Source organism: Hyperolius riggenbachi, chromosome 8, assembly GCF_040937935.1.
Source record: "Hyperolius riggenbachi isolate aHypRig1 chromosome 8, aHypRig1.pri, whole genome shotgun sequence".
Lineage (NCBI taxonomy): Eukaryota > Metazoa > Chordata > Amphibia > Anura > Hyperoliidae > Hyperolius > Hyperolius riggenbachi.
In genome coordinates this window covers 54,646,700-54,718,788 of record NC_090653.1, presented here as the reverse complement: position 1 = coordinate 54,718,788, position 72,089 = coordinate 54,646,700, and the positions used below count along the sequence as shown (strand labels likewise).

At 43.6% G+C, this 72,089-nt stretch overlaps 1 protein-coding gene across 4 annotated transcripts; it reads left to right on the top strand.

Annotated features, from left to right (window-relative positions):
* Positions 1–39,818: 39,818 nt before the first annotated feature.
* LOC137528162 (mucin-21-like) lies at positions 39,819–65,770 on the top strand. 4 transcript variants are annotated; one of them, XM_068249429.1, is made up of 12 exons: positions 39,819–39,956; positions 45,608–45,667; positions 47,206–47,238; positions 50,634–50,726; positions 51,913–51,984; positions 54,868–54,969; positions 56,739–56,837; positions 58,975–59,022; positions 59,892–59,975; positions 61,670–61,717; positions 62,841–62,894; positions 65,634–65,770. In XM_068249429.1, exons 1-11 carry the CDS (start codon positions 39,893–39,895, stop codon positions 62,852–62,854), a joined length of 717 nt encoding a protein of 238 aa, XP_068105530.1. In that variant the 5' UTR covers positions 39,819–39,892; the 3' UTR covers positions 62,855–62,894; positions 65,634–65,770. The 4 variants fall into 4 exon arrangements, with proteins under 4 accessions (XP_068105530.1, XP_068105531.1, XP_068105529.1 ...); XM_068249430.1 differs by having other exon boundaries at positions 47,203–47,238; positions 54,910–54,969; XM_068249428.1 differs by having other exon boundaries at positions 47,203–47,238.
* The last annotated feature ends 6,319 nt before the right edge of the window (positions 65,771–72,089 follow it).

Below are 72,089 nucleotides of genomic sequence, written 5' to 3'. Positions count from 1 at the left end.
GGTCCTTTCAATAAATTTTAATTGTGTTACAGTGTGCAGTAACTTCAAAACGCTAGCAAAATCGCTCCGTGCAGGTTTTGATGAGCGATTACGCCAGCGTTTATATACTTTACATTGAAGCACAAACGCTAACAAAATGCTGCATGTCCTGCGTTTGCGATTTTGCTAATCACAATCGCTTCTGTGGAATTTGCACCATCCATTTACATTGGCAGAGTGTTTAGGGAAAACGCTAGCGATTTATCACGCTCCCTAAACGCTCAAAAAATCGCTCTAGTGGGTTCCAGCCCTTACTGGATAAGTTCCTTGTTAAAGTCAAAAAACAAAAGGTTGGGGCGAGCCAACAGATGGCAATGATTCTATAAGTTATAGTGAAAACCTTGTTTACATTTTTATTTTATACTATTTTACTATAACTGTTTTTTTGGTTGGGGAACAAATCAACTGCGTTTCCATTAATCCTTTTGGGGAAATTCACTTTTATATAAGAGTGCTTTGAATTACAAGCATGTTTCCGCAACTAATTATGCTCGCAAACCAAGGTTCCACTGTAGTTGAACTTGAGAGTCCCACAGACCCTGGGAGGAGTGAGATGTAGCCTCCGAGAATAACTGCCTGGCACCAACAAATTATAACGACTGGGAGTAAATTGTCTTATTACCTGTAACAACCATTTCACAAGGGCTCATTTTTTCCTATATATAATTAACACAGGATTTCCAAATTGACACAATGCACTTTAGGGTGTGTAAAAAGAGATTAAAAAAAGTTTGATGTTAAAGTTCTGTGCGCAAGGCTCCATGGTCACTGGCCAGATTTACACCGCTTGTTGCTCTGTAAGCTGGAACTGTTGTTAAAGGTCAGCCACACTATGCCAGGAAAAAAACACATATATATAAGTAGATAACTACTTGCTCTACTTTGTACATAACATATGTATTGTACTGCCCATGTTTCGATTTCAGGGAATTTTATCTAGAAAATAAAGAGAATTCTGCTTCTGGCAGTTTCCATCTTTTATTCCCTGTGACTGAAGCCAGTCCTGATATCATTTCCTCCCTTATTTTTTTTTCTCCTAGAATCTGCTCTGTCATAGCTAACTTGCTTTGTAAACACATGAGAGCACAGGCATGGATCATATTTCAGTTTCACATTGAACTGCACTTGGTTAATCAGTGAGGAGCAGGAATGTGGGAGGGGAGATGGCAAGCTTCCCTCTGTCCATTTCGTCAGTGATGGTGAGAGTAAAGCCAGCCTAACTGAGATAAGATGTGTTACAGCAGAAACATTTCTGATTAGATTGGAGTGTTTGCAATGCAGGGTAAGGTTCCAGGCTGCATAATGAACACAGAGCAGTGGGTACATGGAATTTGAGTTTGTGGCTGACAATCCCTCTTTAAAGAGAACCTGAAGTGAGAGAGATATGGAGGCTGCCCTATTTATTTACTGTTAAACAATGCCCGTTGCCTGGCAGCGCTGCTGGTCTATTTGGCTGCAGTAGTATCTGAATCACACCAGAAACAAGCATACAGCTAATCTTGTCAGATCTGACAATAATGTCAGAAACACCTGATCTGCCGCTTGCTTGTTCAGGGTCTGTGGCTGAAAGTATTAGATGCAGAGGATCAGCAGGACAGCCAGGCAACTGGTATTGTTTAAATGAAATAATTATGGCAGCCTCCATAGGCCTCTCACTACAGTGGTCCTTTAACATAAAAGCCCAGTCTCCTCCTGGACTCATGACTGCAGTTTTCTTTTGGGCCATTTTTACTCTTGTTTTTTGCATTGTGGTGTGATGCAATGCCCCTGCCACACCCCACCACAACGCAAAAAATCACATGACCCTGCAGCAGAGTGTGCCGACATGGTCACATGCATATTGACGCCCACCATTCAGTGACATAATCCTTGCTGGACAGGAAGTACGTCACTGGGATTCCTGTTGGGCCGCACTTTACACTACTTGTGTTGTGCATAGAGTTCCATTACCCCAAGCACCATTGGTTAAAGTGGACCTGAACTCAGAATGTCCTTTCTGCTCTAAAAGATACACAACAGCATAATAACCTTTACACAAGAAACATGCATTTGTTACAGCTGGTACAAATCCTAAAATATATCTGCACAGTTTCTACTTCTTGATTCATGGAAGCAGACATATTGTTTACAGCCTGTGCTTTCAAATGGGCTTATCTGCTTATCTGCCGCAGGCAGTCATGTGACACAGGTGAGAGATCAAATGGCAACTAGTGATTAGACACAAATGAGGGGGAATTAGACAGGCTAAACTCTCTAAATACATCCAGGGTGCATTTCTCTACGTTTTCCACCTGTCATGTGCTAGTGTTCAGGTCCACTTTAAAGAGAATCTGTACTGTTAAAATCGCACAAAAGTAAACATACCAGTGCGTTCGGGGACATCTCCTATTCCCCTCTGTCACAATTTCGCCGCTCCCCGCCGCATTAAAAGTGGTTAAAAACCGCTTTAAAAAGTTTGTTTATAAACAAACAAAATGGCCACCAAAACAGGAAGTAGGTTGATGTACAGTATGTCCACACATAGAAAATACATCCATACACAAGCAGGCTGTATACAGCCTTCCTTTTGAATCTCAAGAGATCATTTGTGTGTTTCTTTCCCCCCTGAGGGGGGAGTTCATAGCAGAACCACGACACTGAAGAACTTGGCAGCCTTCCAGACACAGGCTGACAAGTCTGACAAGGGAAAGATACATTGATTTATTACAGAGACTGTGATAGTACAAAGTGTTGCAGTAAGCCAGAACACATTAGAATAGCTTTTGGAACTTGTAGGATGATAAAAAACAGGATGCAATTTTTGTTATGGAGTCTCTTTAACAAAGCTCTCAACTGTCCCTCTTTTGGAGGGACAGTCCCTCTTTGGGAGCCCTGTCCCTCTTTTCTCCTCATTTGTCCCTCTTTCAGGACCTTGTCCCTTTTTCTTTGTAAATAAATATGTTTCTGTACTAAAAAAATGTGTTTGATTGACTTTAAACTTTATTCCCATCCTTTAAATTGATATATTACTAATTTTAAAATGTTAATATGAAGGAAAATGAACCAGGATAGAAAGGACCAGTGTGGTTTGAATTATAAGGGCTCTTTTACGCAGGGATGTTGCGTTGTAGGGGACGTTAAGGTCGCATAACGTTCCCCTAACGCAACGCATGGTGGTGCGAAAGTTGGACGCTACATAGAGAAGCGTTATGCGTCTCTTGGTGCGCCGTTTTGTTCGATACTGATAGAACGAAAACGGTGCATGCGTCAAAAGACTGTGGAGACCACGTGATCAGAACAGTCCGCATCAAGTGGTCCCGCCAGCCAATCGTCGCACAAAGTGGCCGCTCCAGGAAGAAAACACATTCTGTCAGCACAGTGCAAAGAATATTAATTAGCCATGTGGCTAGGCACAATAGCGGACTCTCCCCTCCTCCTCTCCTGCACTGAAAAAAACAAAAAAACAAACATTACTGAGCATGTGCAAACAGTCTAACACGGCTAAAACCACATATAACGCACAGCATGCTGCACTTTCATTGAACGTCCAACGTTACAATGTAACGCAACGTGGGCACTGTGAACAGCCCATTGATTTTTCACTACGAGTTGGGCTGCATTACAGGCTGCTCTAACGTGCGCCTGTAACGTCCCACTGTGAAAGCAGCCTAAAACAACATATTTTTCTTATTAAATCTTTATGGTATGCGTGACTAGGGGTGTAAAGGGGCGTGACTAGGGGCATGGCAGGGGCGTGGCTTAAGTGTCCCTCTTTCTCATTTCAAAAAGTTGGGAGGTATACTTTAAGCGATAACACGCTGCAGGCTGTGCAACAGGATTGTGGCAGATTGGATACTTCCAGCACATCGCGATGCAACGCCGTAAGTGTGAATGGCCCCATTCACTTGCATTGCAGTAAAACAGGGTAACCCAATGCACACGTGCAATGCAAGCATAAAAGGGGCCTCAAGCAATAGGGGTTGCAGAGGTAGCGACCGCATCGGGGTCCTTGGGCCAGAGGGACCCCAAAGGGCTCTCCCTCAACTACAGTATTAGCTCTCTATTGGTCCTGTGCTCATAATAATCACTTCTATAGATACTTCGTATCGTGGTAATCATTAACCACTTCGGGACCGGCCGTCTAACCCCCTTAAAGGGGAACAGCCTAAACAAACATACTGTCATTAAGTTACATTAATTATGTTCATTAGAATAGATAGGTAATATAATCTTTTACCCACCCTGTTTTAAAAGAACAGGCAAATGATTGTGATTCATGGGTGCTGCCATCTTTGTCATGGGGGCAGCCATCTTTTTGGTTGAAAGGAGGAGACAAGGAGCAGGAGAGGAGACACAGTTCCAACTATCCTGTGTCCTGATTACCCCTCCCAGCTGCACACGCTAGGCTTCAAATGTCAAATTTAAAATGTCAAAAAAAAAAATTGCACCAAAACAGCAGAACGAGAACAACAAAATCAGAAATCCCATCATGCTTTGCACAGCATCAGGGGAAAACTGCCCGGGCAGTTTTCTTCTGTGCAGCTAAAAATGAGGCTTGTATAAGAGAAACAAAGTTCTGATGCTGTGAAACTGTTAAAGAAACACAAAGCCTTTTCAGTGCTGCTGAGTCGATTTTTAGTCCGGAGGTTCACTTTAAGGACCAGGGCATTTTGCGGTGGAGAGGGGGTGCGCGCATTTGGGGGGGTCGGGCGGTTGGATCCCATCTGTGGTGTGCTGGGCTGTGTGTCCCCCATGGAGGCAGGTGTCCCCCCTGTAGCTGGAAGCAATCACTCACCTTCCAGGCTCCAGCGATGAGCTGCAGAAGCCACCTCTTCACCAGCCGGCATCTCCGCTCCAAATGACGCTCAGGTCGGGTTGCGGCTTGATGACGTTATCAAGCCGGGACCCGGCACTGACGTCAGACGGAGCAGAGATGCCGGCCAAAGCGGAGGGGGGCACCGAGCGTCGCTGGAACAGCAGGGAGGTGAGTGGATCCTCTTCTTTTCCCCCCTGCCGCCGCCGCTGTCAAAGTGATCACTACGATCCGACGGCGATCGTAGTGATCACGTGATCAGCAGTCATACGGGATGGCTGCTGATCACTCGGGGGAGATATCAGCTGTCATATGACAGCTTAATCTCCCCCTCCGGGTGCGCATGATCACGTCGGGAGCGGTTCTTTAGCGCGGACGTTGAATGAACGTCCGGTCAGAAGGGTACAACCACCTGCCGGACGTTGATTCAACCTACGGCGGTCCCCAATAGGTTAATAAACTGTTCCCCGCCATCACCTTCTTGCACCTCTGATACTGTAGTTGCCATTAACAGGTTTTGGTGCACCGTATCATTTGTTATGTATAGAGTGCTTGGGGGGCCCCATGTAAAACTTGCACTGGGGCCCATAGCTCCATAGCTACGCCACTGATGTAAGCTATTGTTATACGATTATAAAGCGAATGTTTATTTATAACATGTGGACATCCTAGATGGCAGCAGTCCCAGACGCACCGAGGTGAGCTGCTGATAAAGTTGATTGTTGCTGAACAATAATATTTTTTGCTAAAAGAGCCTGCAGGTTCTGCTTCTGTGTAAATCGTATAGACTGACGGTGGAGCATGCCAGTCAGACAGGTGAGTTTGTTTCGCTGCCAAATACTCTGCAGGGGCCCTGGGGACCACTGTTTACTTAGAGTGAGACCTGGGGGGCCCTTCAGATGGCTCGGGGGCCCTGGGCAATTGCCCAGATTGCCACTATGAAAGTGCCAGCCCTGCCACTGCCCATCCCTGCCACTGCTACTATGGATTTCTGAACTTTGATCACGATCACTACACTTATTTACCAAGGAAACATTTTTTAATGACTCTTTGTGTAGCCAAAATTAACAATAAAGCAAAGTCCCCATTATCCGGAACTCAGGCAACTGGAAGTCTCAACTAACCAGCATACCTGAGGGGATAACAGGAACTTTGTTTTCAGTGGGTTTTGAAGCTTGTAGAATACTTACTTAGCAGTGGTGGATCCAGCTCCAATTTTTTTTTTTTGGGGGGGGAGGAGGGGTGGTTACAAAGGGGGCACAATGGCTGGCTGGTCGGGCCCATTTGGGTGATGAAAGTCGATGTTTGTATGGCTAGCTTTAGATATTTTTGCCTAACTCAGGTGATCAAATTAGGTTAACTAATTCAGCAAACATAGGAACCTAATGTAAACATCACAAAGAGGACTCTGAGGCTTTTGAGCAGAGCAGATTGTCCAAATGATGGTGCTATTATTTAAGAAACGTTAACTACAGAGGTACTTGGCTACAAATCATTCCAGTCTCCAGTTTGTGTCTCAGGACTCCACAAGCAAGGAGAGGGGGAAGAGGCAGGAGGGAGAGACACACTGTGTGTGTAATTCCTTATCTTAGCAGCTAAGCATTGCTGCAAACAAGAGCTTGTATTTTACAGACAGGAAATGTTGAATCAGGATCATTATTACATGTATCCGGCATCAGGTGATCCCCGCCGCCGGTGCCGGATACCGGGGACTCTGCTGTAATTTGGGTTTGACAGGGCTTGAAATATACTTACCAGAGTATATCCAGCTTGTGGACCAACAGTAAGAATGTGAGTTTTGATGTATTCTTGGAATGGAAAAATGCAGCAGTTAAGATATCCAAGATAAAGTTCCTGAAATGAGGAAATCACTTACCTGTGTAATATGTAATGCAGATTGTGTTTTGGTAACCCCAGTGAAGGACATTACGTTTGCCTTCCAGTGAGGTACATTTGTTAGTAGTCAGCTGCTCGGCCAAGGTGAAGACAATGTCGAGCGGCAAGTCGTGGGAAACAGCACATGGAAACTGCTAAGAAAGCGGAGCTGCTGGTTATATTGCAGAAGAAAGCTGATTCTATTCTATTCTAGTCTAGTCTATTCTGCTGGTGTTGAAAAAAATGAATAAAAAATAAATAAAACAAACAGCTGTCCTTGTTAGGTTTTGGGGCTCCATATCAATAGAATATAAAACTTGCAGTGGGGCCCCATGTAAAACTTGCAGTGGGGCCCCAAGCTCTTTAGTTACATCACTGTATATAAATTGTTTTTACAAGTCTGTAAGAAAGCCACAGGACTTGCAGTGCAAACATTCAATAATCACTTTTGTTTAAAATCGGGAGGGGGGTTTGTAATGTTTACTGCAGTACACATATAAGCTTAACAACAACAACAACACCATCACCACCAGCCCGAATGTACAGTAAAATAAAGCCCACAAGTAGTCACCTAATGAATGAATTAAAAAAACCTTAAATCCATTACAAATAACACGTCAACATGTTGGGCCCACCAGGACTTCCTTGTCAAGGCAGTGAATGAACAGTCTGGACAAAGGGGTCCCGTTGTCTCAAAAACATTGGCCTTTTCTTTGCAGCCCTGCACTTGCAGAAACTCTCACCACATTATAGGCGGCGTTCAGCTATCATATAGTCAAATTTCGGCACGCATGGAGCCCAGATTATATTCCAAATTTTTTGCACTATAAGATGGAGCTGACCATAAGACCCACCTAGGTTTAGAGGACAAAAAAACGGGAAAAATATATACTGTATACTAGACTTGGTGCATCCATGGTGAAGGGATGTCTTGGATTATGCCCGCTTTGTACCTCATGCCCCCTTGTACCTCTTGTGTCTCCCTGTGTCCTCCTCTGTCTCCCTTGTGTTCACTATGTGTCCGCCTCTGTCCTCCTTGTGTCCTCCTCTATGCCCCTTTGTGTCCCCCCTTGTGTCCTCCCCTATGCTCTTTTGTGTCTCCCTGTGTCCTCTGTTTGTCCCCCTGTGTCCTCCTCTGCATGGGCGCAGTACAGGGAGTCCCTGACATTGCAGCGGGTTGGAGGTTCATATTGGCAGGCATTCACAAGTCAGGAACTCCCTGCATTTGGACTATAAGACGCAGTGACTTTTTTCCCCACTTTTTGGAGCCTTAGTCCAAAAAATACAGTACCTGGCATGTCATAGCCACAAATATCCATTGCAATCTATAACAGCGCCTTATTTTCCTAGCACAGCCAGTGCCCATATTACCTGTCTTGTCATGTGGAGGCAGCAGTTCTAAACAGACTTATAGTCCCCATGATGATGGTGCTGCAGTGAGTATTTTCCAGAGTAGAATTTATGTAGTTCTTTGGAAAATAAAATAGTACAGTGTAGAAAAACATCTGTTAAATTTGAAAACTGCATTGGCTGTTTCATCATTGAAGTTACTCAGCATACTCTCATTCTCAATAGTTTTAAAGAGGCACAGTAACGTCATAAAGTAGAAAGCAGTCAGATATTTAGCACAGGCAATTTCTGGACATTATCCTGGTTTCATCATCAAAAATAATTCCTATATCTACCTATTGCTGTATATTGGTATTGTAGTCCTGCCATCCTAGTGAGGTTCAGCCTAGGCTGTTTAGCTATGCAAAATCCCCACTCCCTTAATTCCTATAAATGAATATTGGGGGGGGGCAATTTTATTTATTATGTTGTTATCATCACTAAAGTTTCTCTTTAAAGAGTTCTGTACTTACCTGGGGCTTCCTTAAGCCCCCTTGAGCCTGCTCGTCCCTCTCCATCTCCCTGGGTGGCTCCGGTCCCCCACAATTCATGCTTTATTGCACATGTGCAGCTCGACCTTGCATTCCTTTTCGCGCTCCCATGACTGGAAGCGTTCTGCGCTTGTGCAGTAGTTTTGCGCAGGTGCAACGGGTGTGCATTCGTGGCAGAACTGCACATGCGTGAAAAAAACACGACTTGGCAAAACTTTGGGCTGAATTGAGCGGGACCGGAGCCCCCCAGGGATATGGAAAGGGACAAGCGGCCTCAAGGGGGCTTAAGGAAGCCCCAAGTAAGTATGGAACCTGAGGTGCTTCTTGTCTCAGGTACACTTTAAAGCATTGACATTAGACACTATGGGAAGATATATCATATTTTTTATAAGGAATAAATTACATTTTGGTGCGCTGGCACATTCACCCCCCAGCTGATTCCCAGCTGATGAAAGTGGTTATAAAGGAGGTGTCTATGTATGTCAAAACTGATTTTATCATGTAATTGCCTCTATACTTTGTTGCTCTTTAATTGTAAAGCAACATGGAAAATTCTGGTTCTATATAAATCTATAATAATAATGATAATAATTATAATGGGCGATTTTAACTTAACCTTTCATCCAAAACTGGATCATCTAAGCTCAAATGGGCGTGTATCCCTGATGCCGAGAACCTGGGCTGGAACATATAATCTAATAGATATCTGAGCCTGCAAACATTCTGGGGAACACAGTGCTGCATGTCATTCTGTATCACTCATAAATAGGATATGAAATTCTCCAAATACATTTTCTTTACCCGAATAAAAAAAAAATTCGGGTAAAGAAAATGTACTTGGAGAAATTCATAGAGTGCCCCCCGTGATGACATGCGACTATGTCATCACAGGGGGCGCTGTTACCAACTGGATGGATGCCTGGGAGAGGAAGTGGCTGCGGGGATAGCGGAAAGGTGAGTTGTTAACCTCTATGCCCGCTCTTCCCCGCTGCTGCGCCCTCCCCCCTGCCGCTCTGCCGTGGCGCTATGGGTGGTCACCTGTTCTTCCTGCCCCTAGAAACGGGGCTGATGTCAACCTCGGCACTCCTCTCTCCTTGGGTTCCCTTTAAGCTATGTGCTGCTTGGCTTCAGAGCACTTGCCATTTCACTTTTTTAGACCCTACTGACCAGAAAGATCAGCAGGACTGCCAGGCAACTGGCATTGTTTAAAAGGAAATAAATATGGCTGTTTCCATAAGTCTCCCACCTCAGGTTCCTTTTAAAGGCTGGTTCACATTAGCCTACGTTCCGCTCTGATGAGTGGAACGCAGCAGCCGCAGCAATGGTTTCCCTATGGGAAAGTTCACATTGCTACTTTCCGCTCCGTTCCGCTGCCTGCGTTCCGCTCATTGGAGCGGACGCTCCCGACATGTCGGGGACCTTGCATTCCCGCTCCGCTAACGGAACGGAAGCGCAGAAGCGGATGCGCTCCAATGTGAACCGAGACTTAGAGTCTTGTGTATGTATAGTGGCCCTGCTATGTCCGCAAGAAATCCAGCATGCATTGACAGACTATCTCGCCTGAAATTTTGCATCAATCCCATCCACAGCCCAATAATAAGGTTATCTCCCTTGCTCCAACCCCTCCATTGTGCACTCTGGATTGTCCCTCCACCACAGCATAGTCACAGAATTTGTCACTAGCCTGCAGGCTAAGGGCATTTCTCTACAGTCTTGGCCATGAACTGTTGCCCAAGGGATTGTGTCCAGATACCTGCTGGGCAACAAAAATCTCAAGTGTGTTCGAGGCTTTGTATAGGGTTTCTCAACCAATTAAATGCACATACTGTACAAGTGCTTCATTAACACCTGTATAGCAGGAGCTGAAAAACAACTTAACTTCATCCTTCTTCATCCACAAGGAGTCATAGGGCTATTTCCTGTTCCAGGTGATAAGTAGCTTTTAGCATGCAATTTCTAAAAATTGAGGAATAAGTACTATCAAAATTATTTTGAGTATTTTTTTTGCTTCTTGGGGGCATCTGGGGGTCTAACCACTTGACCACTGAGTGGTTGCTACCCGTTTAGGACCAGAGCAATTTTCACCTGTCAGCGCTGCTCCCATTCATTCGCCAATAACTTAATCTTTTCTAATCACAATGTAATATTCTCCAGAGATGCAGCTGCGGGCAGTCAGGATGACTCCGCAGCTGCTTCGGTTTCCTTGTCGGGCAGTTCACCCATTCCTCCGGCGTGTAGCACGCCGAGGACGGAGTTGTCAGTGGCTCATAGGGTTGCTGTATCACGCACGCACGCACAGAAAGGACCTGTATGCTGGGAGGAGGCGTGTCAGCTGACCTGCCGGTCGGCTGACGTCAGGGGAGACTCGTGGCGCTTCTGATTGGTTGATGGGAGTGGGCGCGGCCGAGGGGTCTCCTCTGCTTCTTAAGCCCTCGGAAGTCACTTGCAAACTGTCTGCTGTTGCGAATACTTCGTGTTAGCGCTCAGACCTTAGACAGTATCCAGTGTGCTTTGATCCGGGAGGAAACCGGGGATTTCACACAAGACTAGGAATTGTTATATTGCTTTATATTGCTTGATATTCTGTGTATAACTCTGGCTCTCTTCTGACTTTGCTTTAGCTTCTCGATTCTGTACTTTAGCCCATCTGATTCTGTTGCTGACTCTGCCTGATTAATCTCTATCCTCTTGCCTGCCGATTTTGTACTGTATCTGCCAGTCTGTTGCTGAACCTATACTGTCTGACCACTCCACTCACCAGTGAGCCCTTGTCACTGGTAAGGTGCCTACTGATAGTACCCACCAGCTCCTCTGGTGAGGTCTAGTCAAACTGATCAGTTATCTAGTTGCACCAAGCACTAAACACTTCTGTTTACCTGTTAGCTATACTTGCATTATTGGTGATTCTGCAGATCACCACATAATCAGGTATAGTGTCTGGATTATTGGTGATACTGCAGATCACACAATAACCAGACGTCTGTGTTGCTACACCAATCGTTACACACAACTAAATGATCTCTATCTTGTTTTTTTGTCACCAATTAGGCTTTCTTTGAGAGGTACATTATGCTAAGAATTGTTTTATTCAAAATACATTTTAATAGGAATAAGAAAAACATGAAAAAAATCAAATATATCTCAGTTTTGGGACATTATTGTGGTAAAATAAAAAGTTCTTCTGTGAATCCACACATTTTATTTGCCCATTTGTCCCGGTTATTGCAACATTTAAAAAATGTCCCTAGTACAACGTATGGTGCCAATATTTTATTTGGAAATAAAGGTGCATTTTTTTCAGTCTTGTGTCCATCACTAATTACAAGTCCGTAAATTAAAAATTAACAGTAATATACCATTTGGACATAAATATTAAAAAAAGTTCAGTCCCTAAGGTAACTACTTAGATATTTTTTATGTAAATTTCATTTTTTCTTTTTTTTTCCTGTACAAAAAAAAAGTGTGGGTACTATGGGAGGGTGTGGGAGGGAAATAGTTAATTATAAAAGTCAGTGTGGGGATTTTTTTATTAAATAAAAGTGGATTTTGGTGTCATTTACTATTTGGCCACAAGATGTCCTCAGTCATTATTTCCGATTCACGTACGTAAGCACGTGAATCGGAAGTAATGCATGGCACTGTAACAGACACCAGCGTTCATTGAATCTGGAACTTAGATTAATTCATCTCTCCACAAACGGGCGAGGACGGGAGTTCGCACAGCAGCATGCGCAGCTGTGCAGCAGCAGCGCCCACCCCTTAAGACTTATATTCGTGGCCCTGGTGCTTCAAGTGAAGTTTTGCCGGGTCGTGAATATATTGCATAGCATGCAGTAAGTAGTTAAAATGCATTCTATGACAAGATGTGAAACTAATACCTAGGAGGAAACTCAGGAGAGAAAGTGAATGGCATATGGGCCATAAGGATTTAAGTCATACTCTACAGTAGTATGGTTTTGTTTATTGGTTAACTAGTCTACTAATTTCCAACCTAATGCCTTGTAATTAGATACTATGAGAAGGTAAGTTACTTTGTATGCAGGTTTATGGGGTATAAATTACACTTTGGTTGATGGTAATTATGCAGGAGGTGGCTGTGTAAATGCTGGCAAGATTATTATCAGTGAATTTAACTTCACCTTTCATCCAGAACTGGATCCTCAGAACTCCGATGGGTGTGGACACCTACTTTGGAGACACTGGGCTGAAGCATATAATCTAACTGATTGGGGAACCTAGCTTCACTTCTCACGCAAAAGACTATCCAGCTTAGGCTTTGTATTTGTCTCTCCGGAAACACTTTATTTAGACAAAAAATGTAAAGGCACCCTGAACAGCGATTAAAAAAACTAATCTGGATTTCCCTGGGGCTTTCTCCAGCCAACCATAGCCTGAGAGGTCCCTCAACCTCCTCTGGGTCCCCTCCATGGTCCCGCTGGTGGCCTCGTTATCCTGGAGACTTTGGCCAAAGTCGTGAGTAACTGTGTCTGCGCACAAAGCATGACCACGCGCACATCGTTGTAAGCCTCCTGGGCATGTGCAGTTCAGTCTTTCGAGAACTGCGCATGCGCAGGAGGTTTACACCAACACGCACGTGATTGACCCGGGTGTGCAGACGCACGCCACGCATGGGCAGCTACTCAAAACTTTGGCCAAAATTGCCAGGATAACAGGGCCACCAGCGCTACCACTGAGGGGATGATGTATTGGTTAAGGGCTCTGCACAGCTGACCAGGGTTCGAATCTTGGCTCTGCCTGTTCATTAAGGCAGCACCTATTCAGTAGGAGACCTTAGGCAAGTCTCCCTAACACTGCTACTGCCTATACGGCGCACCCTAGTGGCTGCAGCTCTGGCGCTTTGAGTCCGCCAGGTGAAAAGCGCGATATAAATGTTATTTGTCTTGTCTTGACCCAGAGGATGCTGAGGGATCCCGCAGGAATACGGGGGCTGGAGGAAGCCCCAGGTAAGTGCAGATTTGTTTTTTTAATCACTGTTTTGGGTCCCTTTAAAAACCATTCCCTGGGCTTTTTCACATCATGCTGGGCTTTATTCAACATTGTTCTACAGGTTTTTGATTAGCGATTTGTAGGTAGATGACCAGGTTACAAAGGCAATAAGAACAGAAAGACTCTGGCCCATTTTTCACTAGTGATGATTGTAATATGCTAATTGCGATTACACAAAATGTTGTGTACAGTCTGGCCATACATAATTACGATTTGTACATTCAATTGATTTTGTGTAATCCATTTGTAATTTCACGTCATTTTGTGCTGATTTTAGCTGTTAATAGCAAAGCCCCCATACAAGCTCTCATCACCAAAATTGTATGTTAAAGGGAATAGTAGGAACTAGCCGACCCGCGGCGTAGCATACGCCGCATAAGAGGGTAGAGGGCAGGAAGGGGGTATTGGGCACAGCGGTGGGGAGGGGGGTTGGACCCCCCTAAACTGGGTCCCCCATGTGTGCTCTACCGACAGCTTAAGCTCAGCAGGAACCCCCCCTCACCTGGGTCCCCCATGTGCACTCCCACTACAGCTCAAGCTCAGCAGGAACCCCCCCCCCCCCCTCACCTTGGTCCCCCATGTGCACTCCCCCTCCTGCTTAAGCACAGTGGAAGCCGCCACTATTAGTAAGAGGCAGCGGGCGGGGTTGACTCACCTCTACTGTATTACATCGTGCGTTCCACTGTCGCCACTTCCTGCAATGCCGCACACTGTATTGGTGTAATTTGCCTTTTTAAAACAGAAGGAAATCTGCAATAATGCAGCTATAAGTGAATATTTGTGGTTACCCACAATGCACTGCTACTAAATATGAAAATTACCCCTTTTCCCCCTTGGTAAGCCAAATAAGCATCCAGAGCCGCTGGTGTATAGCAAGCATATAGCTTTAAATTTTACACAGTCATATCAAACCCACATGTGACAGCCTGTTTCAGACTTTTGGTCCTCATCAGTACATGGCAGGGATTGATACAGCTAGTGGTGCTCAAATACCCCTTTTTAAAATTCGAGTTTGGTCGAATTCGAATAGTAAATTATTCGAGGTCAGTCGAATATTCGAGTCGAATAATTTTTACTATTCGATTCGACCTCGGACTTCGAGCTCACTATTCGAGTCGGTATTCGAGCTCATTATTCGAGCTGACTATTCGAATTGGCCTTAAATAGCTTCCAACACTTGTTTTGAGGGTGAATGATGCAAGAAACATCTTTTTTTCCAAGTAACAACAGCAAGTGATTATGTGGGGATGTTCCTTTAAAAAAAAAAGGTGAAAAGAGAAGTTGTGTCCAGAATTTTGTTCAGTACTGTATATACTTCTTCTTCTTCTTCTTCTTTATCTTCTATCTTCTTCTTCTTCTATATCTTCTTCTTCTATATCTTCTTCTTCTATATCTTCTTCTATATCTTCTTCTTCTTCTATATTGTCTTCTTCTTCTTCTTCTTCATCTTCTTCTTCTTCATCTTCTTCATCTTCTTCATCATCATCTTCTTCATCTTCTTCATCATCATCTTCTTCTTCTTCTTCTTCATCTTCTTCTTCTTCATCTTCTTCATCTTCTTCATCTTCTTCTTCATCTTCTTCTGCATCTTCTTCATCTTCTTCTTCTTCATCTTCTTCATCTTCTTCTTCATCTTCTTCATCTTCTTCATCTTCTTCTTCTTCTTCTTCATCTTCTTCTTCTTCTCCTTCTTCTTCTTCTTCTTCATCTTCTTCTTCTTCATCATCTTCTTCATCTTCTTCTTCATTTTCTTCTTCTTCATCTTCTTCTTCTTCTCCTTCTAGTTCTTCTTCTTCATCTTCTTCTTCTTCATCTTCTTCTTCTTCATCTTCTTCATCTTCTTCTATATCGTCTTCTTCTTCACTTATTTCTCTTTTCAATTTTTTTTTTTACAGAAATGCAGCTATTTTTGAGCGTAACAAATAGCTGGTGGCGCACGCATGTTGGAAGCGCCATTGTATGTGCTCCCTGGCAGTGGAAACACACAGACAGCAGGAGGTAAATTCAGCAGCAGGAGGAAGAGGATGAGTGTGTGGCAGCAGGCAGTCAATGTGGCAGGCAGCGTGACATAATAGCCCTGGTACCTAGCGGTGATACCAGGGCTGTAAATAAACACAACAGGAGGTCCCAGACAGCGGTCGTGCAGCCCACATCGTGTCCAATACACAACTGGGACAACACAGTTTTCAACCCGGGCACCTCAGAAAAATTAAACCGTTTTTTTTTTAATGGTTTTTTGGTTTTGTTTGTACAACCAATTACACAGATATATAGCTATTGTTTGACGTAATAGCTGGTGGCAGAGTGGCAGCAGAATGTAATTCTGTGTACCCTGGCAGTGGGAAACACAGACCGACAGCAGCAGCAGCAGGAGGAATGGAGGAGTAATGTGAGCAGCTATTGTTTGACCTAATAGCTGGTGGCAGAGTGGCAGCAGAAGGTAATTCTGTGTACCTTGGCAGTGGGAAACACAGACAGACAGCAGCAGCAGGAGGAATGGAGGAGTAGTGTGAGTGTGGCAGCAGGCAGGCAGCGTGACATAATAGCCCTGGTACCTAGCGGTGATACCAGGGCTGTAAATAAACACAACAGGAGGTCCCAGACAGCGGTCGTGCAGCCCACATCGTGTCCAATACACAACTGGGACAACACAGTTTTCAACCCGGGCACCTCAGAAAAATTAAACCTTTTTTTTTTTAATGGTTTTTTGGTTTTGTTTGTACAACCAATTACACAGATATATAGCTATTGTTTGACGTAATAGCTGGTGGCAGAGTGGCAGCAGAATGTAATTCTGTGTACCCTGGCAGTGGGAAACACAGACCGACAGCAGCAGCAGCAGGAGGAATGGAGGAGTAATGTGAGCAGCTATTGTTTGACGTAATAGCTGGTGGCAGAGTGGCAGCAGAAGGTAATTCTGTGTACCCTGGCAGTGGGAAACACAGACAGACAGCAGCAGCAGGAGGAATGGAGGAGTAGTGTGAGTGTGGCAGCAGGCAGGCAGCGTGACATAATAGCCCTGGTACCTAGCGGTGATACCAGGGCTGTAAATAAACACAACAGGAGGTCCCAGACAGCGGTCGTGCAGCCCACATCGTGTCCAATACACAACTGGGACAACACAGTTTTCAACCCGGGCACCTCAGAAAAATTAAACCTTTTTTTTTTTTTTTATGTTTTTTTTGGCTTTGTTTGTACAACCAATTACACAGATATATAGCTATTGTTTGATGTAATAGCTGGTGGCAGAGTGGCAGCAAAATGTAATTCTGTGTACCCTGGCAGTGGGAAACACAGACCGACAGCAGCAGCAGCAGGAGGAATGGAGGAGTAATGTGAGCAGCTATTGTTTGACGTAATAGCTGGTGGCAGAGTGGCAGCAGAAGGTAATTCTGTGTACCCTGGCAGTGGGAAACACAGACAGACAGCAGCAGCAGGAGGAATGGAGGAGTAGTGTGAGTGTGGCAGCAGGCAGGCAGCGTGACATAATAGCCCTGGTACCTAGCGGTGATACCAGGGCTGTAAATAAACACAACAGGAGGTCCCAGACAGCGGTCGTGCAGCCCACATTGTGTCCAATACACAACTGGGACAACACAGTTTTCAACCTGGGCACCTCAGAAAAATTAAACCTTTTTTTTTTAATGGTTTTTTGGTTTTGTTTGTACAACCAATTACACAGATATATAGCTATTGTTTGACGTAATAGCTGGTGGCAGAGTGGCAGCAGAATGTAATTCTGTGTACCCTGGCAGTGGGAAACACAGACCGACAGCAGCAGCAGCAGGAGGAATGGAGGAGTAATGTGAGCAGCTATTGTTTGACGTAATAGCTGGTGGCAGAGTGGCAGCAGAAGGTAATTCTGTGTACCCTGGCAGTGGGAAACACAGGCAGACAGCAGCAGCAGGAGGAATGGAGGAGTAGTGCGAGTGTGGCAGCAGGCAGGCAGCGTGACATAATAGCCCTGGTACCTAGCGGTGATACCAGGGCTGTAAATAAACACAACAGGAGGTCCCAGACAGCGGTCGTGCAGCCCACATCGTGTCCAATACACAACTGGGACAACACAGTTTTCAACCCGGGCACCTCAGAAAAATTAAACCTTTTTTTTTATGGTTTTTTGGTTTTGTTTGTCCAACCAATTACACAGATATATAGCTATTGTTTGACGTAATAGCTGGTGGCAGAGTGGCAGCAGAATGTAATTCTGTGTACCCTGGCAGTGGGAAACACAGACAGACAGCAGAAGGGCAGTACACAGCAGCCCACTGTAGGTGTAAAATGTGTGGCTGCAGGCGACGTAATAGTCAAACTGAACCAGGCTGGCTTAGTGAGCAGGAGCCAGGAGGTGGTAAAGGGTGGTAAGGCACATTAACGATGGTTCTTAGCCAGTTCATGTCCCCCTCTCGCCGACAACAGGGGCCAGGAACTCGCCTTCCACCCACGCCTGGTTCATCTTGAGAAACGTCAGTCTGTCCACAGACTTGTGAGACAGACGTGAGCGTTTCTCGGTGACCACGCCACCAGCTGCACTGAAGCAGCGCTCGGACAGCACGCTGGAAGGGGGGCAGGACAGCACTTCCAGGGCGTACTGCGCCAGCTCGCTCCAGATCTCCAGGCGCTTGACCCAATACTCCATGGGATCAACAGGGGCATCGCTGTCAAGCCCGCTGTAGGACCCCATGTAGTCAGCCACCATGCGGGTCAGGCGCTGGCTGTGACCGGAGGAGGATGCTGCTGCATCATGCACCTCCTCTCTAGTCACTGCTGCCGGAGCCTCTACAGTCCTGTAGAGCTCGTGGCTGAGAGACAGCAGGTCTGTGGGGCGCTTGCTGCTGGATGCAGGCACCTGCTGCTGCCTCTGTGCTGGCTGCTGGACAGTGGGGGTGGAAGGCTGGGGGAAGGCTTCCTCCAAGCGCTCAACAAGGGCCTGCTGCAAGCTCCTTATTTGTTGCGCTGGGTCTCCTCCTGCAGGTGGCAGGAACTGGCTCAACTTCCCCTTGAGGCGTGGGTCCAACATCATGCTGATCCAGATGTCCTCCCTCTGCTTCATCTGGATCACCCTGGGGTCCTTGCGCAGGCACGCCAGCATGTGCGCTGCCATTGGGAAGAGGCGGGCCACGTGTGCTGGCACATCGACATCAGTGCTGTCCTCCTCATCCTCCTCCTCTGCCGCCTCATCCTCTCTCCACCCCCGCACCAACTCAGCTGCGCTGTGCTGATCCCCCTCATCAGCAGCAAGGTCAGGGACCTCCACCAAGTCCTCCTCCTCCTCCCCCTCAGAGGTGGACTGTGCAGCTGCTTGCCGCTCCTGCTGGTCCAAGGCTGCCGCTCCCTGTTCCAGCAAAGCATCGAGGGCCCTGTTCAGCAGACAAACCAGGGGCACCCACTCGCAGACCATAGCATGGTCCCTGCTCACCATGTTAGTGGCCTGCAGAAAGGGAGCCAGCACTAAGCACACCTGCTGCATGTGCCTCCAGTCATCATCGGGGACGATGGACGGGATGTTGCTGGTCTTGTCCCTTCTCCGAGCGGCGGAAACAGTGGCCAGGGCAAGGTACTGGTTGACAGCGTGCTTCTGTTCAACCAGACGCTCCAACATCGCCAGGGTGGAGTTCCAGCGAGTCGGAACGTCAAGGATCAGCCGATGGCGTGGCAGCTCCAGCTCCTTTTGCACGTCTTCCAGGCTCGCACAGGCTGCAGCCGAGCGCCGGAAGTGATGCACAACGTTCCTTGCCGTTTCCAGCAGTTCGCCCATCCCCTGGTAGGTGCGCAAGAACTTTTGCACCACCAGGTTCAGCACGTGGGCAAGACAGGGGATGTGGGTCAGGTTTCCCCTGTCTATTGCGGCAACCAGATTGGCCCCATTGTCGGCCATCACCTCTCCGACTTTGAGGCCTCTGGGGGTCAGCCAAATCCTCTCCTGCTCCTGGAGTTTGGCCAACACATGGGTTGCCGTCAGCTTGGTCTTCCCAAGGCTGACCAAGTGCAGCAGCGCTTGGCAGTGGCGGGCCTTCACGCTGCTGCTGAGGCGGGGGGTTTGGCCAGGTGTGCCGGAGGATGGCAGAGGATCGGAGGAACCTGCTGCAGTTCCCCTGACCCTGCGGGGGGGCACCACCCACTGTGTTGCTGCTGCTGTGCCCGCTGCTGCTCTCCCATCCTCACCCCCTTCCACCAAGCTGACCCAGTGGACAGTGAAGGACAGGTAGCGGCCTGTCCCGAAGCGGCTGCTCCAGGAGTCCATGGTGACATGGACCCTTTCACCAACCGCGTGCTCCAGCCCTCGCTCCACATTGGCCATCACAAAGCGGTGCAGTGCAGGAATGGCCTTGCGGGCGAAGAAGTGTCTGCTGGGGAGCTGCCAGTCTGGGGCTGCGCAAGCAAGCAGCGCACGCATGTTGCTCCCCTCCTGCACAAGCGTGTACGGCAGGAGTTGGGAGCACATGGCCCGTGCCAGCAAGCCGTTCAGCTGCCGCACGCGACGGCTGCTGGGAGGCAGAGCCCTAACCACCCCCTGGAAGGACTCGCTCAAAAGGCTCTGGCGTGGCCTTTTGCTGGCACGGGAATCAGCAGACACAGCAGAGGAGGCCACTGAGGACTGGCTGCCAGAACAGGCCTCAGTGTCGGCGGCAGGAGTTGCAGAGGGGGGAGGAGCAGTGCGTTTCCGCACTCCTGCTGGTGCTGCTGGAGGAGCAGGAGGGCGGGTGGCTGCTGTTGCTGCTGCTGCTGCTGCTGAAGGCTGTGCAGTGATGGGTGTGGTGCCACTGCCAGCAGCAGATGCCTTCAGCCTCTGGAACTCCTCATGCTGGTGGAAATGTTTCGCAGCAAGGTGGTTGATGAGCGAGCTGGTGCTGAACTTTAAGGGGTCTGCACCTCTGCTCAACTTCCGCTGACAGTGGTTGCAAGTGGCGTACTTGCTGTACACTGTGGGCATGGTGAAAAAACGCCAGATTGGTGACAAAAACGACCCCCTACGGCATGGAACCGCTGCTGCCTGTCTCCCTGTGGTGGTTGGGGGGGGGCTTGGGTGCGGCTGGTGGTGGTACTGGCAGATGCTGCTGCTGCTGCTGAGCCTGAGACACCAGCAGGCTGTGGGACCTGCCTACTGCTGCCAATGCTTGCAATGATGCGCCTCCTTGCAAGGCCCACAAGCGCATCCTCCTCCTCCTCCTCAGAGCTGCTGAGGACGACATCCCCTGGAGGTGGTGGCACCCAGTCTCTGTCTGTCACCGTGTCATCATCATCCTCCCCCTCCTGAAACATGTCCTGCTGGGATGATGACCCCCCAAACTCCTCTCCTGATGCATGGATGGGCTGCTTGACTGTCGCCACAGTCTTGCTGTCCAATCCCTCATCCCCCAAAGTGCCCATCAGCATCTCCTCCTCAAGATCGCCAACAACAGCAGACAATTTACTCATGATGCCTGGGGTCAAAAGACTGCTGAATGACAGGTCGGCGAGTGACGGTGAACTGGCCTCCTCCCCAGGCCCTGCTGGGCGGCTGCTGCGAACAGGGGTGGTGGTGGTGGTGGTGGTGAGGGTGGAGGCCTCGGATGCAGAGCTGATGGCGGGCTGCTCATCCTCCGTCATCAGTTGCACCACAGTGTCTGCATCCTTTTCCTCAATGGGACGTTTCCAACCCAGCTGGAGGAAAATCGGAGCAGGTGCTACACGCTGCTGCTGCTGCTGTGTCTCTGCAGCGTGAGTTGCAGATGCTCCTGCTGGGCGGCGCCCAAGGCGTCCACGGCCAGTGGCTATGGGAGGAATGTTAGCCACTGACGCTGCTGCTGCGGAACTGTGCATGGTGGCGCGCCCGCGCCCGCGGCTTGCCACAATGCTGCTCCCTCTCCTCCTGATTCCCTTGCTGCCCTTCCCCTTGCCCAAACCGCGCTGGCTGCCACTTCCAGACATCTTCGATGTTTTGGGCGTAAACACAAAAGTTTTTGAAAAGGGCGGGTGAAAAGTGGGGTACTTTAATGGAGTGGGTTGGTGGGTGAGGTGACTGAGTGAGTGTCCCGACTCCCTAGTACAGTAAGTAAGTAGTAACAGTCAGGAAGTACAACTAGCAGTTACAATAATCAGTAGTAATCACAAGGAAATAGAGTGTGTGTACACTACAGACAGTGAGTGCACGCACACGCAAACACGCGCAGGAGCTGGCCTATGACCAGAGAGTGAGTGAGTGTCCCTAGTACAGTAAGTAAGTAGTAACAGTCAGGAATTACAACTAGAAGTTACAATAATCAGTAGTAATCACAAGGAAATAGAGTGTGTGTACACTACAGACAGTGAGTGCACGCACACGCAAACACGCGCAGGAGCTGGCCTATGACCAGAGAGTGAGTGAGTGTCCCTAGTACAGTAAGTAAGTAGTAACAGTCAGGAATTACAACTAGAAGTTACAATAATCAGTAGTAATCACAAGGAAATAGAGTGTGTGTACACTACAGACAGTGAGTGCACGCACGCGCACACACGTGCAGGAGCTAGCCTATGAACAGTAACTGAGTGAGTGTCCCTACTACAGTAAGTAAGTAGTAACTGTCAGGAAGTAGAATTTACAATAATCAATCAGTAATCAGAAGGCAATAGAGTGTGTGTACAGTACACAGACAGTGAGTGCACACACACACGCAGGAGCTAGTAGCCTATGAACAGTGACAGTGAGTGTCCTAGTACAGTTACAGTATATAACTATTCAGAAGGAAATAGAGTGTGTGTACTACACAGACAGTGAGTGCAAGCACACGCAGGAGCTAGCCTATGAACAGTGACAGTCAGTGAGTGTCCTAGTACAGTTACAGTATATAACTATTCAGAAGGAAATAGAGTGTGTGTACTACACAGACAGTGAGTGCAAGCACACGCAGGAGCTAGCCTATGAACAGTGACAGTCAGTGAGTGTCCTAGTACAGTTACAGTATATAACTATTCAGAAGGAAATAGAGTGTGTGTACACAGACAGTGAGTGCAAGCACACGCAGGAGCTAGCCTATGAACAGTGACAGTCAGTGAGTGTCCTAGTACAGTTACAGTATATAACTACAATACAAAATACAATCACTAAGTAGTAGAGGACAGCAGAAATACTGTCTAATACTATCTAATACTGTCTAAATACTAATGAGAAATAAACTAACAGAGGACAGGAGGACAGCTGCCCACACAGGCAAGGCCCTGAGGCCTAAAGCTGTAAGCCTGCAGCAGCTGTCTGAGTATCTCTCTATGTAACACAAAAGCTACTAACTAAAATACAATGTCTATCTAACTAACAACAATATAGGTGTGTATAGGAGGTGTATGTGAGCAAAAACGCTAGGTAAATGACCACAATAGAGCTCTTGCTAAGCCAAAGCACAAAGGAGCAACTCTCTCTCTATGCAAGTCTCAGGCAAGGACGGAGAAACGGAACATGGCGGCCGCTATTTATAGGGTAGGGGCTGGCCAGGGTCCCCCTCTGTGATTGGCTGCCGTCAGAGGGCCTGGGAGCCCTCTGATTGGCTCTAAGGACATCAATCTGGGCTATGACGCTATTCGAGCTCGGTATTCGAGCTCGAATAGCGCCGTTTGCTCGAATAGCGAATGGGCTATTCGTGTTTACTCGAATAGCCCATTCGAATAGCTGCAGCTATTCGGAGCTCGAATACCGAGCTCGAATAGCTGAAAAAGAGTTCGAATATTCGAGCTACTCGAATATTCAAGCTCTGCTGAGCACCACTGGATACAGCTGTATGAGATAGGGCTTGGACCAGTACAACAGAATAACCAAGCAGCTCAGGGTGACCCAAACCACTCGTAATGTATAGGGGGATAAAAGGGACCAAAAAGACCGCCTACTAAAAAAAGCAAAACTTGGTGTAATTTGCCTTCCTAAAACAGAAAGAAATATGCAATTATTCAACTATAAGTGAACATTTGTGGTTACCCACAACGCACTGCTACTAAATATGCAAATAATTCCTTTTCCCCTAAGTAAGCCAAGCAAGCATCCAGAACCACTGGTGTAGCCTATAGCTTTAAATTTTACACAGCCATATCAAACCCACATGTGACAGCCTGTTTCAGACTTTTGTTTCTCATCAGTTCATGGCAGAGATTGATACAGCTGTATGAGATAGGGCTTGGACCAGCACAACAGAGTAACCAAGCAGCTCAGGGTGACCCAAACCACTCGGAATGTATAGGTGGATAAAAGGGACCAAAAAGACCTCCTACTAAAAAAATCAAAGCTTGGTGTAATTTGCCTTCTTAAAGGACTTCCGAGGCCAAAATCTGCCCCCAAAACGTAAAAAAAGTGAACTACCTGCATGACTTTGTAAGGCAAGGAGGACGCCGTCCGCGCCCTCCATGCCGTTCCGCCTGGTCCCCTCTGCTCAATAGCCCCCTGAAAGGCTGTGACCCCACGGTCCGGGTCGGTATCTGCAGCCTGCATAAAGATGGGCGCCGGAGCTGGCCACAGCTGCGCAGTCCGCATAGCCGCTACTGCGGCTGCGCAGCTCTAGGGCCAACCCCCGGTCCACGTAACAGGCAGCGTGGATCGGAGGGTTGGCCCTAGAGCTGCGCAGCCGCAGTAGCGGCTATGCGGACTGCGCAGCTGTGGCCAGCTCCGGCGGCCATCATTATGCAGGCTGCAGATACCGACCCAGACCGTGGGGTCGCAGTCTTTCGGGGGGCTATTGAGCAGAGGGGACCAGGCAGAACGGCACGGAGGGCGCGGACGGCGTCCTCTGTGCCTTACAAAGTCATGCAGGTAGTTAACTTTTTTTACGTTTTGGGGGCAGATTTTGGCCTCGGAAGTCCTTTAAAACAGAAGAAAATCTGCAATAATTCAGCTATAAGTGAACATTTGTGATTACCCACAATGCACCACTACTAAATATGCAAATTATTCCTTTTTACCCTTAGTAAGCCAAGCAAGCTTATAGCTTTAAGTTTTACACAGTCATATCAAACCTACATGTGACAGCCTATTCCAGCCCTTTGGTTCTCATCAGTACATAGCAGGAATTGATATGGCTGTATGATATTGGCCTTGGACCAGTACAACAGAGTAACCAAGCAGCTCAGGGTGACCCAAACTACTAAGAATGTATAGGGGGATAAAATAGACCAAACATCCCTCCTACTAAAAAAAAGCAAAGCTTAGTGTAATTTTCCTTCTTAAAACAGAAGCAAATCTGCAATAATTCCGCTATAAGTGAACATTTGTGGTTACCCACAATGCACTGCTCTGCTACTGAATATGCAAATTATCCCTCTTTGCCCTTGTTTGATATGACACTACTTCTTCTTCTTGCTTGGACCAGCCCCTTCTTCTTGCTTGGACCGGCCCTGGGGGCAGGGCGCTACTTCTTCTTCTTGTTTGAAGGTTGAGGCACTTACTCTATTATATATATAGATAGATAAGTAAAGAAAAAAAAAATGTACAAATTGACCTTGTAGTTTTTGAGAAAATTGATTTTAAAAATGCAAATGAAAAATGTTTGTTAAACTCAGAAAAATAACAGTTTAAAAAACACTGTTCCTTTGCATTTTTAAAATCAAGTTTCTCAAAAACTACAATGTCTTTTTGAAAAATTATGTTTCCACGATTCCCCTTAATATACCTACCTAGCTTGGGGGACAGCCGCATGTATGGGGGATTTTCTATAACCACTAATTTAACATGAAATTACATGCACATTATGTGAAATTACGGTTCCCGATTATGTTTACATACAAAATTACAGTATTTCTGTTTTTCCCGAAATTTCACAATACAATTTTGCCTGGTAATTGCAAATTACGATGCAAAATTATGATTGTGCGAAATTCATATTCATCACTATTTTTCACAAAATGTTTCAGTAGACTGAGGAGTGTGTAAAGGATACCCGAAGTGACATGTGACATGATGAGATAGACATGTGTATGTACAGTGCCAAGCGCACAAATAAGTATGCTGTGTTCCTTTTTTCTTTCTCTACCTGAAAGAGCTAAAAATCAGGTATTCAAGTGCCAGTTTCTGTCCAAGTCGCGACCGGGTCGGATTGGGTCAGATTATAGCATAAAGCTCACTGATTAGTAATCAGGGCTGCTCGTCACAAACTCAATCACAAGTTTTTTTTTGCAATCACGAGGTCGCAATTGGCATTCGTGATTGGCTCTTGATCCCAAATGCCGATCATCATGAATGCACTCGTGATAGCACTCGTTACTGGACTCGTGATCACTAGTTACTCATGATCACTAGTTGTGATTCGTGATTAACCTCCTTGGGGGTATGGACAGGCTCAGCTCGACCATAACCACCGCAGGGCACCGCTCAGGCCCTGGTGGGATGATTTTCTTAATTTTTTTTTTAAACACGCAGCTGGCACTTTGCTAGCTGCGTGTTAGGGACGATCACCGCCGCTCGCCGCCGATACCCGCCGCGTAACAGGGCCCCCCCCAAAACCCCGTGCGCATCCTGGCCATTCAGTGCCAGGCAGCGCTGAGGGGTGGATCGGGACTCCCTGTGACGTCACGACGTCGATGACGTCATTCCGTTCGTCGCCATGGTGACGGGGGAAGCCCTAAAGGAAATCCCGTTCAGAACGGGATTTCCTGGTGGGTTTGATCACCGGCGGTGATCGGAAGGGTGGGAGGGATTCGGCAAGGAGGTGGGAATCATGTAGCTAGCGTTAGGCAAGCTACATGATTTAAAAAGAAAAAAAGGACTGCTGCGATCTTAATAAAACGCCAGGGTGGTTAAGAAGCCACTGACTTTAGTGGTTAATAGCAAAGCCCCCTTACATGCTAGGAACACCAAATTTGCCAGATATGTTAAGAAGAACAGGGGCAAATCCAGGATTTCCAAGGGGGGGGTTCCTGAAAGTGGCGTGTGGGCGTGGCCAAAATATGGTGTGGGTGGAGCCAAATACTAGCAGTTTCTAGGCTAAATTGCACCCAGGGTGAGGGCGTAAAATGCGCCCCCAACGTGGAGACAGGTATAGGTGCCCGCAGTATAGGTAGCCAGCTATAGGTCCCCCCCAGTATAGGTAGCCCATATAGTTGCCCCCAGTATAGGTTAGATAGGTATATGCCCCCTAGTATAGATTAGATAGGTATATGTCCCCCAGTATAGGTTAGATAGGTATATGCCCCCCCAGTATAGGTTAGATAGGTATATGCCCCCCAATATAGGTTTGATAGGGATATGCCCCCCAGTATAGGTTAGATAGGGCTATGCCCCCCAGTATAGGTTAGATAGGTATATGCCCCCCAGTATAGGTTAGATAGGTATATGCCCCCCAGTATAGGTTAGATAGGTATATGCCCCCCAGTATAGGTTAGATAGGTATATGCCCCCCAGTATAGGTTAAATAGGTATATGCCCCCCAGTATAGGTTAGATAGGTATATGCCCCCCAGTATAAGATAGGTGAAGGAAGGTGCCCCTGTGTGGGGAGAAGATTGCCCGGGGGAGAAGACAGAATAAAATGATGGAGGCGCCAGCCGCGCTAATAAGGGATGCGGGAGCTTTATTCCTCCCTCCCTCTGAATGCCCCCACCTGCGCTGAATGTGTGCCCGGCTCCCCCATGAGTGTGTGCGCAGCGGAGCGGTAGGTCCTCTTACCGCAGATCAGGCGCACCAGCAACTGGAGTCTCATGCTTCCTGTTTACCATGACGTCACAGGAAGCATAGAGACTAGTTGCTGGTGCGCCTGATCTGCGGTAAGAGGACCTACCGCTCCGCTGCGCACACACTCATGGGGGAGCCGGGCACACATTCAGCGCAGGTGGGGGCATTCAGAGGGAGGGAGGAATAAAGCTCCTGCATCCCTTATTAGCGCGGCTGGCGCCTCCATCATTTTCTTCTGTCTTCTCTCCCCAGCCGGCCGGGCCATGCGGCAGCCCCACTTCCGGTCCCGGTGCAGGGGGTTGTTCTAGACACTCAGAACAACCCCCTCCGTGCGCCACTGAAGAACAGTGGGAACAAGAAGAAAAAACTTTTTTAACGTATCAAAGGAAAATAGTATACATTTCAATGTGGCAAATTAGAGTTAATGTATTTACCGCATTTAAATGTATACTTTTTTAGATCGTGAGCCCCTCTGAGGGTCAGTTAGTGACAAGACAATATATTCTGTACATCGCTGCATAATATGTCGGCGCTATAAAGATACTGAAACAAATAAATAAATAGACCCTGCACTCTGGGGTCCAAGGAACTGTAAACGAAGTGAAGGCTGGCACTACCAGTAGTTATAAGCTCTTTTATTCAAAACGCATCATTGAAACATGCCCTGGTGGCTTAGCTGATTTACATTCTGAAATTTATCATAGGTGCAACATCTTTACTCCTGCCAGGTGATCTCTGTGGAATGCAACATTTTTACTCCTGCCAGGTGATCTCTGTGGAATGCAACATTTTTACTCCTGCCAGGTGATCTCTGCGGAATGTTTTGTTTCTGACAGTTCTATGCAAAGAGGAAGATACTGCTTGCTTTGCAGTTGGAAATAGCCTTTCCACAATGCAACAAAGTTCACAGACGGGAAACTGTCAGGGCCATGGCCTTGACATCACACTGTGGGAGGGGCTTCACACAATTTCAGCAGTACAGATGTCCCCAACACAAACAGAGGCATAAGAAGATGGCATTTCAGAGGAGGAGATGTCTTCTTAGCAGTCCTGGATCTACCTCACAGGAGCCTATAGGCACAGATGTTCTGGCACCTTAGACTTTGCCCTCCATGAACCTACAAACCCCCACCAAACAGCACCGTAAGTGTGCTGGCTGGCCCAGCTGTCACTTCTCCCTTATTTTCCTTGTCTGTCATAGGTAGCTGCAGGTGCCCCTTAGTATTAGGTAGCCAGAAGTACCCTCAATATTAACCTCTTCAGGACCATAGGCTTACACTCCCCTAGTGACCAGGCTATTTTTTTACAATTCAGGCCTGGCAGCTTTAAGGGCTCACTGCAGGGCTGTACAACTCAGCGCACAAGTGATTCCTCCGCCCCCCTTTCTTTCTGCCCACCAACAGAGCTTTCTGTTGGTGGGCTCCGATCGCTCCCACAATGTTTATTTATTTTTTCATGTATTTATTTGTGCATTTGTTTTATTAAATTTATCTATTTATTTATGTTTGTTTTTTACTCCCTCCCCCCCGCCAGCCAATTACAGCGTTCGGCTGTCATAGGCATCAGCCTATGAGAGCCGATCGCTCCTGTGCCTCCCGAGGGGACAGCCAAGCGACATGGCTGTTCCCAGTACAGCGCTGCAGTAGATCGCAGTGATGTACACTGTAAATAGACGTAATGATAGTGCGGAGCTCCATCATTCAAGCCGGGATGTGCGCGCATTAGCAATCTCCGCCCCCAGGACTTAACGCTAATGGTCCTGGGGGAACCGCCACATTTACGCCAAATGGCGTGAGGCAGTTGGGAACCAGTTAAGTAGCTTAAGGTGCACCCAAAAATGGGATAGCTAGAGGAACCTCAGAATGAAGTAGCTACAAGTGCCTCTGACTGAAGGGAGATCTGGTCAGGAGGACCTGCCTAGGTTGCCTTGTGGATGATCCTGCTCTGCATAGTATGGTTCTAATATGACCTAGATGAGAAGTGGTGGTAATCATACCCCTCCTTCCCATTCTTTTTACTTCCTTTACCCCCTCACTCCCTCCCCCCCCCACACACACACACCTCCTTTCCCTCTCAATCTCCTATGTTTTTTTCTCCATTTTTTCAGTTCTTTTTCTTCCTTTTCTTCTTATTTCCATGTTTTTTTCTTTGTTTTTTTCACTGATTTCCAAAGTCACATTATTATATAAACTATTTTTATATTGCTCGGATTTATTGCTGTGTAATTCTTTAGTGGGCTACATCCACTTGGACATATCCAGACTTGCTACGTTATTGTGGGGATTTGGATTTGATTTGCATACTCACTGGTTTGATGATATTTTACTACATAAAAAGCTTAATAAAGCCTCATTGTAAAGAAAAAAATATATTACGCATTAAGGTAAAATATACCATTTGCCAAACCTAAATTTGATAATAACTAAAAAGTTACAGATGTGGATACATTTATTTGTTTCCTGCATGTGAAGCAGGGCCGCTGCTACCATAGAGGCAAAAGGGGGCAATTGCCTCAAGGCCTCAAAATCTGTAGGGCCCCCAAGGTGTCTCCCCACCAACTTAACTGCTCCATAGGGCCCCTGCAGAGTCTTTGGCAGAGTAGCATCTCAGCTATGCTGGCAAGTGCATTATTCTTTGTGTGTCTCTTCATCCACTCCCTGGCTGCATCTTCTCTTTGACCTGTGGCATGATATTACATAATAACCTGCGTCGGGTCACAGAGGAGAGGTGCCCCTGTGAGCATGAAGTCGGGAGGTGCATGGAGCCACAGACTGACAGAGGAGAGTGCACACCAACACTGGTGAGACACTACTCTATCAAAGACTCTGCAGGGGCCCCTGGAAGCACAGTCAAGTTATGAGGTGATCGGGATGGGGGGCACCAACTGGCTCAGGGACCTTGGGGGGGGGATTAGGATGCAACAAAGGACCACTAATTCCGCTTTTTGGTCAGGGAGGAGGTCTGTTGGCAGGCTCCCAGGTTTATTTTGCACAGGGACCCCATTGTTACTAGAACCAGTCCTGATGTTAAGATAAATGAGAACAGTTTCGTGAAAAGCGAAACTGCACCCACTGGTGTCTGAAAAGGCAGCCACATCAGTGAGAGATAACACACCTGGATGTCCACCTCTTGCCATGGCACTCCACACAGCATTCCATCCTCCAGATACTTACTGTTTCACAACCGGAACTTACACTGTGGGTCTTGGCCCAACTTTCTGAGTCTTAGCACCAAAGTCAAGGTGTCATAAGGGGAGCGACCTGCTTCCTTGACCACAATCAGTAGAGAGGTAGTCCAAAATACTTTCATCCCCTAAAGTCCAAGCAGTGGTTGCTGGAACTCCAGCAACCTGAATATAGCGAGCATACTCTATTTTTATTCCATGCTTTTACCATTTGAGGTTTACTTTTCATTGATAGACCTTGACCTTGGAGTTCAGCTTGAATTACTTTGTAAGTTGTTATTGGAATTGAACTGCCTTTCTCACTATCCTTGTGCCTATTATGGGATTTATTTTCTTCTTGCAGACAGGTTGGCTATAGTTTTGTGGACCTTCAATATTTTAATAATACTTTTCACAGAGATGGTCTTACAGCTCTTTCCTGTAGAGATGATCTACTGTATAGACAGAAGGTTGTCTATAATTTCCTTTCGGATCACTTAGACAACTTACTCTCCTGCCTCTGTCACTTCGCTCCCCGCCTCAGCTGGCATCCTCCAATCGGCAAACAAAGCCGTGACCCAGGAAGTACTTCCGGGTTGCAGCCATCTTGGATTTCCTCCTCTCGTGATCGGAGGTTACACCGGCTGAGGAGGATGAATGGGGCCACCGAGGGCGTCGTGGAGCGTCACAGATTGGTCCAGGAGGCAGCGTAGAGGAGGAAGTATGTTTTTTTTTTCTTTTTTTAAGCTACCTCGGGTCCTCTTTTAGTTTTGAGGAAACGGGATAACATGGATGCAGAAACAACAGATAGAGTCATAGATTCAAGATAAGTGTTGTTGATAAGTCAGGAGCTGAGATATAGATTTAGGTGTCATCAGTGCAGAGGTGGTACTAGAAACCAAAAGAGCTTATTAGTTAACCCTAGCCATGAGTGTAGATGAGGAAGAGAGGAAGACAAAGAACAGAGAATTGTGGTACACCAACAGACATCAGGCAAGGAGAGGAGTTAGTATTGAATTAGGAGACACTCAAGGACAAGTGTTGGTGAGGGAGGCAGCTAAATTCATCACAGCAGAGAGTATGTTGGAGTAGTGAGTTGATGCCATCTCAGGGTCAGGATGACAGGGTGCTCAGGGGTTTCTGCAGAGATCAAGGTTACAATCAATTCTACAAGTTAGTGGGGTGCAGTGCTAAACTAGACTGTGCTCCTTTTTATTATTATTACTGTAAAGGTTAAAAGTTCAGGTATGTAAATCACATTTCTCTTCAACTGGACTATAGTGTAACTCTCACTGTTAACTAATTACAGGCTATAAAACTCTTGTGAGGCAGAGGAACACTACTGAGTGCAGGGAATAAATATAAAGAGGTCAACTGGTCAAGGTGGGAGCTGTAAAACATTAAGTGGCTGTCATTAAACTGAGACTATTAAACCATTAAAGTTAGATTTTTAGCTTTTAAACACAAAATAAGACTGTGGGATTCTTATTTAGGAGTAGGGCAATAAATACAATTATATATCTCATTGGGCTATTGTCAGTTCAGGTTTGCTTTACATTAGTTTAAACGAATTGAATTGAATTACCTTGTGACCTTGAGTTTCCTTTACCCAGAATACAGGCTGTTTAACATATGGTCATATTACAATATTACACTCTGTGATTCAGTAAGAACCACTGAGAAAATGATCCATAAATATGGGAGGTGAGATTGTTAACACGCTATGAACACTTAATCGTTTCCAGGGATTAAACATAATTCACTGTGTTTTTTTTATGAGAAGACTCGGGAGATCTCACTTGGTGTCATCAGTGTCATTTTTAACTCTTTATTTACTTCTCAGGAGGAACAATCAGAACTGTTAAAACAGGATTAGGCTGATATAAAAAGAACAATAGCACTATACAAGACCAGACACATCAATAACGATATATAAGAGTGAGGATAAAGACAGCAGCCCAGCACTGAATATTGTGTGGGTGTTTTATAAATAAAAAATGGTAGTAATTACAGAGGAGGGTTTCCCCTGCCAAGAGCATCCATGCATTAGCACAGAAACTACTGACCAAGTGATCAGTTTGTACTTCTCTGACTGGTTGGCCATGGATCCGCCCACACAGGAAGCGAAAGGGAAATATGTTCACATGCCAGTCAGAGAGGTAAACATGAATCACCTGATGATTGATGAATCGATCATGTGCTTCTCCATGATATTGTAAATAAAACTGCTACCATGGTGAACATGCTTACTGCAGTCATTACCTCTGCACCAGGATCTCCCTCTTGTTGGTTGGCTCAAATAGGCCTTTACTAAGGTCCAGCACAGTTATTTTTTTCTAACTGATAACTCAGAAGAGACATTTGTTAAGCATGCTCTGGCCACTCCTCTTTTCCTTTTGTAATTCAAGGTTCATTTACAAATGTAATGGAATCTTGTGAGGAGGCTTTTAGCTGCAAAATCTGTATAGAACTTTAGCAGTTTTAGATTAAAAAAAAAAAAAGTTTAGTTCTGCTGTAACCACTGAGGGAGTTTTTCCCTTCGTTCATTCATTTCATTCATTTACCATTAACGTTATCACTACTTATCAGAACAAAATAATCTATATCTTCTTTTTTCACCACTAACTAGGCTTTCTTTGGGTGGTACATTTTTCTAAGAATTATTTTATTCTAAATGCATTTCAATAGGAATAATAATTTAAAAAAATTGAAAAAAATAATTATTTCTCAGTTTTCAGCCATTATAGTTTTAAAATAAAATGTGGTACTGTGGATAAAACTCACATTTTATTTGCCCATTTATGCCAGTTATTAAAACATTTAAATTATGTCCCTAGTATGGCGACAATATTTTATTTGTAAATAAAAGTGTATTTTTTTAGTTTTGCATCCGTCACTAATTACAAGCCCTTGTTTGCAGAAATAACAGCAATGTACCCTCATGACATATATATATATATATATATATATATATATATATATATATATATATATATATATATACATGTATTTATATTGAATATCCGGTATTGCGGCTAGTGGTTAAAGGGTATTTCTAGTTATAGCTCAGTGCTGTATAGGCTGTAATATACCAAGCAGTGTGTAAAAGTATAGGGTTTGGTAAGGAGCTCTCTCAATGTGCTTCCCACACATGCAGGTAGTTGAGAGTGGACCTGATCCTCTAAGATCCTACAGGCTTACACTGGCCTATCTAACATTGGCCATACACAATGGGTGTGCTGCACTTGGACTGTAAACACTGATAAATAATTAAAGGTTGCAAAACTCTGTGCAGCTGGCAAAAACAAATCTGAGTGCAGAAAGAAGATAACAAGTTCAATAGTTCATTACTTATCTGTATGGGAGATGAATAACATTTAAAACCGCCATTGTGTACCGGAGACAAAAGTTTAAAGGTAGATTTTAACCATTAAATACAAGATTAGACAATGGGTAAGTCCTATTCAGGATTAGCACTATAGTTACAGTTGTTCATCTCATCTTTAAAGGACTTCCGAGGCCAAAAACAAGAAAATATCACTATACCTTTTTAATATCTGAATCCACGGAGGACATCCAGCGCGTCCTCCGCACCGTACCGCCGTCATTGCAGCCCTTTTCGTTCCCCCCGCCTCCCGCCGCGTACTGGGAGGCGGGCTAAAGGCTGCGCAGTCGCACTCGCAGCAAAGCGTACTGCGCAGCCGCGGCTCAAGGCGGCGGCCATCTTACTTGTGGAATACCTGCGACCTGTTCAGTGGGGTTGGGCCGAGCCATGGGGGAATGAAAAGGGCTGCAATGACGGCGGTACGGTGCGGAGGACGCGCTGGACGTCCTCCGTGGATTCAGATATTAAAAAGGTATAGTGTCATTTTCTTGTTTTTGGCCTCGGAAGTCCTTTAAATGCCGTGAAATATCTGAATTTGGTGCTTAATTACTATAGTCATGTGACTTGTGTTATGATCCTGATCTGTCCCACCTGCTGAGTTGGTGCATTACATCTGTGGCCGGAAGAGCAGCTCTAAAACCATCAGAAAAAATACATATTAAAACTACAAGATTTTTGTATAGAGCTCCATCTGGTGGATTAAGATATTCAATGTGTTGCATTGCCTCCATAGAGAAAAACAGATCTTTTTTGTATTAGTAGCAATAAGAAAAAAAATCGCCCGGCCAGTGTATGGGAGCAGCTGACAGGCGGTGGATTCACCTCCTTCAGCTGCTCATGAAAAAGAGGCTTTAACCCATTCGCGTTCCGTCGTTTTCACGTGAGAAATGTTCACCTCCCATTCATTAGCCTATAACTTTATCACTACTTATCACAATGCACTGATCTATATCTTGTTTTTTCCACCACCAATTAGGCTTTCTTTGGGGGTACATTTTGCTAAGAGCCACTTTACTGTAAATGCATTTTAACAGGAAGAATAAGAAAAAAAATGGAAAAATTCATTATTTCTCAGTTTTCAGCCATTATAGTTTTAAAATAATACATGCCTCCATAAATAAAACTCACGTATTGTATTTGCCCATATGGCCCGGTTATTACACCATTAAAATTATGTCCCTATCACAATGTATGGCGACAATATTTTATTTGGAAATAAAGGTGCATTTTTTCCTTTTTGCATCTATCACTATTTACAAGTTTAAAATTAAAAAATTATAGAAATATTTCATCTTTACATTCATATTTAAAAAGTTTAGACCCTTAGGTAAATATTTACATGTTGTTGTTTTTTATTGTAATGTTTTTGTTTTTTTTATAGTAAACATTTTATTTGGGTAGTTTTGGGAGGGTGGGAGGTAAACAATAGATTTATAATGTAAATGTGTGTTAATTTTTATTTATTTTTTCTTACAGGTGTAGTATTACTTTTTGGCCACAAGATGGCGATGAGTTTGTTTACATGACGTCATTCTAAGCGTAGCACACGCTTAGAGTGACGCATCGGGAAGGGAACAGCCAGAAAAAGCACAGCTTCCGAGAGAAGCTGTGGCTTTTTCAGCGGGGGAGAGGAATCAGTGATCGGGCACCATAGCCCGATACATTGATTCCGTGGCTACCGAATCCGCGGCCGGGAGTGTGCGTGCACGCGCGCGATCGGCCGCGGGAGCGCGCGGTAGCGCGCATGGTTCCTGGACGTAGAAACTACGTCCAGGAACCAAAATAGGTTAAAGTGCATGAGTTAATGTAGAAATTATTAATTTATGTTCATCAACCTCTTAATCCCCTGTGAATGAATCAAGGCCCTGTGAATGAAACTGAAAGTACAAATAAAACTAAAAAAATAAAAAGATCCAGCACTTCCTGGTAACTTCCATGGAATTGCATAGTGCCATTCAGTATTCAAAAAGTAAAATAAAAATTACAAAATAAATAAAGTTAATATTTAAAAAAACCTTTATTAACCCCCACCCTCCCCCATAGCTACCAAATATAAATACATGTTAAAAAAAAGTGGGGGGAAAACATTAAAAAAGTGAAAAAAACATAAAAAGTTACCTTATGGTCTGAGCTTTTTTAATATGTATGTAATGAGGGTATATTACTGTTATTTTAGCAAATAAGGGGCTTGTAATTATTGATAGAGTACAAACAGAAAAAATGCACTTTATTTCCAAATAATATATTGTTGCCATACATTATCATAGGGACATAATTTCATTGTTGAGAGAGCTGGGACAGCTTGGAAAATAAAATGTGTGGGTTTTATCTATGGGTTTTATCTATAGTAGCAATGTTTATTTTAAAGCTATAGGGGATGGAATTGGAGAATTTGTGTATTTTTTCTTTTTTTTTCATATATTTTCATATAAAATGCATAGAAATAAAAAGTTATTACTGAAAACAAGTATCACCTCCAAAATGCCTACTTTGTGGCAAAAACACAAGATATAGATTAATTAGGTGTGATAGGTAGTGATAAAGTTATTGACAAATGAATGGGAGGAGTGCTACAGGAAAAAATATTTCCGTCCTTAAGGTGAAAACAACCCGCAAGCTGAAGTAGTTAAAATCCCATTATGCATCCAGAACCACTTTCTAGCACACCTGTAGATTATTATATTGTGAGAGCTATAATCCACCAGTTTCCAGGTTTGGACATCATTGCAAGGTATGGCTTGATATGGCGAATGACATATTGCGTTCCATGTTTGGGCCCAACAAATGACAAGCTCTCTTTTTTACCTCCTGAAATTGGAGCCACCATCCATCCATTTATGGGAAGAGGAGGGATGAGTGGGAACTCAGCTATGCCTCTTCCTCCCAGAAGGCAACACTTCTCTGACATTGGAGGAGAGGAGGACTGAGATTAGCAGAAGGAGTCATATGATCATCATGCTTTTGAAGTGTAAAATTCTGAAATTTAGCATATCTCACTAATATTATAAATGTGAAAGTTTGGATGTTTGTGACCCAATCATGCAGCAATGGCTGAACGGATTTGAATGCAATTTGCAACACACATAGTACATTACCTGGAATAACATATAGGATACTTTTTGTCCTCTATCCAAATTGTGGGTGGAGACAAATACAAATTTCACTGGGAAAATATAAACTGCAGCCATTCTTACACTGTTAATGGTAGGGTTCTCAAACTATGCACAGTTGGTCACTGGGTGACTGGGATTAATATTCAGAAAAGTGGGTGGAGCCTACAACAGCCAATCAAAATTCCCCGATTGATTTTCAAGGGGAATATTTAATTGCTGCCATTCTTGCAGTGTTAATGGCAAAAGCCTCAAACCTGGTACAGTTGGTCATTGGGTGAAGAGGTTTCAAATTCAGAAAAGGGTGTAGAGCCACAAACAGCCAATCAGATTTGTTTCATTTCAATGCAAATTATTAATGCAAAAGACTGCAAAGCTCACAAACTTGGTAATTGAGTAATTGTGTGTTAGGGTTAGAAAAAGTGGGCGGAGCCAACACCAGCCAAATACATACCCAGGCAACGCCGGGTCATCAGTGGGCGGAGACAAATAAAATTTCACTGGGAAAATGTAAACTGCAGCCATTTTTACATTGTTAATGGCAGGGTTCCCAAACTATGCACAGGTGGTCACTTGGTGACTGGGATTAATATTCAGAAAAGTGGGTGGAGCCTACAAAAGCCAATCAAAATTCCCCGATTGATTTTCAAGGGGAATATTTCATTGCTGCCATTCTTGCACTGTTAATGGTACAAGCTTCAAACCTGGTACAGTTGGTCATTGGGTGACTGGGTTTCAAATTCAGAAAAAAGGGGTTGTAGCCACAGCCAATCAGATTGTTTCATTTCAATGCAAATTATTGATGCCAAAGACCACAAAGCTCACAAACTAGGTCATTGAGGTAGTGAGTCATTGTGTGTTAGGGTTAGAAAAAGTGGGCGGAGCTAACACCCACCAAATACATATCTGGGCAACGCTGAGCCATCAGCTAGGTTTATAATAACTTTGTGCATATGTCATTGAGCTATTGGAGCATGCGTGAAGCATGGACAACGTATTAAAAAATTAAAGGAGCATACTTGCGAAAAAAAATTGAATTCAAAATACATGTGTAAGAAGTACATTTCTCCCAGAATAAAATACCAGAAATGACTTTTCTCCTATGCTGCTGTCACTTACAATAAGCAGTATATCTTACAGATCTGCCAGATTTTAGACTGGTCCATCTCCTCATTGGGGATTTTCAGTTTTACCTTAATTCTTTACAAAAGCTCTCCCTTGAAAGGATTTATACTAAGATGTCGTCCAGCCTCCCTATTTGCTTGCACACAGTTCTAGCAGTTAGACTAAGGAACTGCCCTCCAAGATGTATAGAGTCCTCTACAAGGAGATGCACTAGTCCAAAACCTGCCAGATCTGTCCGATTTTTGCAATCTATGGTAAGTGACAGCGGCATCAAAAAATAAATATATAGTGCATGTTACTCTGGAACAAATGTACATTTTATACATATGCATATACATTTGTTATAAATTTTACAATGTTTCACAATGGTGGCCCTTCCTTCCTATTCACCGATCTAAGTGCCCATGTCAATAACACCTGCATCAATGAGATGTCGATGTCATTAACGACAGAGAAAGTAAGCGTACATGCATTACTTCCTTTGTGTACTGTTCGGTACACAACAGGAAGAAACTGGAGGGGGTGCATCTAGTGGCCAAATAGTAAAATTACATCTCCATAAAATCATTTAATAAAAAATATATAGATTTAAAATTAACCCCTTACTTCCCCCACTCTACCATAGTTGGCAAAATAAATTCAAATGCGTACATTTTAAAAAAATGACATTTAAAAAAAAATCATAAGTAGTTACCTTAGGGACTCAACTTTTTTAATATGGATGTAATAAGTGTATATTAATGTTATTTTTGCAAGTAAGGGATTGAAATTAGTGACGGACACGAAACTGAAACAATGCACCTTTATTTCCTCAAAAAATATTGTCGCCATACATTTTACTAGGGTCATAATTCAAACGTTGTAATAACAAGGAAAAATGGGTAAATAAAATGTGTGGCTTTTATCTGCAGTATCACATTTTATTATAAAACTGTAATGGGTGAAAACTGAGAAATAATGATTTTTTTCTCACATTTGTATTCTCATTATTCCTGTTAACACGCATTTAGAATAAAATAATTCTTAGAAAAATGTACCTCTTAAAGAAAACCTTATTGGTGGCAAAAAAAACAAGATATAGATCATTTAGTTGTGAAAGCAGTGATAAAGTTATTGGCAAATGAATGGTGGGAGAGCTGGCAAGTGAAAATTGCTCTGGTGCAGAAGGGGAAAACCTCCTCAGTGAAGTGGTTAAGGTTGAGGGGGCTCTTATGACTATCCTTTAACATAAAGTTCAAAACTAATCCAGGTCAAGAAGGCAACTTGAGTAACAAAGCCAAAGCAACTGCATGTTTCTGCTCTTGACATATAATTGCTGTTTAAAGTGATTGAAGGTGGGAAATGATTAAAAGGTTTCCTATTTTACAGAGCCTATAAAAATCCCTTATAATTCCTCCCCCATTATTACATTTAACACACTCTCTCCTATCTTATAATATTCTAAATCTCACTTTGGTAGTCAATCCTGTTCTTCCACTTTTTATTGCTGAAACTTGTTAAGTCTTCAGCTTTTCATTCTAAATTATTACATCCTCTATTAGACAAAAAATCTCCCTAGTGACATTATTTGTCCTTGCATGCCTTGAAAGGTCTACAGATCCTTACTACGGGAGGAGAGAAGTCACTTATGACTACTAGCAGCTCCAGTGATTATGATTAATAACTTCAGTCCATAAACCAAAGGGAGACCTGTAATTTTTAGGCGTGGCACTCATAGTTAACGCCTGTGAGTGTTCTGTATCCTTGAGGAAAATTATGGCTGGAGAGGGTGGAGACATGAGGACCCAAGATGTAGGGGTGGGACTGCGTAATACAACACATATAAAGACCAAGTCTGATGGCTTAGAACTGCATGCACAGCTCGAAGGTGAACATCTTACTGGATATCTTTAGAAGTATCACTTTTGATTAAGGATGGCATACCTCAAAACACTGGTGGCACTTCTTCTTGTGTCTTGCCTTCAACTCCAGATCATCAGTGAGTATATTTTTTGTTTAATACATGTTATGGAAAGAGAAGCCAAATGCTAGCTTATATAGTGTATCTACATGTTTGTTAAAGAAATATGAAATTTTTCAATCCATAAAAGTCAACTAGCAAGTTAATGTATTTAATAATTGACCTTTCCATTTCAAACTCGAAGCCAATTATGTGTGTTCAGAAATATCAAGAAGCAGTTTTGCCATGTCCTTTGTACTATTGCAAACATACTCGTGTAATGTATCGAACTGACATGGAAAGAATTGGTTATTTTTCATAGGATGCTGTTGTCCAATTGTTGGCCATTGGTAAAAGAAGGAAATCATAGGCTGTGTAACCATGTCTGATGAAGGGTAGGAAAGAACCCTGTTTTGGCATGAAAAGTATCCTTTCACCAGAGGGCAAACTTTTGCAGGACATTCATTTTTACAAAAAGTCTCACTTTTGCAAAAATAAAAAAATCCTTATTGAAATATGAAAAAAAAAAATCAAACATTTTTCAAAAGCCAAATGGCCATATTCGACCATCACCAATTAAAATAGCTGTCTCGAAACTTGCTACTAAACAAAAGGCTTCCTTTTCTGTGCGTTTTTTTTTTTTTATAAACAAACATGGAAATTAACCTTAAATTAAAAAAAAAATAAAGAATTGAATTTTTTTTTTAAATAATGATGTATAATTCACCTGTACTTTGAGGTATCTGTCAGAGAATGCCATAAAGGTTCCTTTAAATAGACATTGAATTAAAATAACTTATAATATGTAGGTAATTTTTGCCTTTTAAAGTTTTCTAGCAGAAAAATAAATCTTAAAGAAGGATTAAAATCTGACATAATATTAAAAAAAAAACTTTTTCCTACTTTTTCTTACTCATACAGTTATCATATTTGCTTACTGTATTACTGTAAAATTACAACATTTCAAGTTCCCAAAGTACAGTTTATCTGCTCTGAAAGCTACCAATGCAGTTTATTGAACAGCTTCTGTATTTATATATTTTATTGTACCCAGTGAGAGTTCTCTGCTGTTTTTACCTTCTGCTATCTGTGCAAGCTGATACAGTGCACTGCAATATTTACAAATAGTAGCCGTACAGCTGCTAAGCTAACATAAACAAGATAATTATATCACTTGAGTTGTATCTGACTTCCCACTGAAGAAGAAAGTGCTGTGTTTAACTATTTGAATGCTGTTCTGCTACAGCATTTTTTTGCTGGTTATAGGTTTAAGGCTGTAAATAATCTTTTAGCGCAAAGAAGAAATTATTTCATATTTCATACCACTTTAAAAATGTTAATATTCCAACAAAATCTCCTTAGTCAGCTGTTCAACCCAGACTATGATAATTACACTGTCATGTTTACATGCTTGCTTTGAGAGCTCTGAACAGGGTCATCATCATGAACAGGAAGTACCAAGAGATTTGGGCTCAGATCAGGAAAGCCCTGCAACTTACCTTGAATTGGGGAGCATGGGAATCCTTATTTTTACCCTCCATAGAATCTAGAAACATAGAAGATTATGGACTTTTAGGTGAAAGAAGTGAAATAATCTTCACAGATTTATAGGTAACTTGCGAAAAGGTTGACCAACCCCATCCACAGTAATTCATGGTCATTATTTCTTGAATGGTGCCAGTCAACCTTTTTGCAATTTGACTAGATCTAGTGTGCTGCCAGACCATCCTAGGCACATCCAGCTGGAGAATAGAAGAGTGCTCCACCACCCTTCAACGCTGAGACTTACAGGTAACAGAATAGGTGGATGTTGACAGGTGGACATTTCTTAGCATTGGTGGCACAGCAAGTGGGGACAACCCTGATCTTAGCCACTCATTAAACAATAACCAGCCTTCACAAGACTCAAGAAGACTATTTTTGTGGTCTGTCAAAGTAGATTATAAAAAACAAAAGTAATCTATTGAGCTGAATTTCAATAAAGAATATACTGTAGGTTTTAGACACTTTTATTTACTATTTTACTACTTTTTGGAAATCTTTTGACACCAAAACAGCAAGTATTCTTTAAGTGTTCTGATTTGTCTAAACCTCTGAAAAGAGAAGAATAAAATCTGATTGGCTGGCATGAGCCACTTTTGAATTGACTTGTAAATCACTCCCAACCCACCTTAGGTAACAAACACAGAGTGTTATTTATTCTAAAGTTGAAAAAAAATGTCAAGGTAAATGTAATGGTTAACCAGGAACTGTAGTGAAAATAGCATATTGAATAAATTGCTTATTTTTTACAATTTTCATTTATAGATTATTTAGCTCATTGTTTGCTCATTGTAAAATATTTCCTGTCCCTGATTTACTGTCTGAAATGTATCACTGGTGGTGACATCTTTTGTCCTGCCAGGTGATCTGTATGGAATGTTCATTACTGAACGTTCTATGCACAGAGGGAGATATTGCTTGCTTGGCAGTTGGAAAGCCGTTATTTCCCACAATGCAATAAGGTTCGTAGACAGCAGACTGTGAGGACCATGTTGATGACATCACACGGTGGGAGGGGTTTCACCAGAATTTCATCCATACAGCTCCCCCTGATGATCTACTTGAGAAAAGGTAGATTTCTCATGAGAAAGGAGGTGTCAGCTACTGATTGGGATGAAGTTCATTCTTAAGTTAAAGTTCCTCTTTAACATTACAGAGGTCACAAAACAAGTAATTAGTGGGTTAATGCCTGCAGGCTTATAAATAAATAAGTAGTGTGTGTAACACATGTCACTGTTTTCTGTTTTTGTTTCACACGCCCATGTGTAGGTGCCAATGTAAAAGGCTGTAGGAGCATTTTAGCAGAAAGATTCGCCTCGATTTTCCCAGGAACACCTATTGCTCTTCTGTCTCCTCACGTTTCATCTCAAATGCATATAGGAGCGTATGGTTCTCTTCCTCTGAGTACGCTAGCTCCGGTCTCTGGAGCCTACATTTGTGACTTTTCGGTGATATATTCATTTTTGATGTTGGCTTTTTGGCACAGTAGATCTTGGCACTACAGATTGAAGCAAACTTAAAGAGGACCCAAATTAAAAATACAAGATTTCAGAAATAAAATCTATTTTCTAAATTATAATAATAAATAGCAGCCTTTTTTCAGCTGCATGATGACAAATATAAAACCATTTACATTTATTGGAGAAACCCCTCCCTTCCTTTCATGTTGCCGGGACAGAATCCGGCAGACTGGTGGAGTAGGAGGTGTCCAGCAAAGGAGGAATTGCTAATGGCTGCCACCTGTATAACCCTAGTTATGAAAAGAGAAGGGTGAAAAGCATGCACTGAAATGCTCATAGGCTTGAAGGAGTGTTTATTTATCTTTGTATGTTTCAGAGAGGTGCAACTAAATATTTTTAACTAAAAAAAAGTTTGGTTTGGGTCCACTTTAACACATTTTTCTTAAATGTTGCTATGAAAATCAGATGTACGTGAACTCTATAGGTTCACGTACATCTAAAGGTACTCAATTCAACTAAATCAATCGACATTGTATCAATTAAAATTATCAAATACATAGAAAAATAATTCTTTTTTTTTTTTTTTTTGATCAAGAAAAAGCATGTTTGTGAATTTTTAAAAAAAAAAAAAACATCTAAGCAGATGTGTTGGAAAAGTAAGAAAGAAAAATTCAAAAACTGAATGTTTTATTCAACTACATTAAAACATTTTGGGAGAAAAAAATTGATTATAAGTGTATGGTATATTGGTTTGATTTTTCCAATTATTTGATTAAGTAGAAAAATCGATCCTCTTTCTTTGACCAGAAAAAAAAATGGAATCATCTATGGCCAACTTAATACTAACCTCACCCACCCAAACTCTGACACTAATTTAAACCACATATTCCTAGCAATAACCATAACCAAGTGAATCAAAACACTAACCTTCACCCGCTGAAACTATAACTACACTCTCCGAGTGTATCCAAACCCTAACTGGTCTGAACTGACCCAAAGAGGAGTAGGGAACCTATGCAGAATGTAGATAGCTTACATTTGGATACATATGGGTTAGCCCAGGTCTGTACAGGACTAGAAATTAATTTCTGTTTTGGATACATAGTGTTGTACCACTACATAATGTTGCCTATCAATGTTAAAGGACAACTGTAGTGAGAAGAATATGGAGGCTGCCATATGTATTTCCTTTTAAACAATACCAGTTGCCTGGCAGCCCTGCTGGTCTATTTGGCAGCATTAGTGTCTGAATAACACCAGAAACAAGCATGCAGCTAATCAATAATGTCAGAAACACCTGATCTGCTGAATGCTTGTTCAGGGTCTATGGCTAAAAGTATTAGAGGCAGAAGATCCATAGGATAGCCAACCAAATGGTATGGTTTAACCACTTCAGCCTAACTGGACGAAAATTTTAGTCCAGTTAGGCTGCGCGCACTCCCGCGGGTTGAGCGTGCTCCCGCGGGCCCCACCGTGCGCGCCCCCGCTGCTGGCCGTTAGCCCAGCGATCAATGAAAGGGATTATAAATCCCTTTCACTGATCGGACACCCCCCCTTCCCCCGGAGAAAAGCCGACAGCGTCTCTTCAGACGCTGCGGCTTTTCTGAGCTCTGGTCTTCATTCTTCTTCCTGGGAACGAGATCGATCGCTCCCAGGACTTTTTGACTGTGGCCATCTTGTGGCCAAATAGCAAACTACACCAAAAACACACTTTGTATTAAATAAATACATTTTAAAACATGAAAAATCCCCTGTTTACCTCCCACACCAAAAAATACCCACATACAAGTTTTAATAAAAAAAATAAAAAAATTACAATAATAATAAAAAAAAAAACATAAATAGTTACCTAAGGGTCTGAACTTTTTAAATATTCATGTCAAAGGAGTATATCAATATGATTTATTAAATTATGGGCTTCTAAATAGTAATGGACATAAATTGAAAAAATGCACCTTTATTTCCAAATTGAATATCGGCGCCATACATTGTGATAGGGACATAATTTAAATGGTTTGGTAAATTGGTAAATAAAGTACATAGGTTTTAATTATGGTAGCATGTATTGATTACAAACTATAATGGCCAAAAGCTGAGGAATAATGATTTTTTTCCATCTCTTTCTTAATATTCCTGTTAAAATGGATTTACAATAAATTAATTCTCAGCAAAATGTATCACCCACAGAAAGCCTAATTGGTGGCGGAAAAAACAAGATATAGATCCATTCATTGTGCCGAGTAGTGATAAAGTTATTAGCAAATGAATGGGAGGTGAAAGTTGCTCAGATGCAAAAAAATGTCAACCCTGTAGGCTGAAGTGGTTAAAAAGAAATAAATATGGCAACCTCCATATCCCTCTCGCTTCAGTTGTCCTTTTGTCCCACAGTGGTAAACTTTGGTCAAAAAATGTATTGGCTGATACAGAGCCAGTCTCAGCACACATTGCCCTGCTGCCATTTAGATTGCTCCACAGTATCTGTGGGATTAGTAGGCCGACTGAGTACTTTCTGGCCTACCGCTTGCAGCACATAGTATTATGGCTAAGCTTACAGCAGCCATAGATTCCCACATAAGTTTAGTAATTGGCTCTATTGTTCCATGAGTTTTTTGACTTCCTGTCATTTTGGCAATATCTTGGCATATAAAACAAGATGTTGTTGCTAATGCTGTAATATTATTATTGCAGACTCTGCTCCATTTGAAACTACAACGGCTCCCGTCGCGTCAACTGCTAGTGGATCAGAAGGTTGGTATTTTTTTTATTTTCTTAAAGAGGAACTCCAGTGAAATTAATGTAATGAAAAAAGTGCTTAATTTTTACAATAATTATGTATAAATGATTTAGTCTGTGTTTGCTCATTGTAAAAGCTTTCCACTCCCTGATGAACATTATGACATTTATCACAAAGAGATGCTGCCTGCTATTTTGGCAGTTGTAAACAGCTGTTATTTCCCACAATGCACCAAGGCTCCCACAGTGTGATGTCAGTACCTCAGTGCTGTGAGACGCTGACATCACACTGTGGGGGTTTCACCACAATATCAGCCATACAGCGCCCCCTGATGATCCATTTGAGAAAAGGTAAAGACTTCTCATGGGAAAGGGGGTATCAGCTACTGATTGGAATGAAGTTCAATTCTTGGTTACGGTTTCTCTTTCAGGTGTTCAACACAAAAAAAAACATATTTGATAAATGTTATCTTAAAGCCAGATGTGAATCTAAACCTGAGTAATGGGGATAGTGGTAGACAAGATATAGAACATTGATAGCACCAGTGCTGCAGCCACTAAGGGCGCACGTCATAGGCAGTAGCAGTGTTAGGGAATCTTACTCAAGGTCTCCTCATTGAATAGATGCTGGCTTACTGAACAAGGCTCCTTACTTTCCCAAGCACCACTTCGACCATCAAGTGTGTATAAATTGGTCATTTGGTTGGTGGGTATAAACCGTACAGATTTTGCTGATACCTAGTTACTTTCTGTAGTCCTGAACAGGACCGGATTTACCATAAGGCACTGTAGGCACATGCCTACAGGCGCCTGATAATAGAAAGGTGTCTTTCTCTCCTCCCGGAGCGCCTCCCTCCCTCCTTCCCTATGCAGAGTCCTGATCAGAGTCTAAATGAGAGGTTACTATCCCTGCTCTCTGCCTTCCACTGAGGAGAGCTCACTTCAGCCAGTGGTACCTCTAGCTAATTAATACTGAGGTTCTTCTAGCTACCTAATGTGTGAGGGCACTTCAAGCTAATTAATATTGAGGGTACTTCTGGCTACCTAATACTAAGGGGCACCTGTAGCTACCTATGACAGGCAAGGGAAGTAAGGGAGAAGTGACAGCTGGGACAATCAGTTTAGTGAGGGTTTGTAGGTTCATGGAGGGCGGAGTCTAGGGTGCCAGGATATCTGTGCCTATAGGCTCCTATGATGTAAATCTGGGCCTGGTCCTGAAAGAATCAGGCTTAGCTTAAAGTCACACCTGGCCCTTTGCCTAAATATAACCTCCTCCCATTAACAAAACTGAGCCTTCTTCCTTGGCACAGTTGGTTTAACCTTAATCTAGTGCCTAAACACTGAAGCGAAAAAAAAAATTATTTAATGATTTGTATGTGTAGGACAGCTAAGAAATAAAACATTAGGAGCAGAGACATAAGTCTAATATTGTTTCCAGTACAGGAAGAGTTAAGAAACTCCAGTTGTTATCTATGCAAAAGAGCCATTGAGCTCCACGGCTTTCAAAGTCATTTTCATTGATTAAAATATACATTTTTTTTATTGATCAGCAGGTCATTCCTCTAACTCTACTCCTAAACCAGCAGGTACGCCACTGTTTTTGCTTTCATGTACATGTTTCTTTGTGTTTGTATTTATTAGCAGTTTATTTGAGTTAGTTTTAGGAGGAGTCTTGTCTCCTGATTCACAGGAGAGGTGTCAGGCTTAAGTACTAAATTAATGCAATAAGTGCTCAGTCTTATGAAGCTGAGATGATGAAATTCACACATCTATTCGTTCCAGTCGTTCACTTCCAGTCATAAAGGTTTTCTGGTTCAGCCTTCAGACCCTAAAAATGTACACCTCTGCAGCCAGACACCGGGACTACTTCATTTGGCAGCACGGTGGCGTAGTGGTTAGCGCTCTCGCCTTGCTTCGCTGGGTCCCTGGTTCAAATCCCAGCCAGGTCTACATCTGCAAGGTGTTTGTGAGTTCTCCCTGTGTCTGTGTGGGTTTCCTCCAGGCACTCCGGTTTCCTCCCATATCCCAAAAACATACAGATAAGTTAATTGACTTCCCCCTAAAACTGTCCCTAGACTATGATACATGCACTACATCCAAGGTTCTCAACATGTGGTATGTGCATCCCAGAGGGTACTTCTGATGGGTCCAGGGGGTACTCAGGCTTCATATACTTAACCAAGAATAACAAAATGTAGAGTTTTAGAAAATGATAAATCTTATTTAAACAACACCAAATTAGTGTTTAGCTAATTAAAAGCAATAGTAAATGCTTGGAAATTGTTTAAAACCAATTATCATGTACTACGATTAAATATATATTTGTCAAGGGGTACTTGTGATAATGTTTACTATGCTAGGGGGTACTTGGCGAGTACAGGGTTTTAAAAGGAGTACATATCAATATAATGTTGAGAAACACTGCACTACATGATGCATGGATAGACATAGGACTATGGTAGGGACTAGATTGTGAGCCCCTCTAAGGGACAGTTAGTGACAACAAAATATACTCTGTACAGATCTGCGTAATATGTCGGCGCTATATAAATGCTTAAATAAATAAATCCATTTAAGAGACACACAGAGCAGGGACAAGGTCCTCCTGCACCCAAGGCTGAGACACCAAAGTGCGCCCCTCTATCCCTCCCACCCCAGCTGTCACACACTGATTGCTATTAGACTAAGAGGTGCCACAGGGCCCACAACCTCCCCAACACCTTAATCTCTAGTTATCTGGCTTGCAGTCACTGCTATGTATCCCCTTTTCTTATTTCTTTCTGCTTCATACACAATTAAGAATGACAGCTAAATGAATTGTGCGCCCCCTCCTACACTGCACCCTGAGGCTGGAGCCTCTCCAGCCTATGCCTCGGCCCGGCCCTAAAGACACACCTCGGGAAGATACAGAGGTGCTCCTAGTTTAGAGGCTTGATGCTTTCTGCACTGTTATGGCCTGATGGGGTGGGCATGCCCCCACGTGGCACATTGCCTGTGCTAGATAAATAACAATCAATTTTTCATAGTTGATTGTGTGTCGTGTGGGAGGTGAGCCACCTCTATTTTTTTTAATTTTACTTTGTTTTTAATGTAATTTTATCTACCTTTGGGCACCTCTTTACTTTGTTGTGCTCTGTAGCCATTATGTCCCCCCCCATATAACAATTCAGCTATACGGTGTAAGCAAGGACAGAATTATACTTTCTCTGCTCTTAGATCAACTTCCTTTTGGCTCCCCTTCTGTGGGGAGCTGTCCAACCATTACCCCTTCTTCCATTTGTAGTATATATGTAAAGCAGTCTCTCCTTTAACTTCCTTGGTGGTAATCCCGAGCTAGGGTCGGGGCAGAAAAACGCAGCTAAGAGCGGTAATCCCGACATCGGGGTAGCCGCTGGAGGCTGTATCCAGAGTATAGCGCACAGCGGGCGGTTTTACATACCTCGGCTGCCATTCTTCTTCCTTTCCTCCGGGGCTCTGCTTCCTCCTGGTGAGATCGCCGGCTGTCGTCATGTCGACAGCCGGCAATTTCACTTTAGAGTTGCAGCGCCACCCGGAGGATGGAGGCATAACTGCAGCGCTGGAGCCAGGGAGGTGAGTGATTACTGGAACTGCTGCAGGTCTCTCTGGAAACATGATTTTTTTTCCAGGTTTTAGGGTCTGAAAGGGTGCAAAAAAATGTCACTGCTTTTAGACCATATTTTCCGGAAAGAATCATATCGCCAAGGGCGTTAATTGCAGCTCCATTGGACAGCAGCAATTTTTTTCTCCATGCGATGTTCCCCATTTGCAGCCTCCCTTTCCCATTTACAGTCTCCTCTTCCATATGAAGCCGCCTCTTTTCCATGCTCAGCCGCCCTTGGGTAGGAGGCATCCAAGGCCTGGGCCTTTCTGGCCTTTCTGGAAACCCAGCCCCTAGCTGCAGTGTATGGCCCTGCTTGAACTAAATGCTTTTAAACTATTCCCACTGCTTTTGAAGGTCTCTCGTAATGTCCATCTGCCCTCCTATTATCCCTGTGTAAATCTTATCAGCATTTCATTTTTCACCAAACTCTGAGTGTGCGGTTTATAAACTACCAGTATTGAGCCATTTCTTACAGGGAAAAGACAGTGACAAGCTGGTATCTTAAAACAGAGCTAAAATCAACACTGAACATGGATTGTTAACCAGAGACTTATTTAAAGACATTTAGTCATTTCAGTTAGTGTATAAGTACAATAACTCTTAGAGCACACCTGTCACAAGCCTCGGTAGTTCATAATGAGGAGAATATGCTGAAGAGGTATACATTCATAGATCTGAAATGAAACTGAACAAAACAGTCCGTAGTCTGCTGAGACTGCTGAAGAAAACAGAGAGAAATGCACCCTGTACGTATTTTGAGAGTTTAGCCTGTCAATTCCCCCTCATCTATGACTAATCACAAGTTGTAATTTGATCCCTCACCTGTGTCAGCTCAGGAATCTCATCTTCCTCGGTAGAACAGCTAATTTGTAAACACAGGATGTTAACCCTATGGGCCTGATTCACAAAGCGGTGCAAAGTGTTTGCACGGGAGTGAAAACCCCTTTATCACGCCTAAACTCAGTTTAGGCATGATAAGAAGAAACTCGCGCGAATTTTCCGCATGCAAAGTTTTAAAGTTTTTAAAGTTTACGGGCGTACGCGCGTACACGCGGTAGCTTCGCGCGAGTTAGAGCACAAAGCGGTGATAACTTTGCTAGTGCAAAGGTTATCACGCCTAAAGTCTTTTAGGCGTGATAACTGAGTTATCACCGCTTTGTGAATCAAGCCCTTTGTCTGCTTCCATGAAAGCAAGAAGTAGACACATTGTGGATTTATTGCAGAATTTGTACCAGCTGTAACTAAGAAATGTAAAGAAAAATATATTTAAGGATTATTATGCTGTTGCTTGTCTTTTAGAGCAGAGTGGAAGTTCTGAGTTCAGGTCCCCTTTAACAAACTATCTGTATCTCTTTTCAGTGCCAGAAGGGACTACCAGTGCCGTCTCTGGAGGAAGCACTGCACCAGCTGTATATACAAAAGTGGACAGTGTGACTGCCCATGCAGTGACAGGTATGTCCCCAGCTGCTGGGTTCCTTTTGCCTCAGTCTGTTTTCTCGGTTTTGTTCAGTGACGTTGGGGGGACATATTCTTGAGAGTATTTCATTTCTTGCTGGAAGTCCATCTAATGGGCTTATTAATTATTCAATCCTTTAGCAGTCTTTTTAAACTTCCCCTTACCGTACCCTTAACCCCTCGTCTTTGCTTTTCTTTAGTCATCTCTGTTGCATTCAGGTGAGTGATGGAGCCATAGCAGCTATAGCAACTGTGACGGGCCAGGAGAGGGTGAAGGTGGGGCTTGTTAGCCAGGGTTGCCAACCTAATTTCTAATTTCTCCGGGACAAAAGGCCCAAAAAAATTGGACACCCAACTTTTGGACAGACGGGGCGAAGTCAGTAGCACACTTTTAAAGTGTGTTGTGGGTGAGGCTAAACTGTGGGCGAGGTCACTTTTTCACATTTTTTTAAATGCTAAATTTATGGCTGCAGCAGGCTATTTCATACCTATCGGGTATTTTCAATTAGCAACAGTCTGTGTATGCTACTTTTATTTGAACGCCATTTAAATACTTGAAAAAGATCCTAGCAAGCAAGTCTAGCAAGCATCGTGACTAGAGTGAGGAGCTGTGGCTTAAAGGTGCTGCGGCCGCACTAAACATACATGGGCAATAGAGGTGATGGACTGAGCCGAGGTCTCTTTGAAAGAACAAACACTCAGAGAGAAAGTATGGACAGCCCATTTGTGCATGATTTTGTACGGACTGTCCTTCTAAAGACGGACAGTTGGCAAGCCTGGCACTAGATTGTCCATAGCCTGTTCCCTGGCCTCCTATTTTTTTGGTCCTTTGCTTGCACATGCCCTGTATGGGACTGTCACAATCTAAAATTCAATTGAAGTTTTTATACTTCTTATGAATTGACACAGCTTTTATATAGGTATACATGATGCCTCCACTTTAAAAATGTAATTGTATGATGAATTGAGGTCTTCTACCATTATAGCTCGCTATCTCACCTCCCAACAGGCCATTCCGTGAGAAAGCACCAGGGAGAGTAGAAAACATTGTAATTCATTATTCCTCTGCTTTCTGCATGTTTTTAGTGTTATAAATAATAAAAGTTGCAGACAGTAAGTAAGTGTTCGCTTCTTTTGTATAGTATTTTAAAACTGCTCCCTTGACTAAACCATGTTCTTGTAGGGGCTGTGCCGACTTCAGGAAGCACCGCTGCACCAGTTACCAGTAATGCAACCGCTGAGCCCGCTTCTTCAAGTGAGTCCAATAGGCTGTAATACAAAAAAAATTGTGTGTGTGTGTGTGTGTGTGTGTGTGTGTGTGTGTGTGTGTGTGTGTGTGTGTGTGTGTGTGTGTGTGTGTGTGTGTGTGTGTGTGTGTGTGTGTGTGTGTGTGTGTGTTTTATATTTCCTGTTTATGACAGGAAGTGAATGAGTCTCTCCAATAACAATACAGACATAAAATCACTTTTTTTATTTTCCCGGGAAATTGAACATAACTTTATTTATTTTCCTTTTAACATTGGCAAATTCACTCACTTTTTGGTAAATGGCCGGTGAAATATGACATAACACCAAACCTGCTACCCAGACAAAATTAAAAACTGAAATGTATTATGTTATTCACCTGTGAGAAGAAAAGGTGATACTTACTTCCCCAGCAAGGCTCCCTTCCTTCCTTCCTGCTATTCCTCTTCTTTCTTTGCCAGGTCCCTCATTCCCTATTGCTGCGGTGCCCTTTTCAAAGATGGCCACCAGTCCTGCCCATTGTAGTATTCAGAATTATATGAAGGCGTGTAACGATTGTGGAACTTTCTCCGTGACTAGCGCACAATGCGTGCGCTGACACGGCGGAAATCCTCCACAAGCGTATATTTGCAGGAACCCAGCAAAAGGTGCTACGCACCCGTAGAGGGAAATTCCTGTCGGCAGATGGCGCTGAGGAGTGCAGAGGAACCAATCCTCTGTACCTCCACAGATGCCAGACAGGAATTGTACGAAGCGCAGAACGCAATCGCAAGAGAAGCGATTTGCGAATGAGAACGAGCAAAGGGACAGGTTGTATGTGTGTGCGCCAACCTAGTCGCCACCCCGCGACAGTGCACACACAACAGCAGATATGAAATAGGAATGCGATCGCGAGAGGTGCGATCGCCAGATGTGACACAAGGCAGATCAGAACAGAATACAAGGTTAGCAAAGGCACAGCAAATAATACAATGAGAAGATACGGAAAATAACAAACGCTAACTGAACGCGAACACCGCACTCATTCGCAACAGTGCACGCATTCATGCGCGGTCTCCACGTGATAAGCACAATAGAGACAAGCACGCCTAACTAACCATCGACAGACAAACATGTAACAGAGGACGCGAGCTCTTGCTTAACGGTTACCTCACCGAGCCTCCAGCAAGCGTTCGTAGCAGACAAGACAGACACACGAAAACAGGGACAAGCGAGAGATAGGATCCACAGCACTAGCAAAAGTGGCTAGCGCGATCCAGGAAGACAGAACAGAAGGATCCACAGCACTAGCGCTAGGCGAGTGCGATCCAGGCAGACAGAGTAGTAGAACAGAAGGATCCACAGCACTAGCGAAAAGTGGCTAGCGCGATCCAAGGAGACAGAACAGAAGGATCCACAGCGTTAGCGCAAGATGCTAGTGCGATCCAAGTGAGACAGATCAGAAGAGATAGCTGGTAGCAACCGCTGCACCAGCTATACTCCCAAGAACAGAGATCAGAACCATTTCCTGTCGACCACCGCTGGGACAGGACAATAGCAACAGAAAAACAAACAGATAAGCAATCCTAACTGCACTAAGGAAACCTGCCTAGTGCAGTTTTCCAGGAATTACTCTAAGCTGATCTTCAAACAGAGAGTAAGGCTGACACCCTTCCAGGAGTGTTACACAGGACTAAATCCTTATGACCAGCGAAGCATTGTGGGAAACACATAGTACTTATAGTACACGCCTCCAATGAATGTGGCCAGGCAATTTGCATGACAACGTATGCAAATTCCTCAGCAAGCACAAGCTGCAAAACTGACAGAAGCTCTTCTTTCCAGAGTCCTGCAGCATGCAAACCTAAACAATGGTCAAAAAGCTGCCTGCCTGCACAGGCAGCTGAGCAGATCATTACAAGACGGCTTTGATTGACAGAGCCCCTTTCCAATGAGCCATGACTGAAAGAGGTGGGACTGATGGACATCTCTGGTTACAGCCAATCATTACAGACTTGACCATTGCACCAGGGAACAGGGGGCCTGAAAATGAGAAGCATCTTGGACTGTAGGAAGCAAAATTTCATCTTTTCTCTTCACGTTACCATTTTTTTTGTTATTAATATTATTATTTATTTATTTAGTTATATAGCTCTGACATCTTCTTCAGTAGCACCTTATATAGTCATGCCATCAACCATATCTCAGGGATCTATCTAATCCCTACCACAGTTTTAGTCTAACTAATTTACCAGTATATTTGGGATTTGTGAAGAAACCCGGATAAATCCCAAGCAGTCATGGGGAGAAATGACAGACTCCATGTCGATAGTATCCTGTCCAAGAGCTTAACATGGGACTGTGCTACAGTGCACACCAGACTGACTGCTTTCATCAGTTGAAGAGGCAAAATATGAAAACGGCAATGGTCAAAGTATCAGTGGCATATTGACCCCACCCCCTTTTACTCTGCAGCGTTCCACCTGGTCGGTCTTCAGCAACTGGATGTCAATGAAGTTTTACCCCATTTACTCTATTCTATGACGTTATGGGCCAGTAGCAATATATGACATTGGGCTAAGGCAACTGATGTAGACATTGGATACATTTGATCCACCATCCAGCCTGGATTACTTATTTCATGATGTTATAGCGAAAAGATCTTGGAATACAGTACACATTGGGCCTTGATGAAGCAGTCTTGTTGAGGCACGAAACATGTTTGTTTTTTCTTTTCTTTTTTTTTTTTTACAGTGATCAAGCCATATTTTTTTTTTCATAATTCAGCACTCAGTATTATGTTACACAGTTTTATATGGACATTTAATAAATGGTAAGCGTTCATTCAACTGGATTCTGGTGTCCCCACAAATGTGCCACAATAACCAGATTATTGTATCTACCTCATTTCCAGGCTGTTACTTTTTTTATTTGTTTTGTTTTGTTGACACTGAAGAAGCAGCAGGATCTTCCAGCTCATCTTCAAGCAACTCCTCCACCCCCAGTGCCAGCTCAGGTAAGAAAGTACCCCAAATTTGCATACAAATTCCTGTATGCAAATGTCCATTGACCTGGAAATATGTAGGGACTACTCAGAATCTCAGGCAACCAATCAATTAATCGGCAGCTTAATTATTGGCAAGTTTGGAGTCCCAGTTTGGACCTGCACTCCTCCCTAACATTATTATTAGGCTTAATCTATTCCTTTGAGTATAATATCTAATGTATTGCATAGAAATGCTCATTCGGATTTTGCGCAGTTGAAATTTCCGCATTTGCGATCAGGAATCGTCATTTCCGATTGGACCTCAGAAAATAGAGAATGAAAATCGGATTTCCGTGGATATCCGATTTACTGCAACTCAGAGAATGCTGAATTTTTCTGCAAGATTTTAATTTCAGACCACTTACAAGACCAATTTTCTGATTTATGTTTTCCGATTTACATTTATTCCATTTTTTTCTTTATGTTTTGTATTCCCTGATACAAAAAATAACTAATAAAATACTCCTCGAAAATCAGAAATGGGAAAAACAGAAAATAAAAAATAGGAAAAATGGAAAATCGGAAAAACTGAAAATCGGAGAAAAGGAAAATCTGAAATCTTAATTTCCGCTGTATCAGAAATGGGCATTTCCGACCATCCCTAGTATTGCATAAAAATCTACCTGATATATCCAACTATAGCCCTTTCAACCTGTCTTCCACTCCATAGATCCCCGATTCCAAACATCATCCTTATGCTTTGCTCATACTTCAGCCCTGCCCTTTCTCACTCTCAGATCTGAGTGGTGTCTAAAGGGTTCATATTTACTGGTGTTCATGTCCTCGTACAAAAACTCACTTTTTTGGGTAAATCTTCTCCAACCAGCATTGAGCAGAATGCAGTATGTATGGGAAAGGGGTTTCTGAATTAAGCTGTCATCTAGGTGGATAATGAGGTATAGGCTTGTGGTAGGAGGTCTGTTCACAGAAGATGGGAGGTATTAGTGGGATACTACTTGCATCTCATGGACTATCCTGGGGTAGACACAGGTGTTAGTGGGACATTACCTTCTCTCCTGGACCATCCTGTGGCCATCATAGGTGTCAGTGGGACATTACCTTCTCTTCAGGACCATCCTGTGGTAGACACAGGTGTTAGTGGGACATTACCTTCTCTTCAGGACCATCCTGTGGTAGACACAGGTGTTAGTGGGACATTAGCTGCTCTCCTGGACCAACCTGTGGCCAACAAAGGTGCCAGTGGGACATTACCTTGTCTCCAGGACCATTCTGTGGTAAGTGCGTGTGTTAACGGGACATTACCTGCAGTTAAGGACCATCCTGTAGTAGGTTCAGGTGTAAACTGAATGTTAACTGCCCTTCTGGATGGTCCTGTGGTAGACATAGGTGTCACTGAGACCTGCCCCGATCTTTATGACCATCTTGTGGTGGATGCAGATGTTAATTGGATACTACCTGCCCTCCTATAGTAGACAAAGGTGTCAGCTCTCCAAGACAACCCCATGGTTATTAGTAAAAAACAGTCCACAGTTATTAGGAAAACCAGTCCTGTAGCAGACACCACTAATTCTCCATCTCAGTTATAATCTTTGGAGGAGTGACTTGGGAGGAAGTAGAGTGGTGCGAACAGCCAGGTTTTCAGAATGTGTAGAGACACTAGCTTCCAAGTATTAGTTGAAAGAGAGGGAACTATTTGCATTAAATTTGAATGTGACTTGCATAGCACTGATACTTCATATGGCAGAGTCGTGTAACCTTTTATGCCAATCTTTTACTAGGATCTGCCAGCGAGAATCGTGTTCCCCCGGCAGCTAGCGGAAGCTCACCGGTCACCCCAAAATCTGAAGTACCTTCAAATGCTGCCACTGGAGCTAACTGTGAGTTTAACAGGTTTTCAGGTTTTAGAATTTTTAAGCTTTTTGAAGGTAAAGAGTCCATCAAGCAAACGTAGTCATGTGACGTTTCACAGTGAAATTACAGTAAGACCTCTTTCACATGGATGGCTGAAGGAAGTGACTTCACTACCTGTAAACTGCTCTGGTGCACTGGCCCGGCGCTTGCTAGCGTTCGGGACTGGCAGTGAAGAAGCGCCTGCCCATGAAGGCATATTTGAGCATGGCCATGACTCTGCTCAGATTGGCTGTGTCACTTTTTTGCCACCAGGTAACACCACTGAGTGTCAAGCAATGACACCTGGGCCCGTACGCAATTCACTTTTTCACCTGAGTTTTATCCTAGGAGAAACTTTTAACTTCTTTTTAAAATAACTTTTTAGCACTTTGAAATTAAAAAAGAACCAAGAAGTAGGTGAAAAAGTACTATCAAAATTATTTTGAATATTTTCTTGCTTGCTAGTTGTTTAATGGGCATTTTATTGACAAGTTGTTAAAATTTCACCTTGGAGAAAAATCAGGAGAAAAAAGTGAATTGCATATGGGCCTTGGTGTTATAAACGCTGCCGCTCGGCTGCATTTTGCTTGCACCCAAACAGCACTTGAGCGCAGTTCAGCCATCCATAGGAAAGAGGCCTTAAAGGACATCCGAGGTGAAAATAAACTGATGAGAAAAACAATTGTACCTGCCCTCCTTCTCCTAAAAATACTTTTTTTTAGATATCCCACAGTTTTATTCTATATTTAAATCCAGTTTTTAAGTTTTTACTGTTTCATTTCCTCTGCACAATGACACCTTCATGAATGTATTCCAGAGCTCAAATCTATGAATCATTGACCATTTTTATCCCTTTCCTGCTCTCAGAAGCCATTTACTGACAGGAAAGTGTTTTATGGCTGTAATTATTTATTAGTGAGGATTATGCTGTAGTCTGACCCAGTCTGACCTGGTCCCGACCCGGATAGAAACTGTCAGTTTCATACTTGATGTTTAACTCTTTCAGGCAAAGAAATAAAAAAAAGGAACACAGCCTAGTTATTTGTGTGCTTGGCACTGTACATACACATGTCTATCTCATCATGTCACACGTCACCTCGGTTGTCCTTTAAGGTTTACCATCCTTGAACAAATGTTTGTCTGTATTTGCATAGCGAGCCTCCCAGTGACTGGCTATCTTGCTGTCTCACTTCAGTGCTTAAAGTAGATCAACAGATAAAAGAACACAAATGTAGAGAGAACACATTATATTCACCAAGTAATTAAAAACTATAGTAGCACACAGGGAAATACAGAGAGATATGTGCTCTTCTATGCTAGATCTCTACTGACTTCTACCCTGCATGACAAATCACTAACTACCATAGTTTTCAGCTGTCTACCTTTGAGTGTATTGAGTGTGTATTTTTAGTAATTGTAGATCAAAGGAGGTAAAAGAACCTCTTCACAAGGCCATGATGTAAACAAAACCAATTTTTCGGCTAGCAACTTTTCAGAAGCTAAGCTAACTGTAGTTTGAGGCCGGTTGCACACCTAATAGTTGCAGTACAATGGGGTGAAAGCACATCACACTAGCAGAAACTGACCTTCATATGACCCTGTGCCATCGTACGGCAGCAGGATCATATGCATAGCAGCGTAGTGCCGTACTCCCTGTTGGGCGGGAAGTACATCACTGGGATTCCCGTTAGTCAGTGCATGCGTGCACACTTGCTGCATCGCCTATTGACTTGCCTTGCTGCATCATCCATGCGGTAGGCACGGGTTACGCAGCAACGCACTGTAGCCTTTGTCTCTGCATTGTGGCAATTTGGCAACTTCCGGCTCACCCCCTCACATCGCGTGAACTGTGCAAGTCTGGTGGCGCTTGCGTCGGGGAAGCAGTAACATGGGGCAACAGCGCACAAGATTGCAAGGGGCCTAAATCAGACAGCATGACACAGTACTCATGTGCAGTAATAGTCATTAATAGTCATGTCAGATTAGGTCAGCTGATTTCCTACTTTAATTTTGCTCATTCTGCTTTTACTTTTTGACAAATACCATGCAGGTTTTCTCCGTTAAAAAAAATGAAAATGTTTTTGCTTTTATGATATTTTATTGGATGCATTTTATATACCTCAGCTCCTGCACCAAGCGTAACTTCAGGCAGCATGAACTCTTTTACTATTGGTGAGAATGTATTCTATTGTACTTGATTTCATTTTATGATATTTTAGAGCTACAAATAATTAAATGTACTAATTACTGATTAACATATATATATTGTCCTACCACACAACTTTCCCCTTACCCAGGAGGAAAGATTAGCAGCTGAAGAACTGGTCCAATTTAAATTTCTTCCTCAGAGCAGATTTGCATGTTAGGAGAATTTTTGGTTCCTTAATGCAAATCCCCACTGACTCAATTAAACTTAACCAATCAAAGCCTCTGGCTTTGCCATGTAATTGCTAATCTGCTACTGGCCTTGATTATCCCGATCACTTTCTCTTCAATAGAAATGTTCACGTTTGTAGAAATCTTTTGCTTCTTACATCATATGATTTTCGTAATATGCAATTTGACCACAAGATGTCACTATTTTATGGCATGTATAAAAGTTTATTGCACTGTGCATTCAAATAAAAAGAAAGTTGGTTAAAGTGGACCTGAACTCTTGCACAGGACAGAAAGAAAACATAGAGAAATGCACCCTGTATGTATTTAGAGAGTTTAGCCTGTCTTATTCCTCCCACAGTCTGTGACTAAACATAAATGTAATTTCATCCCTCCGCCTTGGACGAGAAACTAATATGTAAACACAGGATGTTAACCGTATGTCTGCTTCCATGAAAGCAGGAAATAGACACACTGCAGATGTATTGCAGGATTTGTATCAGCTGTAACAAAAAAAATGTCTTTAAAGGTTGTTATGCTGTTGCTTAACGTTTAGAGCGCATCCGTTAAGAATAATTACACAAACATTCAAAAGTTGAACTTTACATTGAGACGTACCTTTTGTAGAGTGGAACCTCTAATTCTCTTTGCTGTCGTTTTTTTAGCTCTGACAAATTTCCCTGCAGTCTCCAAACCTGAAGCAGTCAACCCCGCCGTACCCAACCCCTGCCCTAAGGAGTGCCCCAACGGTGAGTTCATTTACTCCTCGGCCCGGGATACTTGCAGACAAATTGCGTTAGGGAGGAGGGGTTTTTGTATATAGTGTTTCAAGATCGAGAGTTGTGATTCTTTAAAAAAAAATCTCATGTGGACATACCTCCCAACTTTTTGAAATAACAAAGAGGGACACTTAAGCCCATGCCCCTAATCATTCCTCATACACACCCCTAGTCATGCATGCCATAAAGATTTCATAAGAAAAATATATTGTTTTGTAATTCAAACCACACTGGTTTCTATCCTGGTTCATTTTCCTTCATATTAACATTTGAAAATAGGAAATATATCAATGTAAATGATGGGGATAAAGTCAATTAAACACATTTTCAGTAGAAAAATACATCTATTTACACAGATCTGTACATCAGTCCTGAAAGAGGGACAAATGAGGAGGAAAGAGCGGCAAAGGAATTGGGTTCCCAAAGAGGGACTGTCCCTCCAAAATAGGGACAGTTGGGAGCTATGCATGGGTGATTGTCAGACATTACAAAATCATATGACTTAATTGAAGACTGTATGATTTCTTATCAGCAAATCTACCCTCGTTTTTCTGGTTTTCTGATTGTGCAAGCATGATGAAGGGGACCCTCTGAGGCCCTGAAACAATTGTCAGATCTCGTGTTGACACATGCATTAATGAATAAAAATCTCTGCAAACTACATTTGGTGTGCTAGCCAACCTTGGACTGTTTGTATGGTATTGGATGTGGCTTGCATCCTGGCTATGCACCCAACCACCTAAGGGCTCTTTCACATCAGACAACGCGAACAGGAGCTGTTCTCCTGCACGCGTTGTCTGCCTGCGGCGTGTCGTCGGGTATCTGCGGTGCGACGCAATCAGCGGCGGTAGCTGGTAATTAAACCCGACGGAAAACGCCGGCTCGCGGGTGTGTTGGAGGAAAAACTGCGCCCGGGTGCGTCGAAACCGCAACGCATCGAAACGCAGCGTCGAGTGTGAAAGGTAAAATGAAAGTCTATGGACTTTCATCTTACCTTGGTTAACGCAAACGGCTGCCGTTTGCGTTAACGCACAAAGTCTGCCCTAATGTGAAAGAGCCCTAAGGCAAGGTGTGCCTCTTCCAAACCACTTTCTATGTCTGAAAAAGGGAAGGGCAAGTATTGCACAGCCCATTTCACAGATTTTTACGAAAGTGGCCTTTGATATTTTGTGATTAATCCTGTACTCATTTATACACGAGGAGAGGGGGAAAAAAGACTAATTCAACCTTGCAGTGCGTCAAGGTCTAGTGCTAGACTAGTTGTGTGGATAAATGAAATGGTAATCCAGGAAAGTATTACCGGTAGTATGATTTCAGTCAAATATAAAGCAAGAAAATGCTAAACGTTTAAAACATGTTCAAGTGAATGGAAGTGTGCTGTTGTAGGGGTATAACAATCTGGGTAAGGGATGAGACTTTTGTAACCGTTTAATTATATTTTGTATCCATCTCCCCATCCCACTGTGCCCTTTCATCTTGGTTATGCCCCCACCTTTCCCTGCCTTCCATGAGTTGTGTCCACTTGTCTTCTTCTCCATCTCTCCCTCGCTGTTCCTCACTCTCTTCCCCCTCTTCCTTCCCTCTCTCTCTTCCTCTGTCTTTCTCTACCTTTCTGTCTCTCATTGCATCGTTCTCATCATTCTCTCATCAAATGTATTTTTCAGGAGTTGGAGGAAACCCCCCCTGTCACTGTGCTGTCCCCACAGAGAAAGGTGAGTGATATGTACTGTATATAGTATACACTTTGACCAACCATTGCTGTGCCCCTGCTCCACCCAAGATCTACCGCAAACTATTCTTAATCTTAAATAATAGCATTTTACACGAGTCTGAGTGATCACTGCCACGTTACACACAGCGTGACTGCTGTTATTCACATATGGTTGTTTCCCCAGTTATTACATATCTCAGTGGTTCTCAAACCTTTTGGGGGTGAGTGCACCTTGATTGCATTGAATTTTTTGAAGACACCCCTGGGCAAAAACAACTACCGAAATGCTGTTATGATTATGAACTTTATTAGCATCACTCCTCCAAGTAGCTAGTGATGCTTATTAGGCATCACCCCCCCCCCCCCCCTCCAAGTAGTCAGTGACATACCCCCTTCCCCCAAGTAACTAGTGAGGCTCATTAGGCAACATTTCCCTCCTTTCACATATTCATGTGGCTGGTGATGCTTCAAGTAGTCGTTGCTCCTTCAAGTAGTCAGAGACCCCATTAGGCAGCATCCCCCCTCCAAGTGGCCACTGACCCACCCATTGTATTTCAATGTGAAGTTGCACTATCTGATGGCAATGCACAAAGGATAGGGATGAATGCAGAGGCACCCCTGGGAGGTACTCGAGGTGCACCAGGGTACCGCAACACCCAGTTTGAGAACCCCTGACATAGACGGAGACTGCACTGCAAACAATGGCAGATGGAGATAAGCCACGGACAAGCAAAACATGCTTACCATTGTCTGGCAGGTACCACTGACAGAGCCGGTCCATTGGCAGACAAGGTCCATTGGAAGACCTTACGAATGTTATGCTCGTTACCGCAGTTTGTTGAATATATCCCCATGGGAGATGTTCTACTTAATGATAATAACAGTAATTTATTGGAGGGCCACATGAGAACTATTACCATTAGCCCAATGCACAGATGGCCCAGCGCTCTTGTTTTTGGCCTATTGTGCGTGTGCCCTTTATATGTAGTTCCAGGATTGTATCTGCTTTTGCGACTGCTGCTTGGCATTGGCACTAGTGCTTGCTGCTTATTACAGTATATTGTTCATCATTATTCCTAAATCCTTTCCCCAAGTAATGACTTGAATCTTCTTTCTTCTGTTAGCACCATCATCATAAACACTGAAAAACGTAAACAAGGAATGAACTTAATAAACAAGTAAGTGATCTGATATGGATTTTTAAGCTATTTTAAAGAAAAGAGAAGCTCTAGACAAACCAAAAAAAGTTCATCAAGTCGTGGTTCAGCCTCTAATGCAACAACAGTAAATTTGCATTAAGTAGCAATGCATGTCTCATAATCTTCCTACCCATTTATTCCGTGCACCGGAAGTAATACATGATTTCCACAGCCTACCCAATGTGTTTATAGAAGCCATGTGCCCTGTCCATTTCTCTGCATTCTTTTATTTATCTTTTAGAAAGATACTGGATGGGGTGTGGGAAGGTCTAAATGCTTTCTAACACCCTGAGCATGGACATGGAAGAAAGACTCTGTTGAGTTGTAGCAGCATTGCTGGTCACAAAGAGTTAAAGGGGTACTATCGCGGACATAGCTGATTTTAGTTAATAAAATAAATAATGTGCACAAGAGGTCCAAGTTATAAAAAAAGTAAATGGCCGGTGAAACATTAAGTGGTGAGTGACAGTACATATTGCTGGAGCTGGGAAGATGGGAAGTACACAACTTACACAGCGGAGGTCAGTAGAGCCCACTCCCCATGTGGGGGGAGGACTGGAGCAACGGCCACTCTGGCTAGAAAGATCCTCTCCCTGTGATGCGGCGTTAAATGCGGCTGACAAGAGGGTATATGGTTTATTCTTGTGCCAATGATTCCATGAAGCAAAGGCTTATGGGAGATGAACATAGGCTACGCTGTAATGCAAAAGCTCACTGTAACGATCGGTGTAACACAGAGAGGATCTGATTACCGGTGATCTGCAGTATCACAGAGAATACAGATATATACCCGATTATTGATGATCTGCAGTATCACCGATAATCAGATATATCTCTAACCTCTGGACACCTGAGTAGTATGAGTGTTATGTGCAACAGTAATACTTTGAGGAGAGCACCCGTATAGAAGGTGCTAGGCAGTACGAGATACTGCTTACAGATCTGGTTCCTTCCAAAGGTCTGATGCTCCCCAAGGGGCGGAGCCAGGCTGAGAGTGGGAAGGACCAGAGAGTGAGTGACACCAAAGGTGAAGTGTCACAGACAGGTCTGTGAACTATCTTCCAACAGGGAAGATAGTTCTCGAGGTCGGGCAAGCCAGGTCAACAACACACAGACAGATAAGGTACATAGACAGGAGACTGATTCGGTAGTCCTAAAACGAGCAGGGTTTGGCAACAGAGTATCAGATATAGCGAAGTACCGAATCAGTAAACAGAAGAGTGGTCAGGAAAGCAGAAGGTCATAACAAATAATCGACAATGCCTAGACTTGGGTGTGAGCTCCTAGATCATCAACACCCCGGAACTGGTCTAGAATATAACACAGATGTTAACAGGATTCCTAGACTAAGGTGTGAGCTCCTTGGTCATCAACACCTTGGAAACTGGTCTAACAAATAACTAGATAGTAACACAGTTAATAACAGGATTCCTAGACTAAGGTGTGAGCTCCTTGGTCATCAACACCTTGGAAACTGGTCTAGCAAATAACACAGATACTGACAAAAGGTCTGAGTGCTACCACGTAGTGATCGCAACGGCAGACAACCAGCAAATGCCCAGCCACCAGTATATATAGTTCAGCGCTCTCCAACGCCTCCCCAAAGTGCTGGACCAATGGCAACCGTTTCTGGCGTCAGCTGACCAGCCTGGTCAGCTGATCCCCCACTGACTGACATAAAGCTCTTCCTCCCAGCACGCTCGCGCGTCCACCTAAACCTATGTGGACTACAGCTCCCAGCCATACCAGAACTTGGTTGTGAAATGCCAGCTGCGCTGCATGCGGAATCTGCCGCGATGCCACCAGCGCATGTGGCGGTTCCTCCGCGTTCCGGCAGGCACAAAGACGAGTGAGCAGCTGCATCAGCTGCCGCGCTGGACGCGGAACCCGCCGCCCTGCTAGAGGTGCATGCGGCGGTGCTTCCGCGTTTTCTCACACTCACCTGATCTAATTTATCTAATCGAAATATAAAACTAATTTATAAAAAAAAATGTTCTGAGCACCTTAAAGGAAAACTGAAGTGAGAGGGATATGGAGGCTGCCATATGTATTTCCTTTTAAACAATACCAGTTGCCTGGCTGTCCTGCTGATCCTCTGCACATAATACTATTAGCCATAGAATCTGAACAAGCATGCAGCAGATTAAGTGTTTCTGTCATTATTGTCAAATCTGATAAGATTAGCTGCATGCTTATTTCTGGTGTGATTCAGACACTACTTCAGCCAAATAGACCAGCAGGGCTGCCAGGCAACTGGTATTGTTTCAAAGTAAATAAATATGGCAGCCGCCATATTCGTCTCACTGCAGTTGTCCTTTAACGCGAGCCTTAAATGACTTTACATTAAAAAAAAGTTTCACTTACCTGGGGCTTCCACCAGCCCCGTGCAGACATCCTGTGCCCGTGCCGGGGCAAACCAATCCACTAAACTGGCTGCCTATGGGGGACCGAAGGATCGGTTTGCCCTGACGCGGGCACAGGCTGCAGGGGGCTGGTGGAAGCCCCAGGTAAGTGAATCTTTTTTTGCGATCAGTTGAGGTGCACTTTAAGTTAAAAATATTTAGCAGCACTTAAACTACTAATTACTATTACTGCTGAGGTGTGGGGAGGAGACAGGATTTATATTGTTCCCATAATTCAGCTTTACGATTAAAAAAATTAATCATCATGCTGTATATCATTGTTATATGACATTTAAGATCTCTGTGTTGGTTGCAGGTTGGACATGGACATGGGAGTAATTCGGACGGGTCTAGCATTGCACTCTGTACAATACGTGATCTCGTCCCCCAATTACATCGACTTCAGCTTAAATGTTTTTGTAATAAAATAAAACTCTTTTAGCAATAAACCTGCTTGGCGTGTCTGTCTCTACTTTATGTGATTAATCACTTTTATCCCAGCTTACGAAGTTCAGACAGTCCAAATCCCGATAAATGTTTTGGGATCGATGCCAAAAAAAGACATTACCAAGCATGTAGTATCATTCATCTCTTACAGCAGAATCCTAGGTTCATTGATGAACACACAGTGCCATAGAGATCATGAGGCCTCATAGCAAAACTTTAATAGGGCCTTCAGATGTAGGCACTCTTAACCACTCTGCAATCTCCTAAGACAGATTGGCGGCTGTGGAGTGGCTCCCTTGTTCCTCCCGGACGCCATATGGCATCATCTCGCAACAGATATGCAGGGAATGTGCGCTCGCTCGAGTGCACGCTCCCTGCAGTCAACACAGCAGGACACAGAGCCTGCGATCAGAGCTGTCAGGCTGTTATTTACACCTAAAGTTGCAAAAAACAGCGCAACGCAACGTACACCGAACTGCCTTGTCACTTAACTGTCCCTTGGATGGGCTCACAATCTAATCCCCATAATAGGCTAATGGGGGGGGGGGGCATAAGAGAAATAGTCTTTTTAAAAAATATATATATAATTCTTAATTAATAAAAGAAAAAACTAAAACTAGCAGCAGCAATCAGAGACCATCAAAAGAAAGCTCTATTTGTGAGAAGAAAAGGAGGTAAAATTCATTTGGGTGCTAAGTTGTATGACGAGCAATAAACCGTTAATGTTGCGAAGTGATGAATTTTGTGTGTGTGTGTGTGTGGGGAGGGGGGGGGGGTATAAACCTCTGGTCATCAAGTAATAAAAACTATGGAATAAACCTCTAATATAACCCATTCAATAAAAATTTATTTCCTACTTTTTTTTTACCCATACAGTTATCATATTTGCCTTTTTGCACAAGTAATATTGTCTGTTTACAAATTACAAGTTCCCAAACTACAGTTTACCTGCTTTGAAAGCTGTCATTGCATGTTATTCATACTGTAGCTGTTACCTATATATATTAAAATCTACTAGTGAGCTCTTCTGAACTGGGTGCATGCTTGAAGCAGAAAGAGAGTGCCTTTTTAGCACAGCTAAGAATGTAACAACTGAGGAATGTAAACAAAAGATAATGTTTTCTTTTTGGATGCGGATCATAAGCACTGAGACAAAGTCAAAAGGTTGGAGAAACACAAGAAAGTTAATGGTGATTACTGTACATTACGTACCCTTAACCTCTAGAGAAAGAAGATGGTAAACTAGGGGAGAGACCGAGAGCCAACCTAGCTGTGTTCTCTTCTAAATTGAAAAGCAGGTTTATTAGGTTACGTGGATGTATTTCGGTGCCTTGACACCTTTGAAAATGAAACAAAGAGACAACAGGAGCCCAAATAGAGTAAAATGTCATACAAAAAGGTGTTTAACCACTTTACCTCCGCAGTGCTAAATTTCTCCGTCCCTCTGCGCACTGCTTCTCCCCCAGGGACGGAGAAAGGCGTATGTTTCTGTTTACATGCCTGGAGTGGGCGGGGCAACACGCTCGCACACTCTAGCCAGCCCGCACAGCAGTTGACTAATTGGACATTAGGAACGAGTGTTCCTAAATCCAATTAGAGTCCCCGATTGATGTATGAAGGCTGCTTCAAAGAGAAGCAGTCTTCATAACAAACCGCCGGCACATTGTTATTGTGTCCGTGTGCGCGCGATCACGCGATCGCGCGTGCACACACCCACCCGCACAGCCCCTGCAGTCCAATGATTGGTTATTGGGGACCCCAGTCCCCAATAACCAATCATACCACATGACAAATAAATGAATGGAGACTGCCTCTGCTTGAGGCAGTCTTCATTCATAACAACAGTTGTAAACAAAGGTGCAGCGCGCGATCGCGCGCCCCCGCGCCGCGCGCACGCACGTGCACACCAGCTCCACAGTCCAATGATTGGTTTTGGGGACCCCAGTCCCCAATAACCAATCATATTGCCTAATAAATAAATGAATGATGACTGCCTGGGAGGAGTGAAAAATGCTCTGGTTTTTAAGGGGAAAACCCCTCAGTTGTGAAGTGGTTAAAATAAGAGAAGAAATTACTCACAAAGGTGGGTTGCATGGGGGCAACCAAGCACTTGAGGCAGGTGGAGATGTATAACTCGACTCCACTTGGGGGTCCAGCCTAGACTGGATGTGGTTGCTCTCTTAGAGAAAAAAGGTTGGTACCCTCACCTATATAAAAGCAGGGGGGACAACCTGTACATCTCCAGCCAACAAGGTGGGAAGGGTGGGGTGGAAGTAAGCACAACAGGGATAAGAGGCACCCAAGGGAAAATAAAACCGCATTACAAAAAAACTAAAAGGAAAAAGGGAGTGACGACTTAGCTCAAAAATGGCAATCTCATATGACAATAAAATGTATTAGCACAGGCAACACGTTTCGGGGGTCTAAGCCCAATTCTTCGGGCCAATTACAGTGCCAGTATGACAATCAGCCAGAATAATGAGAGACATCAAGAAATGATTGCCATTCACCATGTAATTTGTTCATGTTGTTTGATCCACAATGAGCCTGTGGGTCATCATCTTTACTGCTGGTAGACAAAAAAAAAAAACAGATAGCACCAACTGCCATTATTTATAACCACACCCACCAACATTGTGATAGGCTAAAAGGTTGTTGTTGTTTTTAGATATACATATGCACAGAGGGAGATACTAATTGCATGGCAGTTGGAAACAGCTGTTATTTCCCACACTGTAACAAGGTTTTTAAACAGGAAACTGTCAGGACTATGGTCATGACATCACACTGTTTGGGGGGGGGGGTTTCACCACAATACAAAGCCCCCTGATGATCCATTTGAGAAAAAAAGATTTCTAATGGGAAAGGGGGTATCAGCGACTGGTTGGGATGAAGTTCAATCCTTGGTTACAGTTCCTCTCTTTAAGTCAAATTGTAGGCAGCTTGTTGGAACTGGGCTAAACCAAATTGGCAAGAAGTCCATTTAACTGATCCAGTTCAAAGCAGAATACAATTTGTCTTAAATACCCATGCAAGCCAAAATGAGTGGTATCTTATTGGCCATCTTTGGTCATATGGTGCCTGTCTAATCCAATGCAAACAGATGTGTGGACTGTGTGGAGCTACTTTCGGGAAGTGCCCCGGTATTCCCTCTATGAATTGCTGTACTCATTACTATACGCATCGTCTAGTGCTCAGCTATCACTGTTAATCCTTTGTTCACAGTTATGCCCCGGGCAGAGCGTCTGTACCTGTAGATAATTATGGGCGAGGCAAAGATTTATCACACACACACACTAGCAGAAACAGTTCTGATAGATCTGCAATCATTCATGTTTATAGATTGTCTTGAGAGGTCACATGTGTTGTTTACCGACTCTGGGAAACTTTTGACATTATTAGTAGTAGGTTTGAAATAGTACTGATGTTATAAAGCGTCGTGTCTCAGTACAAAGGTTACATTCCTCCTTCCAACCCACCTCTCTTCCAATAAAAGCTTGCACTAGGGACCCCCTGCATGTTAATTCCTCCCCCTCCAAGAGGTCCAGGAAAGAAGAAATGCCTCAGAATGGAACCGGTAACTGTTTATTAACCCTTTTTCAGCCAGTTTATTTACAGGCTTGCATGTCCTCCCAGCCAAATTATTTTAGCACATATTTTATTTCTTTATTTGTTACATTTTCTTTATTCTTATTAGTACTGCTAAAATCTATTAACCCTTCGCACACTCACATGCAAATGTTCAAACAAATGCATTCACAGATTCACTCATCCAGGCACAACTGTTATCCCTACAGCTAAGTTAAAAGCCGGGGTTTTAGTTCACAGAAGAATGCATTCTTATGCTTAGTCACCTATACTGCGCAGAAGTACCCAGGTAAACATAGGTGTCCTAACTCTGGCCCTGTAACATGCATAGTGCAGACATGCAAACACATTCAATGCATCAAACCTATCAATGGATTAGGAGCACACATCCTAACTTCCTCTCCTGGGAAAGACGGTGCATCTTACCAATCGCACAAGGGAGCTAACGTTATGTGTCCATGTGCACCATGCGCATACACCAGCATAAGCTGTGTGCATGCTGACAAATACATACAGGGGAAGGAGGGAGTGCACTGAATTGGACCCTAGCCACAGGGGTCAGTAGTAAAATGGAAATACATATATCCAGGCACATCGCCTCTAGTTAGGACATTAAATAAATTATTAGGGAAAGGGAGGTGCTGAAGGGGGTGTGGCTAGAAAACAGCAAAAATCTATTAACCCTTCGCACACTCACATGCAAATGTTCAAACAAATGCATTCACAGATTCACTCATCCAGGCACAACTGTTATCCCTACAGCTAAATTAAAAGCCAGGGTTTTAGTTCACAGAAGAATGCATTCTTATGCTTAGTCACCTATACTGCGCAGAAGTACCCAGGTAAACATAGGTGTCCTAACTCTGGCCCTGTAACATGCATAGTGCAGACATGCAAACACATTCAATGCATCAAACCTATCAATGGATTAGGAGCACACATCCTAACTTCTTATCCTGGGAAAGACGGTGCATCTTACCAATCGCACAAGGGAGCTAACGTTATGTGTCCATGTGCACCATGCGCATACACCAGCATAAGCTGTGTGCATGCTGACAAATACATACAGGGGAAGGAGGGAGTGCACTGAATTGGACCCTAGCCACAGGGGTCAGTAGTAAAATGGAAATACATATATCCAGGCACATCGCCTCTAGTTAGGACATTAAATAAATTATTAGGGAAAGGGAGGTGCTGAAGGGGGTGTGGCTAGAAAACAGCAAAAATCTATTAACCCTTCGCACACTCACATGCAAATGTTCAAACAAATGCATTCACAGATTCACTCATCCAGGCACAACTGTTATCCCTACAGCTAAATTAAAAGCCAGGGTTTTAGTTCACAGAAGAATGCATTCTTATGCTTAGTCACCTATACTGCGCAGAAGTACCCAGGTAAACATAGGTGTCCTAACTCTGGCCCTGTAACATGCATAGTGCAGACATGCAAACACATTCAATGCATCAAACCTATCAATGGATTAGGAGCACACATCCTAACTTCCTCTCCTGGGAAAGACGGTGCATCTTACCAATCGCACAAGGGAGCTAACGTTATGTGTCCATGTGCACCATGCGCATACACCAGCATAAGCTGTGTGCATGCTGACAAATACATACAGGGGAAGGAGGGAGTGCACTGAATTGGACCCTAGCCACAGGGGTCAGTAGTAAAATGGAAATACATATATCCAGGCACATCGCCTCTAGTTAGGACATTAAATAAATTATTAGGGAAAGGGAGGTGCTGAAGGGGGTGTGGCTAGAAAACAGCAAAAATCTATGAACCCTTCGCACACTCACATGCAAATGTTCAAACAAATGCATTCACAGATTCACTCACCCAGGCACAACTGTTATCCCTACAGCTAAATTAAAAGCTAGGGTTTTAGTTCACAGAAGAATGCATTCTTATGCTTAGTCACCTATACTGCGCAGAAGTACCCAGGTAAACATAGGTGTCCTAACTCTGGCCCTGTAACATGCATAGTGCAGACATGCAAACACATTCAATGCATCAAACCTATCAATGGATTAGGAGCACACATCCTAACTTCCTCTCCTGGGAAAGACGGTGCATCTTACCAATCGCACAAGGGAGCTAACGTTATGTGTCCATGTGCACCATGCGCATACACCAGCATAAGCTGTGTGCATGCTGACAAATAAATACAGGGGAAGGAGGGAGTGCACTGAATTGGACCCTAGCCACAGGGGTCAGTAGTAAAATGGAAATACATATATCCAGGCACATCGCCTCTAGTTAGGACATTAAATAAATTATTAGGGAAAGGGAGGTGCTGAAGGGGGTGTGGCTAGAAAACAGCAAAAATCTATTAACCCTTCGCACACTCACATGCAAATGTTCAAACAAATGCATTCACAGATTCACTCATCCAGGCACAACTGTTATCCCTACAGCTAAATTAATACTGCGCAGAAGTACCCAGGTAAACATAGGTGTCCTAACTCTGGCCCTGTAACATGCATAGTGCAGACATGCAAACACATTCAATGCATCAAACCTATCAATGGATTAGGAGCACACATCCTAACTTCCTCTCCTGGGAAAGACGGTGCATCTTACCAATCGCACAAGGGAGCTAACGTTATGTGTCCATGTGCACCATGCGCATACACCAGCATAAGCCATTGATAGGTTTGATGCATTGAATGTGTTTGCATGTCTGCACTATGCATGTTACAGGGCCAGAGTTAGGACACCTATGTTTACCTG

Coding starts and splice junctions, on each gene's coding strand:
- LOC137528162 (XM_068249428.1), top strand. CDS start 39,893: ATGGCATACCTCAAAACACTGGTGGCACTTCTTCTTGTGTCTTGCCTT. Junction 51,985..54,867: donor CGCTGAGCCCGCTTCTTCAA/GTGAGTCCAATA, acceptor CCTCATTTCCAG/GCTGTTACTTTTTTTATTTG. Junction 56,838..58,974: donor TGCTGCCACTGGAGCTAACT/GTGAGTTTAACA, acceptor TATATACCTCAG/CTCCTGCACCAAGCGTAACT.